The sequence below is a fragment of the Grammomys surdaster genome, unplaced genomic scaffold (assembly GCF_004785775.1).
Source record: "Grammomys surdaster isolate TR1022 unplaced genomic scaffold, NIH_TR_1.0 125834, whole genome shotgun sequence".
Lineage (NCBI taxonomy): Eukaryota > Metazoa > Chordata > Mammalia > Rodentia > Muridae > Grammomys > Grammomys surdaster.
In genome coordinates this window covers 2,898,048-2,958,783 of record NW_021620662.1, presented here as the reverse complement: position 1 = coordinate 2,958,783, position 60,736 = coordinate 2,898,048, and the positions used below count along the sequence as shown (strand labels likewise).

At 42.1% G+C, this 60,736-nt stretch overlaps 1 long non-coding RNA gene across 1 annotated transcript; it reads right to left on the bottom strand.

Moving 5' to 3' along the window:
- Nucleotides 1–9,843: 9,843 nt before the first annotated feature.
- Nucleotides 9,844–30,296, bottom strand: LOC114640529. The gene is made up of 5 exons (XR_003714157.1): nt 30,268–30,296; nt 19,445–19,502; nt 18,277–18,540; nt 10,638–10,680; nt 9,844–9,919 (listed from the first exon to the last, which is right to left on the bottom strand). It is a non-coding gene; the product is annotated as an uncharacterized LOC114640529 (long non-coding RNA).
- Between the last annotated feature and the right edge of the window lie 30,440 nt (nt 30,297–60,736).

The following is a 60,736-nucleotide window of genomic DNA, read 5'->3' as shown; positions in this document are numbered from 1 at the left end:
CTCTCTCTCTCTCTCTCTCTCTCTCTCTCTCTCTCTCTCTCTCTCTCGCCAGGTTCTCCTGGGATGAGGTAGTACACAGATGGATTCCCAAGAATCTTTTTTTTTATTCTCACATGGTCCTCAAGTGCCACCTTCTCCACCTCTCCTCCATCCATCAATACTTGTTGCCTTCAACGTTTCTTCCTTTCGATGTTTGATGTTCCTCAGCTTAAAGCTTGACAGTCTATTTGTAAAACTGAGCAGTGTCTCATTTAGGAGGTTTGAGTGTGTTTCAAAGCTTTGCTCTACAGTCTGGTGGGCTTGTGGGCAGGGAATGCCCATCCCAAGATGGGAACTTCGTCTTTCCTTCCTGCCCTATCTTTCCTAGCTTCTTCTCTCCCTCCATGCCTTTCTTTCATCTTTATGTAGAATGCCTCAGAAAGATGGATCCTATTTCTTAGTCCATGGCACCTTTTCTATCCTGATGCAAAGAAGGCTGAGATTTGTTTGTTGGTGATTACCTCTGTTCCTTACTCTCTCCTCTGTCTCCTCTTCCTTCCAGAGGACAATCATTCTGTTTGGTACAATTTGTCTTGTTTATGTATATTTTCATCTACCTGAGTGCTATTGTATGCCACAATATGTTCTACTATATGCTGTCCTTGTGTCGTTTGTCATTTTGTTCTCAGAACCTCACTTGTGACGGCTCACAGGTTGCTGTTACCAGATGCACAGTACTCCGTGGCTTGTATCTGCCCCATACCATCTGGTTGGCTACTGAATGGGAGTGCCACTATCAACCTTTAACTGCAAACAGCACTCAAACGAGCATCCTTGAAGTCCTTGAACAGGCCCCTTTATGGTCACATGGGAGAACTTATTTGGGAGATGAGCTCAGTTAGTACAATAGTATGTCCATATTGTTTCCCAAGACTTTGTCAAGTGACTCTTCCACCTGTGACACCCTGGGGTTCCTCTAGCTTCACTTCCATTGCAGCATCTGGTTTGTGAGGGTGATGTACTTAAGAACAACTACCACATTTTTAAACATAGAAGAGACTTTATATTCTCTAGCCCATAGCTTCCACAATTCTTTCCAAGTTTCAAAAATAAATGATGTTCTACATCTCTGTACACAGAAGAGTCTTTTTAGAAAGAACGTGCTAATGTTGCTGTTAAATTGCAGGAGTAATGGAGTAAAATTTCAACGATTTTGAGCAAATTGGTCCCCAAGTGTGCTGGACTAGGGGGAACAAAGAAATGATTATGGTGTCTGGGTCAGTTTTGGAGATCCAGTGAGAAGGTGGTTTGGGGTGACTCCCTTCCTATCCATTATAACTTAGTCTACTTTGTTCCTCAAAGCTTTCCCTTCCCTTCCTTTTCAGAAAGGAGCCCAGAAGCCCCCTCTTTGTCACAGCTCTGCTTCCCACCGGTTAGAACTTCCTGAACGCTCCTGTCTCCTTCATCTTAACCCCACAGAACACTTGAGGGCAACCCCATTCTTCCCTTTAACTTAATTTATATCAGTTGGTTGCCCCCTTTTCATTGTTGGATGGGAGAGCTAGAAATAGCTCTCCATCACTGAAAACCTGCGCACCCCAGGGACAGAGGGAAAAGCCTAGCAGAGAGGCACCCTTCCAAGTCAGTATGCATAAGAGCGTTTCTGCAGGGCAGCTGGCCTAAGTACACACACATACACACCTTCCCTCCCCACCCCTTCCTCTCCCCTCTGGGCTTTATCCTTCATGACTGTCTAATGAAGGACTGGGCTGGGAGTGGAGGTCCCCGATTACACACAGATCTATACGTGCACATACCAAAGAGAAAATGCATATAATCATATTAAGGCAGTTTGTTTTCCTATCTCTATAGTTTATAGTGATGTAAAGTTGACAGTTTCTAGGCATGGCTTTCCCTAAATAAGCCCTCCATGTTTTTCCTGGATGTGAAAGACAGTATTCACAGCCAGAAAAGAGCACTTGAGAAATTCTTGGGGACTGAGTGGTGCTTCGGGCCATCTTCCTTGCTTAACAATCAATGAATAACTCATCAAAAAGTGTGATTCCACCTAATTAAAATCAGTAAGGCAGTCTATGGAATCAAAGCCATGCGGACCAAACTATTTGGATCATAGAACTCTGACATCTGATAGCTCCAGCCTAAGCCAGTTGCTTTCCAAATGTGGCAGCACAATCACTCACACTGTGGAGCCTGCTCAGTATTTTCCCTGAAGCTCACACCTCCCTGTGTCAACCCTGTGTTCACACAGATTTGCTAAGACACTGACAACACAAAGCAGGGCCTCAGACGCACCATTCATTTGAAGATTCTTTTCAAACAAGAAAGCATTTGTGCTACGTGTCTGCTCATTAAGAACAGTCTTCACCCAGACACTATCACACTGAGGTTGATTCCCAACTTGGCATAACTTTTTATATGGAATCAGCTTTATTGTTAATTTGGATACCTCCTTGGTTTGAGCATAGTGCTCCAGACCTGTCTGGGATTCTCTTTTGCCTTTACCTAGAAAATTGTTCAGTATCCCCTGTCATGACTTCACCTTCTTACATCTTCGAGTTTCTTAGAAGAAAGGAGATAATTTAAAGGCAAAATCAACAAAGGACTATTCCAAACCAAATGGTCTCTAATTTCAATAAACTAAGTTATTCAGACCAGCTGAGAAAAATTGTAGTTTTAAAAACTCAGACAAGTGCTAGGCGGTGATGGCACGCACCTTTAATCTCAGAACTCAAGAAGAAAAGGCAAGCAGACCTCAGTGAGATCTGGCCAGCCTGATCTATAGAGCAAGCTCCAGGATAGCCAGGGCTACATAGAGAAACCCTGTCTCAATACTCTCCCCACCAAAAAATTAGATAAGCATACTTTTAGAAGACCTCCATCCTTGTGAATTGAGATATCCTATGCATTTCTATGCTGTGGAATTTTCTCCAAGTGACCTGAGCCAGTTGGGGATTCCTGCACACAATGAGTGGGGTGGAACCTTCTGTTCACGTACAATGGTATTCAAACCCCAAGGTACTGGCTTCTTGAGAACAAAGGACAGAACAGCCAGGATTGAGTGGCATGGTTCAATAGGATGAATCATGGAACCATCCGATCCTAGATGGTCATATGTACCTATGGAAATGCATCTTTTGAACAAGGTATAGGAATCAACAAAGCAGTGAAAACATTATAGTAGACATAGAATGGTAAAAGCTAGCAAAGATCAAGTAGTTCTTACTACTCTGAATTATTGTATGTGTTACCCCTCACTTAATATTATCAATGTCCCCATTTTACTGATGAGGAACCTGAGGTGCTGAACAATTCAGTAAGCTACTCAGAATCACACAGGTTGACTAAGGTCACATGGTTCTGGAGTTTCTTTCTTAATAAGACCTTGTAGTTTTTCTCCCAACATTGCATTCTCTCTTTTGTGCCTGGTTTGGAAGAGAGCTTCAGGAAGCAGAAATCCTGTGTTTGACTCTGCTCATAGAAATAGACTTTGTTCTGTGATATACCTTGGACTCCAGCACCAGGTAGAGTTCCAAGAGCCCTGCAATAGAAGCAGAAAGTACCACCCCCTTGTCTATCATGGTTTTACCACTTTGGAAGGAGAGACTGTGACAGAGCTGTATGCTTCCCATCAGGGTGGATCCACTCCCAGAGACAGGCAGAGGAGAGTCTGTGAGAGCTCTGGAAGCCCAACATCAGTCAGTGGCTTCCTGGTCCTCTCTCCAGGCCTGGGGCCCTGAGAGTGAATAAGGAAGGCTGCAGAAAGTAACTCAGTTCTTATCCCACCTAGACTAGTTAACAGCTACTTCCGGAGTGGCTGCTTGAAAGAGTGGTTGTCATGGCTTCCTCTGTAGGGAAAAGACAGGGAGGTGAGAAGTCAGAAGAATTAAAGAGCCCAGCTTCAGAAATAACACAGAGCCTCAGCAGGCCATCGCCACCACCAGGTGGGAGTCTTTTGCCCCACTGAGGGGGACAGCACTGTGGCTACTACTGCAGCATCTCTCCATCATTCCAGTGAGCACTGAATCCAGACCTTACATCACCAACCTCCCAGGATGTCTGCAGAGGAGATGACCAGGAGAGAGGGTGCGCTGCTTTCTATCTCAGATCCTTCTTTCTCAGAGCTCTCCTAGAAGCAGATCTGAGTTTGATTTTACTTTGAGAATTATGTGTGTGTGTGTGTGTGTGTGTGTGTGTGTGTTCTGGGGATTCAAATTGGGGTTCTCATGCTTGTCCTGCCCGCCCCCCTTTTAGTTCACATTAAGTTAAGTATTTTCTCCCTCAGGAGGAACATTTACCATGTGTTTATTGCATAATCCTACCTGGGGGTGTAACATCATTCTCTCTCTTAACTAAAAATCATGTAAGACTGACATAATGTTGACTAAAAGTGGATCTAGGAATACTTGGGGTTCTTTGTTCTGTGGGGTTCCTGGTAAACACACAAGCTTACTAGTGCTCTTTAAATTACACGTCTGAGCTGGAATGAGCATTTGGATTCATAGTTTCAGATTGATTCAGAAAGTCAATCATATGAGCTCCAAAGAGGCACCTGAGCACTCTTTATCACGGAAAGTATAATACTCTACACTGGCTACAATGGAACCTTCCATCCCGGAGGCCATATTAAATGCCCCTCTATTTTCCAAGTAAAAACAAATGCATCATTTAAAACCCCTGTAGTTACTTCAGGTCAGGAAGTGATTCAATTTGATATGAACCAGGTTTTTTGCCACACCCTCTCTGAGGTCATGAAATCATCATCATTTGCCACAGCATTGGAATTAGAGATAACTAAAAGCAGTTTACATGTCATCCCTACCACATCGGGTCCACTGGCCAGGATCAGGTTCCTGCAGATGTCCTAGGATTTTCTGAGATCAAACTCCTACCTCCAAGCCTCACCTCTTGTTTACTTCTGCAGCTCTGACACAAGAGTCTTAAGAAAGGAGAGACACTTCTCTGATGGTTGATAGAGCAATAGAGAGGAAATACACATATTACATGTAGGATTCAGTATTTTGTGTGTTTCTTTCCACTGACCACACGCAATGGCCTAAGAAATTCTCATTTGATATTCTCAGTCCCTAGAACGGGGTTTGATAGAGATTAAATCCCTGCTGTATTTACAGCCTGAAGCAGTTCATGTGCAGTAGGAATTCAATAAATAATGTTTGGTGAATGAATGGATGTTTAAAAATGCAAGTGGGAGAGTATTTTTTCCCTGACATTAAGAAAGCAGCCACCCCACACATGGACAACATCTCTGTTCTGTTAAGGCAGGTACTTGCTTCACTGTCTCATCTCTTTACAAACACTGAGGAAGGTTCCCTCTGATGCCCTGAGGACCTGCTCATACTCTTGTGAAGAGGCTTAAAAGAAGGGTCAGAGGCAAGGGCTTCCTCATCTACAAATGTTAAAATGAGCAAGGAACCAGTGTGGTAGTCCACACTCATGTAGTAAAAATAAAAGGAGATTAGGATATAGCTAAGTAACCAAATGCTTGTCTAAAAGATATAAGGCCCCAAGTTCAAACCAGTACTGTTGGAGGATCTTTTCCTGATTCCTTTGTTTGTCAGGGAGAACTTATTAAAGAGGAAAGAAACCATGGGTCCAAAATTTTCTAGGTGGTTGTAAAATAGATATGACTGTAAAAAGTTAACCTGAGATTCCCCATTCTTTCTCAGGATTTCTATCTCAAGAAAGCAAACATGGTTTTAATCACATGTCTCTTGGTGTTAACACATTCGTTCTGAGTGTGACATACTTGAGATACATTAAACCTGCCAACTCTTCATTTGTCTGTAGTGCTTTGCAGGCAGCCTTTGCTTAAGGTCAGAATGTGCCCAGGTTTCTGCTTATTTGAAAGGTGAGATTATGAAGACCAGGACCTCTGTCTTAGCTCCAGAACGTGGTGACCCAGTTATCCCAACTGTAAATTGAAAAGATTGGTAAGCTTCCTCAGAGCCTCAGCTTATGGTGGAAAGGCAAGTAGGACAGTCCCAGATGCAAGAGCTTGAAGCAGTTGGTCACAATGCATCCACAGAGTCAGGAAGCAGATGCTGGTGCTCAACCCACTTTCTCTTTTGTAAGTAGTCAAGGATCCCAGCCTAGAGGATGTGTCACCCACAGTAGGCAGGTCTTCCCACTTCATTAATCTAACCAAGACCATCTACTGCAGGCATGCACAGAGGCCCCTCTCCCATGTGACCCTAGATTCCATCAAGTTGACTGTTGAGGCTAGACATCACATGCCTGCCATTAATAAAATAATATATGATACCTACAAATTTATGGGGCACACGGAAAACATTTGCAACAGGTTGATACATTCATTATTGTAGTTGTGAGAGTGGCATCGTGGCTGTTTGTGTATGTCTGAATTCATCAGATTACATACATTAAACATGGAATTTATTGTATATCAGATAAACTCAATAAGGCTATTTGTAATAATAGCCTTATTTTTTTTTAATTGTAGGAGAACCATGGAAGATGCAGAGATATTAACTCTGTGCTGGCTAAGGGGGAAGTTAAGGGTAATGATGAGTTAAGGGTGGGAAAACAACATCAAGTGATTTTAAGTGGTTTTCTGTGAGAGTCTGGGGTGGGGGTGGCGCTGGAAAGGAAAATGCAGGTGTGCATGGGAGGGAAGGGGAGGACCTAAGTTCTGTGGTGCCTGAGAGGAAAAGGTGGGTGAGGAGTAGGTGAAGGAACAGAGGGGGAGATACTTGACCTGCTTTGAGTCCAAAGCGTGATTGCCAGCTGGAAAGAAATAAAACATGAAAATCGGAAGACCGAGATGAACCAAATATAAATTTAATAATAAAAGAGGGGGACCACTAGGAACAATAACAGAAATAAAAAGCGGAAACATGAGAAGAAATGTGGAACATGGAGATCTCAGCCAAGGGAGAAGCCATTTCTAGCCGCGTGTCTGGAAGAAGGGAGAGTGTCGGTGGAAGAAGAAGAAAAAAGCTGGAGAGTTCAGACATCACTGAAGCTTCTCATAACTGCCTCATAAATGGCTGTATTAATTTCATGGCACTCAAAGGGCTCGGAACACATTCTTACAACATCCCGGAGCTAAACTCTGAGCGCTAACTGCAAGCAGCTCTACTTCACAGAGCTATCCTCCCAGCCCCCATCTCCTCAGCATCCCTTTGCCTCCAAGATTAGGAAGAAGTGACACTAAACAGTTCTCATGGAGTGGAGGCCCTGACTCCCTCTGTCTGTTAGTTTTTTGTGAATAGCTTGCTAAGTCAGTGAGGGAATCATGGAAAATGCAGATTTCTGAAACGATGGAAAAAAAAACTGAAAGTGCAGAGGAGAAATCGCTGTGGGGTACACAGAGAGTGCTCTGCAGATCTGAGCTATTAGGTGCTCCAGGAGCTTGACAGCTTGTTGTGGGTAAAGGAAAACAGGCCTCCTTCTCTTTGGTTTGTACTCACCGTGAACTCTCCATGTTCACCAAGACAGACACGGTGAGAATCTGGGGATGGGGGGAAGCGGTGTGAGGGAGTATATGAAGCTGAATAGATTAGCCTCCTTTTGAGGCCTGAAGTTTTCTCCACAAGCTTCTATGGCCTCTGTCACAAAATTCGTCACTTTTGCTCTTTTCAAAATAATGACAAACTACTTTCCTTTATTTATGATAATTTTTTTGCTTTTTTTATAATTTTTTTTTGCCTTTGCCAAAAGAGCTTTTTGGTGAAGAAGAAAAATGCAATCTTAAGCCGCTTGCACAGTGCCACCCTGCACTGCCACTAGACAACTCACAGAAAAGACAGCATTATCCAGAGCTCTGTCCTGTGGCCAGCAGAGGCTGGGGAGAGAGTTCTTTCCTGAAAGAAGACAGGGGAACCAATAGAGTTCCTTTCTACAAAATGACTGATATAGACAACTTTGGAAGGTTCCTCTACTAATCCCTCTCTTCTTGGGCAAAACTCTTCCTCTCTCCAATATAATAGAAGACGAAAATAAAAAACAGCAATAACCAAGCAGCAGGCTAGAGACGAGCACTGGGAGGGGCCACTGAACTGGCAACGAAGAGAAAAGCATGATGTTCCTCTAGAGGTTGGAGTCCAGGATGCCTTTTGTTCCCTGACTCTTGGAAAAAGATGGAAAACCAGGATGCCACACCTCAATGCCACCACCCTCAGGTCCTGGTTTCTCCTGTGGCTACAACCCTTCCTTCCAGTCCTAGGCATCCTCCTGGTGTTGACTCTACCCATGGCCCAGCCAGAGCTTCCCATGCCAGCAAGATTGTGAGTCTTCTTGGAGAGCTTGCATGTATGCAGCAGTCTTCTTACCTTTGCTTTGCCTCCCCAGGACAGCCCACTTCCACTGCACAGCCTTCTAGATATCACTATATACTCATATTTTCTCTCTCTGGATTCCTTGCACACCCAGAATCCCATTTGAGGACTAAATCTCCTGCCCACTTGTGTTTTGATTAACGAAAAGTACACACTTCAGAGTCCCAGTCGGGTAGTGACCCAAGACGCCAAGTAGGTATCTCTTGGCTGGTGTTTCCCTCGGTGTAGGAACTCTTGAGTTGGATTGGTTCAAGCTGCACAATGAGGACGATAATAAACAAAAGCAAATGCCTTCCCACACAGTTATCACTGTTCTGCTGCTGAGTCTACAGAGGAGGTGGGCAGTGTTCCTGCCAAAGTTTCCATTCTGCTCATACTTGGGGTCAAACAACAGTGCACATCTGGTTTGCTTTACCCTTATCAAACAGGGGATTTTTCTCTTTGATACTTACTGGTATAAAAATTTGTTCATGATTCTGAAGAAAGTCATGAGAATGGGTGGCATATTCAAGCCAGTATTCTCAGCCTTAGAAGGCCACTACTGTTACATCAATCTTTTATTTACTAAAAATCCATAATTACCAGGTAGCTGCCTTTCATGCTGTGCTGAGTCCTGGCAGCTCATAGGTGAAGCAAGTAAGTAGACATTTTTAAAACCCACACTAATGAATGGGTTGTGTCGTAGAATTCTAGCTTCAATAGAACAACAAAGACTATATGGGGAGCTGTCGAAGGCAGGTGAGTAAGGATGCCTCTTTCTGTGCAAGTGCAGTTACTGCCTGTGTGTGGAGCACCATTCTGCACACTAGATACTCTCACGACACCTATGGCCCAGGTGACATGTCCTAAGCCAGTATGACTTTTTTTTAATCCGTCCTAATGAACACAAGGAAGCAGTTAGCCCGCACCTTGTGCCACACGTGTTCTGGTGACACGTGAACTTGTCTGATCAGATAAGCTTTTCCCAGCCACATGCCTTCCATCCTCACTGTGGGGTAAGCAGACTCCGACGACTTCACTTTCCAGTTGGTTGAGTCACCCCACCGGGGAATGGAGAATATAAGTCATTACTTTGCAGATAATTTGATACCGTACATGGTCCTTTCAGACATTTCTTCTGTATTTATATCTTGGCAAAGGAAGACAACATTGTTTGCAGTTCTTCTATTGTCTTGCCAGCTTCTTTTTTTTTCTGGCAAAATTCAAAGAAAATAAGATGCAGGATGCATCAAGCCACAACTACTTGGCTCTCAAGCTGTAGGGTTTTTCTAATTTCCCCCACCCCATTTCACTGGCTCTCTCTCTCTCTCTCTCTCTCTCTCTCTCTCTCTCTCTCTCTCTCCCTGTGTGTGTGTGTGTGTGTGTGCGCGTGTGCACACACACACAATTTCAGCTTCTGGAGACTTTCCCAGGACATAGAATCTTTCCCCTATGCTACTTGAGAACAGGATAATCTTCTCCCTCTTTCACACTCCCAAAATTAAACATTCCTGGAAAAAAATTATTTTTTTCTTTAAGGTGAGACTGACCAGCTTAATCTCTGACAGGTTTTCCACTTGTGTTGACATGAGAGGAGAGAAAAATTAGGTGTTCCGCCATGGGTTCTCTAAGAACACAAGCAAAGGAACCTGTAATCTAAACCAGCCCAGAATTCCAGTGTTTCGGGCATTTCTCCACTCTACAAATTGTTAGAGCTAACCCCCTTAGTTGAAAGAGGGAACTGTAGGAATTCTAAATGATAAATGAAGCTATGCCCAGTACAACATGTAGTGGAGAGCCAAAGCAATTACAGGCATGAAGATGTTCCTTTGGAGGATGCAGTTGGAAACAGAGGTATTTACCAACATTCAAGGAAATGAGATACTTACCAACATTTGTGAATAAAAACCTTAGCCTTTAAGTCAGAGGAGAACATCGGTTGAAAGTTTCCAATATAATACACATGGCTGCAGTAATTTATCGATATTGTATTCATTTACTTCAGGTCAGTCATATACCTGAAATATTTCCTCTAAATTAATAGATTGACTGAGATTTATGTGTAGGTGGTCCAAGATGTATATCATCCCTGATGCAGCCATGGATGCTTAGTTGCTCTGGTAATGTGTGGTGGTCAGACAGAGCAAAGTGAGGAGTTTGACCAACTTACAAGAAGACCTGCAAAAAACCAATTGAATGGAAATATTTGACTCAGTTTCTTCAAAAAGGCTTACATCAGCAGGGCAGCCACGGTTTGGTAATGAACTTGAAACAATTCTTTTTTAAAAGAGATATATTTTTTACTGTGTTTAATTAAGTGTATTGTGAATCTATACCAGTTACATGAAAAAATGAAGAGAAGAGGAAGGCAATGGATTCCCTGGAACTGGAGTTAAAACACAGTTATGAGCTGCCATGTAGGTGCTGGGAATCAAACCTGGGTCCTCTGGGAGAGCATCCAGTGCTCTTACAGCTGAGCCACCTCTCCAGCTCTGCAGTCAGTTCTTTATATGACACACACAAGAACAAAAGAGATTTGCCTTTTCAGTACAGATTTCAAAACACCCAATAACTTCAGTATCAATATAATCATGGTAGAGAGCCGTGTCAGGGCTTCAGTGCCTGAATGGGTTTCTCTTTCTTGTTAATTTGGAAATTTTGTCAGTGTTCTAAGTCTCCAGGGACAATTAAAGGAAGAGGCTCACTCAAGGATGAATACAGAAGCAGGGAGATCCAGCCTATCTGGACTGAATCTCACACAGCTGAGCAAAAGCAAATTTATCAGTTGTTACACAAAAGTTATTTTTCTGTAAACAAGTTCCTTATACTTCAGTCCCTATTCTAATCTATACATTTCCTGAAGGAAAATATCACACACCTGCATCTTCAGTCCTGACTATGCACTGTTTGACGTACTCAGTAATGCAAGACTTGCAACCAAAATCATGCACAGGCTGTAACGCTCAGAAAACAACTCTATAGATAACAGAAAACAATCATGGTTTCCTACAATGATTTCTTCAAGGTCAAAGTACTTCTAGAAAAGAACTCTTCATTCTAATGTTTACCCTAGACACCATGATTCTACAAGATTTCCTGCAACAGAATATGACAGTGTAGATGTTACATCTCTGAGGAGGAAGGTATCTTGGCAGTTGGGAGTCAAGGAATACCACAAAGTTAACACCACACAACAAACTTCACACAGAGATTTATGGGGATAGACACAGGAGGGTGGCTGCCTCTGCTTAAGAGAGAAGTTGCAGAGAACTGACAGGAGGCAGGCTTTATATACAAGTTCTTGTGGAGTGGGGTGCAGGGGGGAGTTTCCATAGTGGCCCGGTATTGACAGTTTTTGTGGCCTGATCTTGGGGCAAATTCACGGATTAGTGGGATTTTATAACTTGTGGTCCTACTTCTCAGGGGGCTGGGAACTAGCCATTAGAGCAGTCTGGGGTGGAGCCTGGCCTGTCTCTCAAAGAGATTCCAGACAGAACAGTTAATGTAAAGGATCAGATCATTAGATAGACATCGACTTTTCTGTTCCTTACAAACCTAACCCCAAGAACATAGCACCATTGTATGTTATGGCTAAAGGACACAGATTTTGTTGCCTCAATGTATACTTTATATTCTGCAAACCAAAATATGTAACTAGTAGTGAATTAATGAGCCAATGCAATCAGAAAGGTAAAAATGTCAAACAAAACAAACAAACAAAAACCATGGAGTCACTCCTGTCCACCCTAGCAAAGAAAAGGTAATCAAATCCAGGAAGGTGTAAAAGAGGGGTTCCTATATATAATTGCCAGAGTGACTCTTGCAAGACAGACAGAAGAACAAACCTGTAGAGAACCTCACACCAGCTTCCGAAAAGCCGACACAAGAAGTCATTCTGTAATGACATCTGCCCAGTGATGATGTGTTCAGGCAGCAACCAAAGCTACAGGTTCGAGGACTGTTGCTTCCAGATACCAGTGCTTGTGGGTCTGTGGCTCGAGTATGGGCATGGGTCCTGTTGGGCTGAGTTGTGTGTCCTGTGTGTCTGCTGTCCAAGGATGCTAGGGGGGCAGAAGCGCAGGAATTTGACTGAGTTCACTCCACACAGCATCTGGTGGAAGCCAGGTTAGGCGAAGCCAGGGAGTTCCACTCTGATAGTGGGGAGATCCCAATCTGAGGTCCTGATGGGGCAGAGCTCTTGGGTCGGGGGTCTCCAGGCCGAGGCAGCTGGTGGGAGACCGGCTGGTCTCAGCCCTTGGGCTTCTAGGCACCGCTGAAGACTGAAGAAGGACTGAGGTGGATGGGGGCATATGGGCTGGACCGGGGCAAGAGAGAAGCTCCGGTGGTGCCCTGAGGGGTAGATGAGACTTTTGGTTGAGGTGACTCACTTGGTTGGGTCATAGCTGGCTAGGCTAGCTGCTTGAGTTGGCGGGCCTCTGTGGCTGAAAAGCAGAGAGGTCCTCCGGCGGAAGATTGGGCAGTGGCTCACTGGTTGAAGGCTACCTCTATGGTTCTCCACAGCGAGCCCCAAAGAGAAGAGGAAGTCCATGATCTTAAAATGTTTATTGTCATGGCGGAAAGCAGATGAAGCTGTACCCCATGTCCTCAGCATAGGCCTGAGGTTAAATATCTTTTGCAAGTAGGAAGAGGGTCTGGGAAGTAATGCTTAATTGGCTAAGCCCTCTTGCCTTTAGGTATCTCATTATTATGGAGATCTCTTGAGGCTCTGCTACCTGTAGTCATGCCCTCTACCTGTGCTACTTGATTGAAGGCCACATACCTTTCTTTGGGAGGGGCTGTAGATGGCTGATGTTAAGTGAAAAGAACCAGGGCCCAGGAGCAAGGCTGAACTCCTACTGTCCCTTTAGGGTATCCAGGGTTTGAGGCTTGCAATCGACCAGGCACCCAGCTGCCTCTCACAGCCCACTGCCCTACAAGTGCTACTCTTTATTGTTTTCTTTAAAATTCACTTTCGCTTGACTCTTTCTGAATCCACCTAGAGCTGACCAAAGTGTCATAAAAAATAAACAGCCATCCCCAAATTTCTCTTCACTATGTATTACCATATTTCTATGTCTTGCATTTTTCTTTGAGGAATCTCCTGATTTTTAAAAAATATTTTAAAAGATTTATCTATTTTTATTTCATATAAATTGGTGTTTTACCTGTATGTCTGTCTGTTCATCATGTGTGTGCAATGCCTTCAGAGGCCAGAAGAAGGTGTCAGATTCCCTGGAACTGGAAACACAGATGTTTGTGATCAGAAATGTGGTACTGGGAATCAAACCAGCATTCCCTAGAAGAGCAACCAGTGCTCTTAACCACCAATTCATCTCCCCAGCCCCTTGTTCTGATTTTTAAGGCTGATGCAGCTAACCTAAGGTCAACGCATCATGTAGCTTTGTATCATCTGTAATCCAAGAAGCAAAGAAAATACTGAACTGCAAAATATGAGTGGAGAACATAGTTATGGTTCCCAGCATTAGATCCTACTTTGAAACACAATATGCATCATCTTACTCTTCCCTACTGTGACTTGAGCCATTCTGCCCTTCAGAGTTATGTGTGTGTGTGTGTGTGTGTGTGTGTGTGTGTGTGTGTACATCTCAAGGGGTATGAATTCAGTATATTCATATACTATATATAAATTAGGCTATATATAAATATATAATATGACATATATATGCATATTTTGTGTATTTATATATAATATAAAAATATATATGTCTATATATACAGACATATATGTGAACCAGAGGTATAGTTTTTATATGTTTATATAAGTATATAATATAGAAACATGCATTTATACAATGTATATAAAGTCATGAATATGATTATATATATATATATGTATATATATATATATATATATATACACACACACACACACACACACACACACACACACATATATGACCTCATTTAAAATGGAGTCTTTGCAGACATTGTAGCATTAAGATGAAATACATTCAGGATTGTAGTTGGACTAAATCATGGACTGGTGTGTTCTAAGGAAAGAAATCCAAACACACCCACATAAAAGAAAGAAGAAAAGGTTATGACAGAAGCAGAGACTACAGTGATGTATCCAAAAGCCACAGAGTGACAAGAGTACTCAAACCACCACCACAACAAGAGAAGACTGAATGTAAGTGCCATTATGAACACTCTTAGTTGAGGTGTGGGCGTTGTCGTTATCTAAGACCCTTGACTCTTTTTTAGTATAACCTTTCCTCTTCCACTCAAATCTGTATGTTAGGAATGCAGAAATTATCATAAAGCCATAACAGAGACCATCCAAAGATGCTCTAATAAGGAGCAAGTGAAAAAACAACAAACAAACCCAGTTTCCATCTCATCTCTGGTCTCTGCTCTCCCTACAGAGGCTCTTCCTCCAAGTGCATGCACGTTCAGCTCTGCTTGCTGCAACTGGTGTTGGCTTCCCTACCTGGTACAGGTATCTCATTCCCTCACCTTGCCTAGTCATTTAGGACAGGAGCATCCAAAAGGAGATACTGACTTCAAGATTAATTCTTGTGATATTAACCCTGCTCTTTAAAATGAGTGATAGTTCTGTTAAAAGGGCTCACAGGCCTCTTGGTGTGCTAGATAGGAAAGCAATGCTCAAAGAATAATGGAGACATAAAAAGAATTTGCAGGTTGGCTTGAAGAAGTTCCTACTGGCTAATTGGGTTAAATAGAACCAAAACTAATGACAGTAGTGCAAAAGCACATTGAATGAAGTAAATAATTATTCTTGTTGAGTCAGAGAAAAATAAGTGAAATTAATCCTGTAAATCTATTGTTTGACATTGATTGCATAGTTAGTACCACTGTATGGAATATGTAAAATTTTGCTCTAAAGGTAGATCTTACACTGAGTGCTCTTAACACACACACACACACACACACACACACACACACACACCATTGGTGGCATAAATTTTAAAAGCTAAAAATAAAAATGGGTAGAAGAAAGCTCTTGGAACTGAAGCACTAATTTGCGGCATCGATTGTGGTGATGGACTGATGGCTCTGCACTAAGTTAAAGCTTCATCAAGTCGTGTGCAGTAAATATGGAAAACTTTCTGTATGTTAATTGTACCTCACAGAAGTTGTAACAAACGACAAAAAAAAAAGCCCAAAGCAACTGAAATGATTTCTAGATAGTCTTGAAATTTATAATAATTGTAACAGTAATAAAAACCTGATCGTTGTGTGATTTATAGGAAAAAAATGACAGAATGCTTTCACAACCTGCCCACTTACTTTCCCCCATGGTTTCCTGTGTCTCCCAATAAGTTACCTCTTAATTACACAGATAAAATTAGAGAGTTTCTAGTGAAAACATCTGGAAGGATCCACCTTCCCTGAATGGTTTACATCAGTATCATGACCATGGGATACTGGCACAGGCCTCCTCACAATGTACAGTAGGAGTGGTGTGCAGCACCATGGCATTTCAGCCAACTATGTAATCTAAACTAGTTAAGAAAAAAGCAGCCCATCCCAATGTTCACACTAACCCTTAATCGGGAATTGACTTGAGCATCATTTGCCCTGAAATTTTCCAATCTGAATAAAAGGAACAAAGTTGTCCTGATTGAAGGAGACCAATGAGATGTGACTCCCAAATGCAGTCTGTGCCTCGGCTGAGTCCTGAACAGAAGACAGTTCTTCAGTGCACCAAAGGGATGCCAAATAAGCTTTAAAGATGGACTATGAAATAGACTAGAATTACATCAAATGCATATGTCCTTATTTTAAAAATTTTGTCATGGTTCTATTAGAGAATGTTTATTCCTAAGGAACACACACAGCAGTGTTACAGAGTGGCATAAATGTACATGTTGGTCTAGAAAAAACATAGTTACTCTCAAATGATTAAAAATAATATGTATATGTGTGTACATGTGCATGAGAGATTTATACAATGATCTTTCCACGTCCATGGGGATTGGTTATGCACCTCATCTCATCCCCACCAAAACCCAAATCTACGATGCTTATGTTCCTTATATATTCTCATTGTCTTTATAATGGCTCTATTACTGTGAAGAGACACCATGACCAGGATAATGCTTATAAAGGAAAACATGTAATTGAGGCTGGCTTACAGTTTCAGAGCTTTAGTCTATTATCGTCATGGCAGGAACCAAGGTGGCATACAGACAGACAGGATGTTGGAGAAGAAGCTGAGGGTTCTACATCTTCATACACAGGCCACAGAAGGAGACTGTGTGTCGTACTAGGTATAGTTTGAGCTTATGAGACCTCAAAGCCTGCCTCCACATGACACACTTCCTCCAGTAAGACCACACCTCCTACAACAAGCTCATACCTCCTAATAGTGCCAAGGGTTCAAACGTATGTGTCTATGGTGTCAATCCTATTTAAACTACACACTTACATACAACACTATATAGCATTTTCACACAACACATATCTTTCCTTTATAATTTAAATCACCTCTGTACTACTTGAATTGCATTATATTGTGTACAGTATAAATGCTACAGAAAGGATTGTCATACTGAAACAAATAGCAAGGTCACAAAAAGCCACTATATGTTTAATAATGATGCTTTTATAAGGAATATCTTGGATCTGGCCTTGGTTGAATCCATAGCAATAAAACCCACAGATATGGAAGGATGATTATACCCACAGAGACAGCGAGAGAGAGAGAGAGAGAGAGAGAGAGAGAGAGAGAGAGAGAGAGAGAGAGAGAGAAAGAGAGAGAGAGAGAACTATCATAATACAAATAGGATGAAATAACTAATTGGTAATTTATATTGAATTAATATGTGTAGTGAATCAAGGATGACTGGGTATAGTCTGCATTATTCTTGTGACTTTCTCTCTAAATTTGATATCAGATTACAGTTAAACATGACTAGAAAAAAACAACATCATCAATGGTAACCATGATGTTTCCAGACAACTTGGGGAATCTCATTACAGTGCCACACAGGATTTCTGCCTGACCCTGCTGAATGGTTCCTTAGTGCTGTGCTTATCAGTTTTAACCACATACAGGGTCTTTTCCTATAACTACGCTCTGTCATGCAGAGATCATACAATCTTAGCTAACCAAAAGAAAGATCTCAGCAGGAGGGAAGAGAAGACCCTCATCCCAGGGAAGGACAGGATTCCTGCCATCCTGACAGAGGTATGGCATGAGGATAGCAGGGTGGAAGTAGTAGATACTCTCCTATAGTCTATGGGCCCCTGAGAGGTATGACCTAGCAAGCACAGAAGTTCAGAGGTTTTTAGTGACAATGCTCTCTGGAGGCTGTCTTGGCAAGGGGGGGGAGACAGCAATCAACAGGTGAAGCCACATGTAGCCACATGATCCATCAGCCTCTGCAGATGTTATCTATGAACAAGTTCCACTGAAGCATGGGAATTGCACCTTAATTTCAGCAAGTGTTTTCACAAACTCACATTAGCTTTCTTAGAATGTAACTCCTATAGGCATCAGGGTTAGCAAATCTAATGAGCAAAGCTAATGTCATATTGGTGTGCTTTGAGGGCTTGCGGTGATAGACCCTCTGAATTATTTGTTTCTATTAGGCAGACACAGGACTCATGGTCCAGGTCATTGTCAACACGTCGGCAGCTACGACTGAGAGTATCTATGTAAGCTAGGAAGAACAATGGGGGTACTTAACAGGAGAAAGGGGACACAGATTGAGTATCAAGAGATTTATGAGTGTTCTGGAAAAAGTAACTTTTGCCTTCAGATATAGGTCATATATTTTTCTAACGTTTGCTCCTTTTCATGAGAAAGTCTAAAGTGATTTGCAATTAAACACACAGACTTCTTTGGGGTAATATCAGTTACTTCTGTTGGAAACCTTAGTTTATACCACACTATTCTCATGGTTCATCCTCTCTGCAACCCTAACAGATAAGGCCATTTTGTGAAGTGGGCTCAACTCTGGTGGCTTCTGCCTGTCAACCCGCCAGCACTTACCTGTGGAAATGTTCAGGGCTCCCGTCTAGAGGCCACTCATAAGGAAGTTCATGGAGAGTAAGGTGGGCAGACAGCTCTGTATAGTAGAGCCAAGCCCATCCACCTGTGGGAACGATGCCAAAGGGGAGTTCATCCAGCACACTTTGTGTGCAGTTACTCTACACTGTCACGAGGCAGCCGGGAGTCATTTGGTTTGGGCAGAAGCAATGTAATAAAGACATAAATGAACATTTCCTTTCTTCTCCCTTGCTGTGTCACATTCCACTGCAAATACATCAAAGAGAACTGCCATTATAGAAACAAATTTTAAAATAAAAGTGCAGTCTTCAAATCTTAATGAAAAATACTATAAAAGTCAAAAGTAGAAAAATTCAGAGATTAAATAAGTGAAACGAAAAATAAAATGAAAATCAATTTATATTTGCTCTTTATGGCTGACACAACAAAATTCCATAAACTGGCTGGCTTATGATAAATACATGTAGTAGGATATATATATATATATATATATATATATATATATATATATGGAATAGTATTTAAATATGTATTTATTTTTATATATGAATATATAATATGTAAAATGTATAAATATATAAAATGTAAATATATAATATACAAATATAATATACACAAATATAATATATTATTTATTCATATATAATATATAAATATATGTTTATATATATTATCACTCTGGAAAGTTGAAAGTCCCAAACCAAGTGGAAAGCCAGTGCTCTGTCTGATGCCTCTATGAGGGGGCAGGAGGAAGAATCAGCAATACAGAATAAAACTGGTCTTCAATGGCATTAGTCATGTGGCCTCAGAGATTCTCAATTGGCTCAGGGCATCATTTGATGGAGAAGACACAAGCCCTGAACAAAATGTGGAAAAAGTTGACACTACATGCTTAAAACCTAAATCCCATTGTCCTCTGGAAGCATTAAGCTGGTGAGATTTTTCTTCACTCATTAAAAAAAGAAGAAGAAAAGAACGAGAATATTAGATGATTTATTTTAACCTCTAATCCCTTCTTGGACTTTAAAGGAAGATTGATCATGTGAATGGAGAATCTAATTCTCTTGCAATTCTTTTGTTTTAGGATTACGGTTTTTAGGAGCTTACATGATTACCATGTATTATCAGTCATAATACAGATGAATTGTACCTTCATTATGTGTAGGCCTCAACACAATTGGGAGCTTAGCTCTGCAAATGCAAGCTGTCTATAATGAGATAAAAAAGGAATGGTCAGGCCCAGATTGAACTGCAAGATCCCAATCCATTGCCTCGGGGACTTTACAGATTGCCTTAAATCTAACTCTGCCAGGTATGGACCTTCCCTCTGCATGTGGGAAAACATAACATCCACATCCACACACACGCTGACAGACTTGAAAGGGGAATAAATTATACTCATAATCACCCAGCTTAATCTTGGGTCCTGGTCAGACTGAACAAATAAGGGAGGACAAACATTTCCTCTCCCCCTCAGAACAAAGCAAGCTCTTTCATTTTTGCAAAAGACATTAATTTTATGCTTTGGTCAAGCACAATCACCCACACCTCTCCACTTACTAAAGAATTTCCCTTCTACTAAAAGCAGAGTAGGGTGTGGTGTGTGGGTCGAGGCAGGAGGCCACACAAATTATGCGGTCTGAAACCTCCATACATTACATTCTGCTGTGTGACTATGTGGTGACTTTAGGAGTAACTCAGAAATAAACGTGTTAGTGTGTGGAATTTTAGCCTTCATAGAATAGACCTTAAAGGGCTCTCCTGGCACACAAAAGGAGTCTGATAAAGTGTGTTCCAGACCAAGGCTTTAAATTAAGTATTTGAGAATGTCATCCAAAAGAAAAAGCCGAAGCCAAATAGTTGATAGAAATTTAGCTGAATGGTGAAACCATACACCAACTGCGGAGTCTCAGAGAATACTCTTAGGTACAATTTACTAAACTAACTAAATAAGGGGCAGCCATAAATTACACATGATTGCAGATGTCAGTGGACTCTAGAGCCACCTCTAAGCCCATTAAAACTTTAAACACTCTGATGCCTCATAACCTGAGAGGCTGAAAATATAGAGGCAGCAACTAGCTTCCAGAAGACAACATATGTGAGTGTATGTTGGGGGTGGGGACATTCTTACTCCATTCTTCTGGCCCTACAATTGCACCCCCAAAACCAAAACAAAATGCTGTTGGAAGTCATCACAGGATGCCAACAGAAAGTGTAAATCTCTACAAGACCAAAGATGCCAACAGGGCTGCTGATGTCTTAAAGCTTTCTCTGGGACTGGTATCAAGCCAGTGTTGGCAGCTTTCTTTAAATACAATTTCTTTATGCCAACATGCATCCAACTTTTTGCTGAAGAAGGCAACTCTGGAGTCAGACAGAATTCCAACTCCACGACTTATGGGTACTCATGATGATGACCTTGAACAAACTGGCTAACCTCTGGACCTGGTTATCATACCAGTAACATAAGAAAATCATAAAATTCCAACCTGTATTGCTCAAGTTCCTTCATAGAAACAGAACCAGTCAGAAGAGTATGTAAGGTTTTAAAATGATATAAGGGTTAGGGTCTGAAGAGGTGACTCGGTGGTTAAGAGCATTTGGTGCTCTTGAAGAAGAAAGACATGCTTCAGTTCCAGGTACCTACATGGCAGCTCACGATCTGTAATTCCAGTTCAGGTGAATCTATTGCCCTCTTCTGGCCTTTATGGGTACTGCAAACACATGGCACTCTAATACATGCAGGCAAAATAATCATACACATTTTTTAAAAAAGACAAATACACTTTAAAATAAAAGAGAATTGGCTTCTGTGTTTACAGTAGCTGAATCTCAGAGCAGGAATAATGGTACAGGTCAAGCTTGAGGTCACCAAGCCTCAGAATGTCCCAGTGTTTCGGAGAAGTTAGTTTTGTGTTCTGTCGAAGCTTTAACTAACAGATAAAACCCACCCATCCAAGGAAGAGTATCAGGCTTTCCTCAGTCTGTCAATTAAAACGTTAATCTATCCCCACCATAAAAATCCACACAGAAACATCTCCAGAACTGTGGCCCTATCAACCAGACATACAGCTATTACATGCCTATAAAGTCTTTCTGTGGGATTAAAATAAGTTGACTCGTGTCAAATCCATAGAACTGTGACTGTTGCTTCATGACTACTCATCATAGACATGACTGTCATCATTCTTACTAAAAAAAAAGGTTAAAGAGAAACAAAGCATCCTCATTGACTACTATCCAGAAGAGGGGACTAGGTCTAATCACAAGGAAAACTGACAGAGATCTGGAAAATGTGATGATGAAAGAGTGACCACCATTTCAGGAACACCAGGACTGAGAGAATAACCTGGAGCAGGGAGTTGCAAGATTGGGAGGAAAAGTTTAGTCTGTAAAGCAGGAGATGAGTCAAGGATGGCCAAGCAAGTTACAGGACATTTAAGAAGAGAACGTTATGGAAGAGGAAGGTGGGAATAATGTAAAGGCCAGAGAACCAGGATATCTGCTGTGAGGTTTTATCTTTCGCATATGGAATCTATACCCATGAAATCTGAGCCAAGATGACCCACTACTAAGACTTGAACAATAACACCACCAACTGACATGCCAGCATGGATGGGGGAAATCTCACAAGGCCTTACCACTAAGAGAAGAGCTATAGGTAATTAATGCCTACTGAGATAGAAGGAATCAATCTTCCCCAGAGATGAGCAGATGAGCCCAGGAATTGTTTAACGGACACCGAGTGATCAGCTTAAGATCATACACATACAAGGAACACCAAGTGGACTCAACGAATTGTGTTTATATATTTATATGCATGTAGAAATGTAACATTAAAAGGTAAATGAAAAATAGAATTATAATAAAGATTAAATAACAGAAAAAGGACTATAGTGAACAGAGGAGGGCCAAGTAGGGAACAGAAGGGAGCCATTGTGCTCACCCCTCTAGGGATGAAAGAAGTGAAGAACATCTACATTAAATTCAGCACATGATGATCTGTGGCCCAAGATGGTGACAAGGGCTTACAGGTAAACCCATGAAAAGGGGAGAGTAAATCCACTGGGAAAGAGACAGAAAATTAGGAAACATTTTCTACAAGAACCTTTTTCATTCAACTTTCCAGTGCTGTGTAGCTTATCTCTCACTTTAAATACATCTACTGCTCTGGGTTTATAGCATTAATAAATCTGGACAGTAATTTATTCTGCTCAGTCAAAAGTCTCAAACATAACACTGCATGTTAGACAGTGACAAATTATGTTATTGCAACCTAACTCCAGTAGACATTCATAATCCAAAAGAAAAAAAAAGGCAGAAAGTTAAGTTATGAGGTCAGGGCACCAGCAAATCCTTCCTTGTGATGTAGGTTAAGAGGGGGCACTCAGAATCAGGGATTGGAAGTAGGCTACAGCACTACGGTTCAAGATCAGAAAACTCCTTCCAAGGATGCTGCAAAAAGCCCTTGTTTCTATACTGTGTGTGTGTGTGCACATGTACACACTTTACTCAAGTAAAGACTTCTTCCCTTGTGAAAGCCATTCACATCATGAAATGGACTTCAGTAAAAGAACAGAATTCATCTTACACACATTTCGTTTAGAATTCATCTTTTACTAATCTTTTCATCTGCACATCTTAAGGATTCCACTGTTGGCTGCTGGAGAGATAGCTTAGTGAGTAAAAACAGTTGCCACTATGCCTGATGACTTGAGCTCATTTTCTGGAACCGACATGGTAGAAAGAGAGAACTGCCTCTTACAAGTTTTGCTTTTGACCTCCACACAGATGCTGTAGCAAGCTCATACATACTCGCATACACAACCACCCCACCAAAATATAAATAAATGCAATAATAACAATTAAAAAGAAAAACATGTTCTAGTCATAGGAAGAAATGTTTGTCTATATTAAGACCTCCAAGACAAAGAAGAGGATGACAGTTGAAAAACACTCTTAGTGTCCCAAGTGGCAGGTTTTAATGCAATAATGATTACCATCACTTGTTCCATGTTGCCAATTGAAATGTCTCTATCAATCTCCCTTGAAAATTCTAATCTGTCCCAGGAAAAGAGAAAGACTATAAGCTAAGATTCTCCAAATTTTTCAAAAACAAACCAATCAAACAAAAACTACAGCAAGGCCAAGTTACTTCTATTCCATGGGTACTTCTCAAGTCCGTGGGTGCTTATTAAGTCCACGAGTACTTACCTATTAGAAAAAGGTATGTTGCTTGAAAGATCTCCTCATCGAATGTTTTCAATGGGCTACCCAGTTTTTCTTCACTGATTGAAGAAGAAATTAGATCATTTTCTTAAGGAGATTACATAAGGAGACTAGACTTTTCCCCACTGTGGCTAAGAAACATAACACGTGTAGATTGTCACATATTGGGCTATAGAAAGATGATGTTCAGATAAGGAACATGAAAGCTAGGAGACCAGCACAAAGAGCAAACTAACTCTTCAGTGGCTTTCCAAATGTTTCTGGATTGGCAGGGAAGAGGACACCCCCAGGCCTGGCAGTGAGAAATCAGGAATGACAATTTGGATGGCAACAGTGAGTATATTGTGTCAGAATTCTTCTAGACTGACAGAATACCAGTCTGCCTGAGTAAGGACTCGCGGTAGGAAAGAACACAGACTCAAGGAGAGAAGTGACAGGCTCATAACACTCTGGGAGTCCCATGCTTTCTTTCATTGACAAAATGAGTTCATTTGCATTACTAGTAGCCTAGAAGATCTAGTTCAGTGTCAACAAGTATTTGTTGGATAAATGATCTGTCTACATTACTAACATCCATTTACCACTAAGCTCTAGTCAACACCCATTAATTTTGAATGAAAACATAGATGAAGGGATAGCCCTACAGGCAGCAGACTTTCCCTGGATATCATAGCTAAGTATAGAGGATGATCAAATCCCAAGCATATGCAAATTCTTTGTAGGTGGTGATTGTGATGCTCAATTTTTCATCACTGTGACAAAATACCTCAGACTTGGATGAAGGAAAGGTTCGTTTGATTAGTGATTTTAAAAGTTTCTATCTATTGGTTCCATTGCTTCAGAACCTGAGAAGAAAGTACATCATGGTAGGAGTTTATGGTAGAGGACATTGCATGACAACCAGGAGGCAAACACCAACAACTTCTTCAAGGGTTCACCATGCATCTTCTCTGCTTGGCAGTTCAGTCTCTATGAGGCCCTATGGGCCCAGGTCAGTTGATTCTATAGATTTTCTTGTGGTCTCTCTGACGCCTCTGCCTCCACCAATCATTCCTCCCCCTCTTCCACAGGATTCCCCAAGCTCTAATATTGGGCTGTGGGTCTCTGCATCTGTTTCAATCACTTGCTGGATGAAGCCTTTCAGATGACAGTTATGCTAGGCACCTGCCTGCAAGTATAACAAAATATCATTAGTTGTTTCAGGGTGGGCTCTCTCTCATGGCATGAATCTCAAGCTGGGCCAGTCACTGGTTGGCCCTTCCCTCAAATTAGGCTCCATCTTTTACCCCTGCACATCTTGTAGGCAGGACAAACTGAGTCTAAGGATCTTTAAGGGACTGGTGTAGATGCATGAATCCTTCAAGTAGCTCTCCTACTTGAGTATTTCATAAGACCAGGAATCTGAAGAAATGCATTGGAAAAAAATGAAGAGAGAGAAACTTCTGGAATAAATACATTCTCTTCTCACTTGTATTGAAGTCTCTTATGTGAGCAAGAATAGACCTGGTTTCTACATAGGAAGAAACATTGTATGATTCTTGTTTTATTTTGCTGTTCTCCAAAAGCAGAATCAAGAAAAGTCTGACAGTAAAACAACAAGAAAAATCCTATCCGGAAAGGCAAATATAGAGTTGATACAGTACCTCAGTTTCAGAAAACTTTCTCAGTAACACTTCACTGGAAGCTTAGAATTCACTACCCTTCCTGCCCCAGCCATGGAAGAGTGTTAGAAAAGGACTCTCTTACCCTGGGTTCTAAGAGTGGCAGTGTGCAGCCTCCTTCTGCTGGCCCTCACTAACATGTCTTATGTGAAAAATAAAGGTATAGGGTAAGCCAGTGTGACCTCTGAGTTGTTAGTGTATTTAGACCTTGCGTTTCCTAACTAAGACAAACATACAAGTTTTAATGGGGAGTATACGGGGAGGAATAAGAATCTTCAACACAGGAGGCTGAAGAGATGGCTCAGTGGTTAAGAGCACTGGATACTCTTCCATGGGACCTGGGTCCAGTTCCCAGCACCTACATGGCCATTCACAACATTTTATAACTGAAGTTCCACTCTCTTCTGGGCTTGAAGACCACTACACAAATACAGTACATACAAGCAAGACATTTGTATATATAAAATAAGAAAATAAATTTTATCAAATGAATCTTCAGCATATGTGATAAGTGTTTATTTACTTTTTTCTGTTAGTGAAAAAAAAAAGCAATGAAAGCAACTTAAGGCTTGATTTGGGTTTACAGTTCCTGGAGAATGGACTCCATTGTGGCTGAAGCAGCATGGCAACAAGCAAAGAAGAAAAGGTAACAGGAACCTTTGGTTCCTTTGGTTGGTTATATTGTATCCAATTTCAAGAAATGGAGAGCAAACGGGAAGTGGGACCATACTTTAAAGCTTCAAGGCCAGCCCCTAGTGACTGCTGCCTCCTAAAGGTTCCAGAACTTGCCTAAACAGCCCACTAGATGGATGTTTTTAACCATGCAGGCCTATGGTGGACATTTCCATTCAACAAGAATGGAACAGGAAAGGTTAAACTTTAACATCTAAAACAACTGATTTTCTTTATGTGGGAGACAACTATGCAGCACTGTCTAATTTCTTTCCCTTCCCCCAACACATACATTCAGAATAACTGAAAGCAAACAAGGTAGGATGTTGCTACCTTAAAAGCATTTAAACAAGTGGTACCCAGCCAATGGAGCTGTTTGGGGAAGTTAAGAACTTCTGTAGTTGTGAGGTGGCCTGCCTGGTGGCAAAACAGGCCTCTGAAGAATGTATTCCTCTCTATTTGGCTGCTCACTCCCTCTCTGCTTCTTGTTGAGTCAAGATGCAGACATCCTCTCAGCCTCTCATTTCTGCCCAGGAAGGAACAGCCTACCATGGTGTGCTGAAATCCTCAGAATCTGTGGGCTGGAATAAAACCTCCCTCCCTTTTCATGGAATTATTATTCATACTCTGTCACAGCGACAGTAAAGGTTTTGAATACATAAGTTAGTCGTGTATGAGGTGAAATTCTTCTCCACATACTCCACTAGCCCAATAAGCACTAGGACTCAGAAACAGTCTCAGGCAGTTAGCTGCCTGAAGTCCCACAGCTACTGGATGATAGCATTGAGATGAATATGGGCTATGGCTTAGAGCTCATTTGCCTCTTCTTCTGACATTCTTCTGAATGTCCCTTTTTCCAAAGTTAAAAAATGCTACTTGGTTCTCCCATTATTGCAAAATTATACAAATTGGCAGTAACTAACATCTAAGCTCTTATTCTTTTGTCTCCATGACTCATCTCCATCCCAGCCTCTCCCTTTGGTCTTTAACTCCTGTCTGCAAGGCTCACCTTGCCCTGTTCCCACCCAGGACTCCTGTCAGTATTTGCAGGAAGGTATATAGACTGTATTAGCATATAGTATATAGACTGTGGTAGTGGCACAGATGGGCTGGCTGACTGGGAAGCTGCCTCTCCCCAACATGCATCTACAGACTGGTGGAGTACGCTCAAGTTCTCTGTTCAGCATATCTATGATGCTTCTGACTGGTGACCAAAATAGAGGACACGGCCTCTACCCCAGGAAAGTAAGCACTGAGGCATAAAAGCTGGAGCATCCTGTTCCCTAGACTCCCTCCAGTGTGGAGCCTGCACCCACGCTGCCCAATGGGAAGGACACAGCTTGCCTTTACTGAGGAGAACTCAGCTCATTGTGACAGTAGCAGAGGGCTGTCCCTGTCTGTGAAGGACTGACCATATCGTACCCTCGTTGTTTTGCTTTATGTCCTTTCAGATTGGGATAGAAGTTAAAGTTGATGGAGGGGGAAGATTAAAAATACACTTCCATTTGCAAAAGAAGCGGGGAGTCCTGAGAGGGCCAGGAAGGGGAGCATTCTGGTTTCCACGGTTCTCTGCTCACATAGCCATCCGGCGCAGGACTGGATTCCTGCATCGTCTTCCCATACAGAGCTCTGCAGACTTCTCCACAAGAAAGAAGCAAGATGGCAGCCCTCGGCCTCAGGGGACTGGTGGAGACTTTACAGGCTGTTTTCAAAATGAGAGCTAAATTCCTGACATTGAGCTGGGAGGAACTGGTGAGAATAAGGGGAAAATGGGCAGAAGCCAGCATAGCTTTCGTTCAGATTTATGGTCCAGCCACCCTGTGATTCCCAGCAGGCCTTTGCTACATGGTGCTTTTTTTTTCTCTCTCTCTCTCCTCCTAAAAGTTTGTCTATGTGAGCCAAGTCTTCTTTCTTCCTTCCCTGGAGAGAACAGGAAAAAGGGCCTGTGTCCTGCATTTGAAAACATCTGGTGGGACCATCAGGGGAGAAATGTGAAAGCTATAATTTAACTTACCTTTTGGGATAGGTTTTATTGCATTTGCTTTCTTGGATGAAAAAAAAAAAGTTTGGCATTTCCCCATTAGTTAATGGGTTCGGAATTTTATTAATCAATGTCGAAATGTTCATAAACTAACGCCACCTTTTATAAGCAGGGGCAAGAACCGTTTCCAAATGCTTCCAGTCAGAAGGAATAATATTAAAATGCAGGTTGCTTGTGTGCTAAAACCAGTCTTTGGGGAATGGAGCATAAGCTCTCAATTATCCCAATCACATCCAGAGTCACAGACCAGGGCCAGAAATGCAGCCCAGACTAAAGAGTCCACAGGACTCCACCTGCAGGATCTCACTCGAGCCCAGGCTGGACCCTTCGCTGCCTTGCATACTACATTGCCCAAGCAGACCCCATCCAGCCTTCACACCTGCCCCAAAGACTACCAGAGCAGATGACTATTAATGAGACATAGACACACAGGAGGTTCTCAGGCCCACAGCGGCTCTTCATGGAGGTTTCATATTGTGCTATTGTTGCCTGGATCATGCTCTGGACTCCTCTGGCAATCCCAGGCACTGTAGTCTCCCTCAAATGAATTCAAGCAAGATGAACAGCAGGCGTGTGGAACACAGTTTATCGCAGAGAAGAGCAGAGCACACTTTACAGAGGTAAGAATGGACAATTGCCAAAAAGACTGTTGTGTTAATTGACATTTTGGCAGGCTTTATACTATTTCTAAAATTTTTTATATAAAAAAAAGTACAAAAAAGAACTGTTCCCAGGGTACGTTTCTCTGTCCAGATAATTGATGGAACTATTTGGATTGATTTAGGACAGGAACAATGATATGTCCTTGCTCTTAATCTGGAAGACCCTGCTAGGTATCAGCTGTATAAGGTGTAGGCCGACGCTCTGTATGAGTCTTTTGAATAATCTGCCCCCTGGGATTTCAGTTCTTGGTTTTGGGTCTGTAACCCAGCATTACTAGTCTTTTTTCTGCTTCACAGTCTACCAAAACCTAAGCAAACAGCCTCCTATAGACAAGAACTATTCTAGCTGCCAACATGTCACTGATATAGTAAACTGTACCCTTAGTACACGAGGCAAGATGAACTCTTCTTCCCTTAGACGGCTCTCTGGCCAGGAATTTGGACACAGGAATGGGAGAAGGAATAAGCAGCATACGCAGCCCTTCCATTGCGAGGCAAATGTCAAAGAGAAGTGAGCCTATTCTCACCTGTAAATATCGTAAACACATATTCTTCATCAGATTTGTTCGTACTATAAAAACCCAAATGTTCATTAGAACAGGGCAGATAAACAAAATAATGCTTGTGCAGTAGAATGAATGTTAGACAAAAAAAAAAAAAATTGTGGAAGCCACGTCTCCTCTGACATTGGAGCTCAGGAGTTGGATCCGATCCTGTAGATGAAGGGCTCAGTCCCACCAGACAGCCTCATTTCAGCCACGAGTCAAAAAGTCCAGACCACTCTGTACTTCAATTCACCCCTGCCTTAGTCAGGGTTTCTATTCCTGTGCAAACATCATGACCAAGAAGCAAGTTGGGGAGGAAAGGGTTTAACCAGCTTACACTTTCACATTGCTGTTCATCACCAAAGGAAGTCAGGACTGGAACTCAAGCAGGTCAGGCAGGAAGCAGGAGCTGATGCAGAGGCCATGGAGGAATGTTACTTCCTGGCTTGCTTTCCCTGGCTTGCTCAGCTCGCTTTCTTATAAAACCAAAGAGTACCAGACCAGGGATGGCACTACTCACAATGGGTCCTCCCACCCTTGATCACTAATTGAGAAAATGCCTTACAGCTGGATCTCATGGAGCCATTTCCTCAAGGGAGGCTCCTTTCTCTGTGATAACTCCAGCTTATGTCAAGTTGACACACACAAAAAAAAAACAGCCAGTACACCCCAACGCACACACACACCTCAACTTCAGTAGTTTGCTAGAATGACTTATGGAGCTCAAGAAAACTTTGCTACTACTGGTTTGTTACAATAACTCATAAGGAGCAAAGTGGAAGAGCCATACAGGACAAGGCCTGAGGCGGAATTTAGCTCCATCTTCCTTCAGGAGCATTACAATCCAGTGCACTGATATGTTCACTAACCTAGATACTTGTGGAATCCTATTATTTGGGGCTTATAGAGCTCTATTCCAAAGATATTATTGATTAAATCACTGACGAGTGGAGACTGACTCTACCCTTAGGTCTCCTCCATTCCTCGGAGACTAAGTTCCAGCCAGCTTTCTAATCATGCCTTACTCTTCCCAGGTACTAGCCCCTATCCTGGAACTGTCTAGAGACCCAAGGCACCAATAATCTTATCCATAAACTCAGGTATGGCTGCAGGGAATTTTCAATATCAGGAAATGCTCCTGATGTTGAATTTCATCCTACCTCTTGAGAAATCCCAAGGGGTTTAGGAACTGTGTCAGATCCTAAAGACCAGGTTGAAAATGAAAGGTTATTTTTCATGACATTACAATTTGAACCCAACTTAGACATCTGTTCTTGCCTTGTTCTCTGAGGAGCTTGGCTCATACATAATTTCTTCAGCCTGGAACCCAGAAACCTTCCATCCATTTTCATTCCTAAAGTTCTTGTTGAGTCATGGCTTTTTCTAATTTTCAAGTGATCAAAGGCCATTCATTGTCTACCAGATAAACACTGTACTGATTGGCCTGGCTCTGAGGATCTTCTGCAAACAGGCTTCTAAATACCTCTTTATGCCCTATATCCTCCCGCAACATATGTCTTTCTCTGAGGTCAAAGGAAGCGTGTGAGTTTTCCCAGCTGTATGTCCATTTCCCACCTACCTCTTTACTTGGAATTCCTAGCAATGCTTCCTTTCTTGTCTCCCTGTGTCCCTGTTGCAGCACTGTCTGCTGAGCTCCTGGCTGTCCTTTCTCAAAGCCTCTGCTTACACATTACCTTTCCCTACAGGGGAACATAACTTTCTGCTGTCAGTTTACCTTTTCCCTATTTGTATTAGTCTTATGGCATGTGGTCATGTCACCTCATGATGACTTAAGTCCCCATTTCAGTTGTAAACTCACTTAGGACGCAATGCAGATCTTATTCCTCTTGGAATTAAGTCACCTTGAATCTACCTCAGATGTTCATAAAATACACGGAGATGAAAAGGAGAGAAAGGAAATGAACTACTAGGCAGTAGTTATATTGAACAAAACTTGATGAATTAATTCCATTTAAATTAAATTACAGCTTAAAAGATTACCTACATAAATGTCTTAATTATAATTGGGGAAAATCCTCTTACCAAAGAATTACTCTACAAATGATGAAACCTCACAAATGTTATGTTGAAGCTTCCTTATGAAATCAGACTACCCACTGCATTTGGCCCTCTGTATCTGCGGTCTCCATATACAAGGATTCACACAACCACAAATAAAAGCATTCAACAATGTTATGTCAGTCAGAATGGTGGATACACAGACTTTCTTTTCACTTGCCACTATTCTCTAAATAATATTGCACAACAACTATTCTCAAAGTGTTTAGATTCTATTGGGGATTATAGGAAATCTATAATTTAAGACATCAAAAAGATTTCTATGGGATGATATGTAAACATTATGCCTTTTAACACACACAAAAAAATTTATTGCCCACAGTTGGTGGTACTGGAAGGGAGTCTTGGAACAATCCCCTTGGATTCTGAGGGGCGAATCTATTCTTCTTTAAGTGAAACCAGTCTGAGGACCTGGCTGAGACTGAGTCTCTGAATTCCTAGTACACATCTGCTTCTTACACAGCCAGGTACAATGTTTCAGTTTACTCAGAACTAATTATAACAGATTCTACCCCTCACCACAAATGTGTCACTTGGAGAAAGTGCCTGACTTCTCTGAGGCTCCATTTCTTTGTGAAGTGGGACCTACAGGCCTATTTTCTTTTTTAGGTTCTCCCTAGGAATGGTGCTCTGGAGAGCATAAATAAGAGATGCCAACGTTAGCAGGAAAATTTCAACAGTGCTCTCTACCTCCCACCTAGGTGTGCTCATGGTCCTGTCTGGCTGCAAATGGCTTTGGCAGAAAAAAACAGGGACAGTTCTTCTCGTCCTTGCTGGGCACTGAAGAGACATTTTAATTATTCTCTCCGGGTTTGTGGGAAGTTATAACAAGAGGCAATTTGAGGCAGGCCCTCAAAGTCATATGAATTCCTTCCACCTCTGAGTTAGCTAAGACCAAAGAAGCTTTTCCCAGACAGGAGAGAAGCATTCCAGTCTGTTGACATCAAGAGGCCTGTGGGATCATCCAGGGGAGACCGTGGTAGAAGACGAAGACTGAGGCCTTCATGATAGAGGCTTTGAGAGAACATAAGGTCGTGGGGTCAAACATGTAATGTGAGAAAGGCAACGAGTATTCCTGCTGGTTTCTTTCGATGAAGACATGCCTTGATCACCAAAAAGCAAACATGCACGCATGCTGGTTTAAAATGTCAAAAACAAATGCAAAAATTTCCCTTGGAAAACAGTATCAACCCTGGCAGACAATTTTGAAGGAAGATGTGAGGGACTGGGCCTGCCTGGTCCATTTATGCTCAGACACTGCCTCTTCACACACTAAAGCTACTGTTCATTGCTAGGCCAGAATCAGAGGCCAAGTCTTCTGAGCTCTTTGGCTTTCTTCAGGGATGACCCAATGAAGTGCCAGCTGGCAGTGGATCTGAACAAATTGGCAGGGTCCCACCTGTTTTAAATGAATGCATATGTATCTCTCAGACTCCGGGCAGATATTCATTGGCCTGGCTAATGAAAGAGCTTACGATGGCCTGCTCACTCATACCAATAGAGACTAAATCTCAAAACCAGACACCTTGAGAGGACCAAGTAAAAAGACTTCACTCCTCAAGTCCTCTGTAGTATGACTGTACCCAAAGAACCAAATGGGTTTTTTTTGTGGAGAGAAGCTGGTAGGGTTGAAAACCACCCCTGTCTCCAAAACCAACAACTAAATATAAATATATGCCCTAAAGAACATAGCCCCCTAACAAGTGTTAATTAAATCTCAGAGGAAAAGGAAGTCTGACTACAGTCATCTCAAATCTAAAATGAATCAGGCTGAAGAATGAGGGAGATCCATCCTTTGTCATGGCACCTAGAGCCTTGTCAGTATTCCAGTGTCAGAGGGGAGGAATAGGAGGGAGCACTCTCTGCTTAAGATCCCATGAACCAGGGACAAACCAAGCCCAGCTGGAAAAACTGAGGAAAGCAAACCCCCAAAGCGTTGATTGGGGGATTGATTCTACATTCTTTCTCCCCCCTCCCCATTTTTTGTCCTTTGATAAATTCTCCCTTTATCACATTCACTCTCTGGTTCCATTTCATGCAAACTCTTCAAAACAATGGGTCTTCTATTTGTTAATAATATTTGTCTCTTCAAACTGTTAGAGGTGCATACATAATTACTGTATGGTTGTGTGCGGGTTGAGCCAGTTGGGGCAGCTCAGTAAGATATCGACAAATGTCAGAAAACAAAGGAGCATATAGAGCTGGGAGACTCAGCAGCCAGCCTGATTGTGCCCAATGGTCATGGAAGGCCACCAATGTAAAGACAATCGCTCTGGGGACTGTGGAGCTTCCTTCAGATGTTACCTACATATAAACAGAGAAAGTACCTGTGGTTGAGGCTAAGTTGGAAAATCAAGGGGACAATGGGACATAGGAGAGTTATGGTGAAGACTCATGAGCTCCATATGCAGTCAAGTCAAGAGATGGGGGAAGAAAAGAGGAAAACACAAGTGTCAGAAAACATAGGACAGTCCGTACATCCCAACTCAGATCCCATCTCTATCATGAGATCCCTAAACAGAGCCACTCAGTGCCGTCTGATGAGCCCATGGGGTCCAGCATCACGTTCCATCTCCAGCTCACCAGATATTCTCTGTTAACATAATCTATTCAGCTCCTGCTCAACAACCCACAAGTTCCCTACTCAGTTCATCCACAAGCAGTATCATAGGGAAGAAGAGAGTCTGACAGAGGGTACAGGCAGGCAGCCCCTGGATGGGACCCAATACATGACAAGCTGTGGGTGCTTTTCTAAAAGTCTTGAGATGACTTTTCAGATGAGAGAGTCAGGGACAGCAGCAGGCCACTGCCCATTAACCATAACTCAGGCCACCAGGTGAGAAGCAAAGGAGGTTAGTGAGGCACCCAGAAAGACATCTTCAGCTCCCAGTGCTTCTCAGCCCTGTCTCTTGGTCTGGAAGAAGGAGATACAGAAAGACAGGTACACAGGCTCCTATTCTGTACATCTGGTGTATTGGACAGCAATGGATGACCTTTCTACCAATAGTCCTAAGGCCCTGTGGAGTCAAGAGCCTATTCAGAATGGCACAAGGTCAAGATAGGTGGTAGTCCATCCATGCTCCTCGAACATAGTTTCTAAAGGTAAACAAAAGTGAAGCCTGTCTTTGCTTGTACTTTTTTCTTGTATCAAATTTTGAAGACAAGCAGAAATTCTCAGAAGACATATAGAAATTCTCAGCCATCCAGTAACACCCTAGAATCTTCTACACTCCATTTCTGACCTAAACTCACCAGAAAATGAACAGAAACACGCAGCTTTATAGGTGCTTGGGGAAAAAAATTGTAAGAGTCACTTGGTGGAATGGATCAGTATTCACCCCGGGTTTCCCACAATGCTACCTCTACAAATTCATTCTAGAGAAATGTGGCAAGATGGATGAGTAAAACCAGAGATTGTTCAGGTGTTCAGGTTTTTTTTTTTTAACAAGAGTAGAAGGATTAAGTATCAAAAAGTGAAAATGTAGTTCAGTGAGTTAAGCAGCAACGAGTCCTCCTAAACCAAATAATTACACACTACATGTTATCACCAAACGCTGTTTATAATATCTGGTGGAAGTTAAAACAATTAAAAGCCAGATGGTCTCATTTTGATGAAATAAAATGGAAGGAAAAGAGGAGGGAATAAAAATGTAAGGAAAGAAAAGAAACCCTGAGAATATATCCTTAACATGCTAACATAGTTCTGTGCACGGTGGCTTTATTTTGCTTCATGATTTTGGCATTGTGTGTGTGTGCGTGTGTGTGTGTGTAAAGCCGCAGTGGAATCCCGGAACTGCGTGGCAGTGACGGGAGGGGGGGGGGCGGCAGAGTCATGGAGGCTTTCCATGCCAGTGGGTCCCACAAACAGAAGAAAGTCCGCTTCGAAATCCCTGGACTCTGCTGCTGGTCCCAATAACTCGAGAAGGTCTGAAGTTCCAAAGGCTGGAAGCTTTGGCGACAGCAGGCCCCAATGATACGAGAAGTCTGTGGGTTTCCAAAGAGCTTTATTGACATGGTGTGGTAGCTGGATTTGGATGTGCACTCCCCCTCCCCAAAGCCAGGGAGCTGGCTTAAATAGGGAAGGGGAAAGAGAAGGGTCTGGGAAGGAATAACTTAATTGAGCTATGCCCCCTGGCCTTTAGATAACCCATGAATATGGAAATCTTTCAAGGCTGAAGCCTGTTTGTCACACCCTCTACCTGTAAGTGTGGATGGTGATGCAAACCTCTCTGGGAGGAGCTGCTCTGAGCCAAATGTCTGCAAGGTGCAGGTTAATGGGGATGTAGGCTGCATGTAGGGGTCTGGAATCCGGGGGCGTGGGGAAACACATGCCAGCCCTACCCAGGCAATGGTCACCTATTGGATCTCCAGCTATCTCAAACCCAGTGCTCTACCGGGAGACCAAATCATCCCTTCACGGCCCTACATATGTGAGCTTCACTTACTCTTTATATTACATAATAAATAAAGAAGGGAGAGAAGGGAGAGAGGGAGGAGGAAGGGATAAATAGGAAAGAGAGAGGGGGTTCTCTATAGTGAGATTCCTGTTCACTAGGCTCTTACTACACAGGTACCTTAGTGGACATGCCCCACCACACAGAGTCTTGAAAAATGTCCATGTGAATTTTGGCCAAGGTCCCAGGAAGCCCTCAGCACCCAGTAGGGGCAGAAGGAAGAGCTGTGAGGGGCAGGACAGGAATATGCTTCATTCTGTAAGTCCTCCTGCTGTGTGTCCAGCAAATGAATCAAACTACATCTCTTGTTACAGACTCATTTTTGTTTTCCGAGTCACAAATTCTGAATCTCCAGGGAAAGGAGAAAGCCCTGAGGGGGTGTGACGCTCTAAGGATGTTACTTCAATCCATCTCTCCACAGTCTCAGTTAGAGGAGTTTAAATGTCTTCTTCCTTTGCAGCAGCAGGAAATGTGTGCTGCCCAAATGGCAGCTGTGTCCTTGTGTACCTCAGGCTGAGTAGCTGAGAGCGCAGGGCTGTAGGTGCTGCCCAGCATCAACTGCAGTCCTGAATTCCTCAGGCCTGGTTCCTCATCCATCAAACAGGGGAGGCGCATCTAGTCGGAGCCTGCTCCCACTCTAAGCTTTACCCGTGTCATTTGGGGGTGCTTCATGGTTTATGGCAGGAGTGTGGGGAAGGCATCAAACAAGAGGCAAGGGAGATGCCAAATGAGCCCTGCCTTGCATTCTCACCCCCAAATAAGAAGAGCAGCCATGTCGCTCTTCTATATATTGAAGTTCAGCAGAGACATCATCCCAGTTAGAAATCTTGGAACAAGCAAGCTGTGACCTGTCTCTGGCATTCTCTGTAGCTCCGTGTCACCTCTAAGCACAGAAGACCTCTTCTGCTTTTTTTCACTTGAGGAAAGCACAAATGACCTGGACCCTTCTTGTGACTGTCTTTGGCTCATAACTGCACAAGGCTGCAATACTGGATCGACTCAGAAGTAAGATGAAAATATTCACTAAAGACCTGTTATTAAGCCCCCCACCCACAAAAAAGTGAGAAACCCATGGAATTGGCCTGTCTACAAAGCACCTGGCACCAATTAGCCCTGGCACTGTCTGAGTGGGCTCTGTGCAAGAGTGCTTGAACGTGAAGTGCAGCTATTTGGGCCTCATTGCTTGGGTTTCATTGGGATTTTTTTTTCCATATGAGGAAGTTGTTCACTGCTGTGTTCTTAGTGGTGCATGCTATGTACCAGTGTGAACCTAACACTGGTGCATCTGTGTCACATGGGCAATGTCCTTTCATAGTGGACACCTGCATTTAGAAGTACATATAGCTAGAGGTGCTGTGTGACTTCTTAAAATAATAGCATAAATGAGGACTTTTCAAAACTATCTGATTGAGCAAGACTGAGAATTCTCCCTATATCTGGAAACAAGGAGAAAGAGGGAAGGGTAGGAGAAAGGGAAGGCTGGAGGAAGACAGAAGAAAATGAAAATCCACTTTATAGCTAGTTTTACAACCAGAGCAGTATGATAAATTTTCAACCTAGGTGAGCTAGGAGTTCTTGGTCTGTGATATTGCCATGAACTTGATTCTACTTTGTGTTTGATTTTTATGTTTTGAGGCATTTTTATGTTTTATGTCTGCATAGGAGGATTATAAGAATGTGCCACCACACCAGGCTGCATTTCCATCAACTTGAAAAGCAAAATCGTCTACACAAAAGGTTTCCATGCAGACAGACCTGGGTGTACTGTAAACATGTATGTGTTTACCTCTTTTGTTGTGTTGGTGGGGCTCACAAGAAGAAAGTCATGTTGACAGAATCCAGAGCAATACAGACCAAAACCCTCTGAAGGAGGACAAACAATAAGGTTGCTAACAGCTCCTGTGAGAAGCCTCATCTCCACACTCTCCCCTCCCCTCACCCAGCCCAGGTCGGTCATGATGAAGGTCTGAGAGCCACTGTGAGATGCTTTGACCTTCAAAAGCACAACACACAACAGCCTGATCCCCTAGCCACTTCAGGAAGGCAGAGAATGAGGGAAAGGAGCACATGAATTAACGGGCTCAAAGTTTCAGACTAGGGAATAAATTTTAGTTATCTAGCAATGCATTATGGCCACAGTTAATTGGTGTATACTTTTGACATGCTCACAACACAAAAATAATAAACTAGGGAGGTGATGGGTATGTTAATATGCCTAAGTGATTCCAATTTTACACAATTATGGTGCATCCAAAAATATTTTTTAAAAAATGTAATGAGACCAAGGAATCCTTCCTCCTCATCCCCACCTATGGAGGACTTAAATAATTAAATAACTTCACATGCTCAGTGACAACCCACAGACTGTTACCTGCGGCATACCTGTTTTTTAAAATCTTGTATTAGTTACCTTTCTGTTGCTCTGATAAAACACCATGACCAAAAGCAGTGCATAAACGAGCACATTTACCTTGGCTTAGAGTTCTAAAGGGATAAGAATCCACATGGCAGGAAAGCCTGGCAGCAGGTGGCAGCCAGACTAAGCAGTTGAAAGCTTCTATCCTCACCCTGAAACACAAAGCAGACTGAAAGTGACTGGAGGCTTTACATTCTCAAAGTCCAGTTCCAGTGATGTACTTTCTCCAACAAGACCACACTTCTCAAAGTGACTACACAGCGTCACTACATGGGATGCAAATGTTCAAATGCCTGAGCCATGGAAGACATTTCTCATTTAAACCACCACAGCTCTTAAAATTTCTTAATGCTTAAACAAGTCTTCACTAAAGAAAGAGTGGGAAAAATTTAGGAACACATCAAAGGCTGGAGATATGAAATTTATCAAACAGCCTGTATGTGGAATTTCCGTTGGTCACAAACTGATAGTCTAAACTCCTCTGCTATCATTTCTTGCCTAAATCACTTTAATATTATAAATCATTGAGGAAAAAAAGAACAAAATCAACCATTAATGCCAATACTACATATAGGTTTTTATTTGAAATGTATTTTCTTTCGTGTCTATTGTTAAATGTTTACCCGTCCTGGGAGGTATCAGATTGAATATTCAACATGACTCTTCTGAAGCTCATTTCCCACACACTGAATAAATGTTTTGGCTCTCAGGGGATGGTGGCATGAATACCTGGGTTTTACATCATCATTAGAGGTTCAGAAAGGGATGGAGGTCCATTCTTGTTTCTTATGACTTCATTCTCCACCTTTCTTCCCCTTACTAGCTGAGGTGGATAAAGTGGACAATGATAAATAAATGTCGAGCTTTACAGCAGTATTGAGCTTGACTTTATCTTTGTGCATTTCCCTCAAAAGGATCCTTCATGGTAAATTGCTCACTTGCTATCAGACGGCGAACACAACTTAGAAATTCATCAAAATGACAAAACTGAGCCTCTAGGGCAGGGAAAGGTCAGCAGACTCTGTGGCGTGCTTGGTTTGCATGAGTCCATCACAAAAGCTCTCAAGATGGGCACGCCTTTGTTGCCCTCTATTCTGGTGGAAATGATTTGGTGAACGCTCTGCACCTTCCATTCCCTTTAGTATCACCCTTGACCTCTCACCCCACCCTTTCACTTTAGATCTCTGTGCTTCACTGGCCTTTCCGGATGAGGAAGAGTCTCACTAAATTAAGAATGGCCCTTTTCAGAAGAGGTCAGTCAGCCTGCCGAGAGGCGAGAATGAAACTGCCCTTTCCACTTTGACCATTGATTGAAACACTATTCATGGGCTCCAGGATGCTAGGGAGACAACTCTCTGGGAACTGCTGAGGGACATCAGGTCCCATTCCCATAACCCATGCCCAGTCACCCTAAAGAATGAGCCACTAGCCATAGCTCCCTCCCTCCCAGCTACATGGTAACCCAAACAAGTCCCTTCTGTGTACATTTTCTGTAGCGTGTAATTGCCAACTGGTGACAGAGAAGAATGGGAAGGAAATGCATTAAGAGAGCTTTGACAGAATTATTGTCACAAGGACCCCAATCCTATATGCCAAGAGCAAACTTCATGACAGGACAGTGCCTGAGGAAGGACTGTGTCCTGAGTTATTCCATAAAGAACTCAGCACCTTCACCCATGCCACATATACCATAATCATCACCATCGGCGTGTCTCCTGAAAGCACAGACTTTCACAGTCACCAGACTGGCAAGGGCCTTACAGGCATGCCCTTTCTGCCATAAAAATTCCCTTTGCAAATCTTTCACAAGGGGCTACACAAGAGTAGGAACACTGCCAGTTCCCTATAATAGATTCAAATAACCTGGTATTTTATGACACCGTCCTTTCCTTATTTTATCAGTTCCTTGGTTCTTTCTATAGTATGCCTCCTGTGACATGATTCTGGGCTCCTCATCCTAGTTAGAGTCACAGTCAAAGTCAGTAGAGAAATGGAAACTCAGCCACATCTATACAGATGCTACCATTGCTCCCTAAAGGTTGTACTTGAGTTTAGCCTCGGATGGTCAGAATGGAACGCGTGTGGAGGTGATAAGTCAGGAGGAGAAGATTGGGAGTATTTTGTCCTGAAGCATCACTGAGCACATATCATTAGGGTAGGAGTTGGGGGACTGGGATAGCATTGCTTGCTGTGAAAGGACTTCAGATTTAGAAATAATTAAATAAAAATCCAAGTGCCCACTGGCCGCTATACCAAGGATTTTACATACTTTGATCCTTATGAGAAGGTAAGGTTTGCCAGCCTCACTAGCCAATAAAAGAAAAGAATATCGTAGAGATTCAATGTTCTGCCTAGAATTCAAGAGCTAATATGTGGTAAATAATTTAAATGGCCAGAACTTCTAATGTCTGCTGGCCAATAGTACATCATAGAATGACACACCATCTCGAACTTAGGTGTGTTTTATGTCAGCCTTTCAGGTTTTTCTAGTCACCCCAGTTTGACCAATGTTTCTTAGCTCTATGTTACCTACTATGACTCTTGAGTTCTTTCCTCATCTTTCCAGACTTGCATGCTCTAGACATGGATACCTTCCTGGTCCTACAAGCCAGCTCCGTGAGAATTCTTCCCTCTCTGATATATGTGGGCTAACTCCTTAACCTCTTCCAGGGACAGGGTGAGATCTCCTGAGTCAGGCATGATAACTGTGGGTAATCAGAGTCAGCTCCTGTGAGTCTTGGCCTCAAAATGCATTAGATGTACTTTAAGTTTTCTAAATTCTTCTGCTAAATGACTGCCAATTTTGTGTGTATAGGTGTATACAATTGTAGGTGTGTATCTGTGTGTATGGGAATATATGTGTATATTTATACATGTGTGTACATGTGTATGTATATATGCATTTATGTGTGTGTGGATGTGTATGTGTGTGTGTATGTGTAAGCTCTTTTTCCAAAGAATGTAGTATCCTTGAGTGCTTACTCTTATCAGAAAGAGATGGGAGTTGAAAATGAACTAAATACCCAGTTGAGCTAGTCTGTCTATTTGTCTATCTATCTATCTATCTATCTATCTATCTATCTATCTATCTATCTTCCTATCTATCTGTGTGTGTACATATGTGCCTATGTGTCTGTCTGTTCGTGTATGTGTGCCATGCTATACATGTCGAGATCAGAGGACAATGTACAAGAGTTGGTTATCGCCTTCCACCATGTGGGTTCTGGGATCATATTCAATTTATCAGGCTTGGTGGCAAGCATTGTTACTTACAGTGCCATCTTGCTAATCCTCAACTTTTTAAATGTTCAGTAGATGACTTTCAACAATGGCTTTTAGACATGATAGCACTATTGTATTCATGAGCTCCCAGCAGCTGTGGTTGTCTCTACAAGACCTGTACATGAACAAGCCACTTACTAGGACGTAATAGGAGGGAGCCCCTACCAATAACTGTGAAGCTATGATCAGGTGATGGCTTCTGGGGGATACAAGAGTTGTTTTCTTTAGGGATGTGGTTGACCATGTTGCAGTGAATGACCCCACACCCTCATACTCAGGAGTATATAGGCAGCAAAATTAGAATAGATGAGTTGGTGGGGGGAGGAATTGAAGGAGTAGAAAAGGTGAAGAGGACCACAATACATTGAATGGAATTCTCAAAGAATTAATTTAAAATGGGGAAAGGTGATATTCAGCATAGTACATATTCTAATCTGAAGCTCAAGTCATCTCTCCAGAGATCCTTTTTAAGCTACCCAGCTTCTAACACAGTGGCCAGTCAGGAGTCCTTAAAGCATGTCCTGTAGGGCTCCCCTGAGACTGAAGGTTGGTGTGGCGTTCTAATTAAAGAGCACAGAGCACTCCTGACAGCCGCTTATAAACCGACAGACCATGTGCTTAGGTCATGAAAGCTAAAGCAGCCAAACAAACCCAATCCAGCAATTATATAAAATAATAAGAAGAAAAGAAGCCCTATTATTTTTCTGAATCTGTTGGAAGATGTCAAAGGACTACCAACTTAAAACCCACAGTAAAATCTCTTTAAAAACTCTTGTTTTCCAAGAGGTGGGAGATGAAAGATGGAGATTACCAGGGTTCCTGGTCTTCTGGGAACCTTTAGATGGTTTTAGCAGGGGTCTGGGGTGCACACAAAGGACTTTGGCTGTACTTGGGGAAACACCCTCAGATGAAGTAGAAAGGCCAGTTCAAAGACCATTTGAATTGAGGCCCAAGATGCATATGCCTTGAACAGGATGGTAGTATTGAGGTTGGTAAGCAGTTAAATTGCAAATGTGTACCACAGAAAGAATCAAGAGGATTATTAAGTGAAATCCCACACAGAAAGGTGACAAGCCTTGGTCAACAGGGAATAGGAGTGAATAGATAAATGTCTCCTCAAAATTCCCCTGGGTACTTGGTGCACAGGTCCCAGCTGACACTGACAACCATCATCTCAATGAATAAGACAAAAACACTAAGAGATAAAAATGCTAGCTTAGGGCCCTGCATTACAGGACAAGAAGGACAAACACATTTCTGCAGAGCACCCACAACTGAATTACTTTTGAGCTCTGAGGGTTTGAATTGGGCCCATAGTTCTCATGTGAACCTTGAATCAGAAAAATTCAGTCGGATGGCTGTACCTTTCCTTTTCTTATTCTAATAATTTTGAGTTATAACCTTCAGTAATTCTGCAAACTGAATGTTTCAGAGTGGTTAGCCAAGGAAGGGTTTTTTTCTGATAGATGGATTCCTTTTCAATTCAAGACCTGTCTCCCAGTGCATGCATCCAAATTACTCTACCTCCTCAGAGCTACATGAACACATCCAGTAAAGTATACTGAGCAGCAGAGGGAAGGTCCTTGGAACAGGATCTGATAGATAACAAATGGCTGCTCAGCTGAATTTTAAAATACTGTTTAACGTCTATTCACTAAAATTTTTATTTAAATTTTACGTTCTTCTTGTAAAGCCAATGTCTATTCTTACTTAACAATAATAAGTAGAACTGCCAAGATGACTTCCAACTGAACAAAACAGATAAAGGAATACACTCAGCTCCATCCCGAAAGGGCACTAAATCATTCAAGTGTCCTTAATCTGCAAAGACAAAGGATGGTGACAAGGAATAATGGTGAGGGAAAACACCAAATAAACCAGTATCTGCAGAGGGCAGTGGTTAACACTGAGCAATCTAGCAAAGCAGAAGAAATGGAGACCCAAAGTGGCTTCAGAGGAAATACTCAGCAAACAAATGGAAATAAGAGAGATTTGGTTATACAACACCCAGGGGATGGCAAGAGTGGATGCTTCAGTGTCTGAAGGCAGGACTGATGGCTGGTGGGTAAAACAGGACTGGGTAATGGTCCTTAGAGCCCTGGGGGTCTCCTTCCACCACTGCATGGATGCCTGAAAGTCCAAGGGAAGGAAAGAGGGAGGAGAGAGGGAAGGAGAGAGGGTGTAAACAAACAAAAACCTCTATGAGCCTTAAATTAACAACAGATCCAATAAAAAGTGGTAGCAAAATTCCCCAGTCAAATCAGAAGAATTTAAGGGAGCCCCAGAAATACAGATATACAGACATACAGAGACTACCTTGTGTCCCTTTCCCAATCCCCCCAACCCCCCCTCACTCCCTGCCCCAACCCCCCACCCCTATGCACTACTACCATTATGCTTCCAAATGCCAGAAGCCCACAGGAAAAATTCACTGTCGGGGTTATCTACTGTCTCTGTTGAGGTGGCAAAGTACATGACAAAAGCAATGAAGGAAGGAAAGTTGCATTTTGGCTCACAGTCTATCAGACCAGAAAGTCATGGCCACAGGAGCATGAGGCAGATTGTTACATTGTATCTGCAGTGCAGAAACAGAAGAAGGAAGAATGTGAGGGCTCAACCCACTTTCTCCTTTTCACTCCGTCTAGAACCACAGCTCAGAGCCCCTTGAATGGAATGGTCTACCTATTGAACGAAACCAGTCTCAACCCTGACTAGCACACTACCCAAAGAATTGTCCTAGTGCTTCTATATCCTGTCCAAATGATTACTGATATTAAACCACCATGGTCCTAGACAGAGGACTAATGGAAGTGAGATCTGAGGGGTTCCCTATGAACAGCTCTCTGCCTATTGTTGATTCCTCCTATCCCAGGTTTACGTGAACAGAGCGGGGAGTTGTGAACCCAGAGTGTGTGCCATAAGAATTGCCTACAGAGAACTTAAAGCCAGTATTTCAATAGATTAGAATTGTGTTACTTTTAGTTAGCCCATATACAACACTTCTAAATAATTTTGTGACGGGGCTATCCACTCCCCCAAAGACACAAGTTCCAAGCAGTTGTTGTAGCTATCATGCCATGATAATAAAGAACATCAAGTTCATACATTTTGGTTTTCTAAAGGAAATTTATTTGGAAAGTTAGTCTCTCATTACCACAAACTCAGTTAAGATGGTCTCTTTAAGGATGAGTTCAAAGGTTCACACTCCTCCCCTTGACTTCAGGCAGGTCTGCCTGGACTATACAGTCCCTATCATATGACATAGTTTTGTGTTTAAATAGCAGGCTCCAAATGTTACCACCATTTGACTCTAATAATACATTTAAAAATAAATAACACCTTTTTAAAATTAGGAAACCTTTGGATTGCTTTATGTCATTTTGTGTCACCACTTGAATGGATACATTTTCTTAAAAACTTGAAGCAGTGATGCAGAGTACCATGCGGAATAATTCAGCAGTTCTGTTCGTAATTACAAAATTTACTCTACACACAAAGTACTTGGCTTAGTTTGAGTAACATTTTAAAAATGAGATTTACCAATGTTACTGTTTTTGAATCTAAAGACTGAAGAAAAAAATTATTATAACTTATTTTTATCACTATTATTTAAAATATTTTGATTAGTATATGCACTATAAATGTGTGTTATGAATATTTATGCATATAAGTTGATCTAATGTGCTAAATATGTCCCTCATTTGAAGCCTACTGAATTCAACATACATATGAAATACAGAGACTGAAATTAGAATACAAACCAAACTCAATTGAAACTTAGAAACAAACCACAAAGCTTAAATTCTAGAAGACACAAACAAAACTTGACCCACTGATTGGGAACATGAGAACATGACAAGCACTTAGAATATGCTTTAGCTAAAAGAAGGGGACTAGCATTGTCTTTTATTTATATCCATGGGGTTATTAAGAACAGGATAGAAGCTTGCATCTCTAGCTTCTTTGTGCCTCTGTCTCCTTGACTCTGGGTCCCTGCCCACATAGGTAAGATAACCAATCGAGTCTCTCTTATCTACTCCATCCTTTTAAGGCTGAAGACATAAAAATTGCAACAACTCAAACACATTCCTGACAGCTTTTACAGTGTTCTTTTTTGCATAATTCTCCAGTCACTATCCTAAAACTGTAGTCACTTTGGATTCCAGGAGCAACAGAGATTCTCAGGACAGACCACAGCCCAGATAAGAAAGGTCTCCACCAGGATGAATATGCACCTTGGAACAAGAACAATCACCAACTTGAGAAACACCCTCCCCCCACAAGCAATAAGGACCTCCTAGGACTGCCTAACAGAACCAAGACTGCAGCAGCAGCGCTCAGCCAGACCACACCTTGGCCAGATCACTTAAATATGCAAGCCCTTCCTCCTCCCTGCCTCTGTCCTCTCTTTAAACTGAAAGCTCTTGTCAGTGCCAGAAAACAGAGCTAACTGACTCCCTTTCTGATTTCTGTTCCCGATGTACACAGCAATTAAATCTCTTTTCTCTGCTTTCAACTATTATTCATCTTGACTAACCGATCAGGACAGGTGACTGAGACTCAGTTGACTGTTGGGGACCAGAACTGTACTTTTGCTCCCAAACTTACAGGAATAAGAAAAGTAGGATGATATTTTGAAAAGGTTGTTTTAGATCTCAAGAAAGAACACTCGGAATTTAAAATATAAGTGCAAAAAGTCTAAATGATGGCAAAGACGATGAATAATCTTCAAAATGATAATAAGCATAAAATAGGAAATAAAATATTCTTAAATTTAGAGAATTTGCTCAGAAAATCTGACCTCTGACTACCTGAAGTTCTAGAAAGGAAAGCAAATAAGCAAGTAGAGCAACAACCACAACAACACATGCTGTAGAAAACATTCCCAGAACTAAAAACCATGATTTTCCAAGTTAAAACCCCACCATGTGCTCAGGACACTAAGTGAAAAGCCAGCTACTCACAGCAAGTCAATATGGAGTTTCTGAGTATTAGCAATAAAGACAAAATCCCAGACAGAAAAAAAAAATGGAGTACACCAACTGGCAAGCACCAGCATTTTTCTGAAATATATTGAAAAATAGAATATGCTGGTGCCAAGCTTGCCATGGTCCAATTTTGAAAACATTCTCGATCTAGAATAGACCACAAAGCTAAACATATAATAACTGTACAAAAACATCGTACGGGCAAGTTTTCAAAACTGTAGCTTTTGTAGCAGAAAGCTCCAGACAGGAGTGCTTCACGAAACAAAATGATAAACAGAGGTAAATGAGGACAAGCCATCCAGAAAATGGGAAATAGTGTTGCAAAAGAGTTGCAACAAGAATTCTAACAATAATAAGAACACTCCCATCAGCATCTACCCAGGGTCCTTGAAAGTCCTAAACTATAGAACAGGGCAATGGAGTGCTCCAGAGACAGTCAGTGACAAAGTAAAATGGAACAGATCCTCAGACTGTGTGTCCTGTAGGATGTGGAAAGTAATTAGTGCTGGGCAGATGTTTTTAAAGACAAGGACGGCTGAGCTTCAGGAAAGTCAAGAGGCTCCGTCCTAAGGATATGTAATAGTGATGATTTGGGAATGGCATTAATGTTACCCCCATAGTGTAAACATCAGTGTGGATTTAGCAAATAACTGAACAGTGAGGAGATGGGTAAGTTAAGCTCCCAGTTTCATAACTATACCAATAATGGCCAGAGGAGGTGGCAATGTCATGATACTATTTAGAAATACGGAGCAATATGGGAAGCAATCAAGCTAAAGTAAATAAGAGTGGATACATCTGGGGTATATGATTTGCTGTGGGAAAGAAAAGAATTGTAATTTTATTTGAAGTCTTCCCTAATATGTGGGCTTTTAAAACTTCATAGACATGGTGCTTTGGGCAACATATTTTAAAAGGAGAAGCAGGAAACAAGAATTGAAAGGTCCAAGTTTTAATATGAATTGAAAATGAATGTAATATTAAAATATAGAAAGGAGGGAGGGACGTCTGAGAGTTTGAACATGGTACTTTACTAGCTGGCATCCATGTGCCAGATCAGATCTCAGGCCACACACAAACATGCTCTGGAGGGATGGGAAGGAACATTTGTTGGGCATCCAGTGTACCAGCACTGTCACAGAAAATTGCTGGAAAATATTCTGACTGCCCCTCCCCAGGATCCAGGGAAATAGAGCAAGCCGTATTCAAGATAAAGTATGACTCTCCAGAGGTTGAACAACTTTCTGGAAAGCATTTGTTTTAACTTCTAGTGTAGGATCTCATTCAACTAGAGGATGGGAGAGTCATGTTGCAGCCATGGCTTCTGTAGAACTCCAGAGTGAGCACCTGCATAGTAGAAACCACATTTGGACTCAGCACTCACCATACCTTGTGTAGCACATAGGAAACACTCACTCAGAGTCTATCAACTGAAGTGACTGAGACTCTAAAGTTTACTTGGTTCACCAACTGGCAGAAAATCAAGTTCCTCAATCCATAGTCCCAATACATGCTATGCAGGGGAACTGTGTGAGGCTTGCCTGGATGCAGCTTCTCCAGAGAAATGGCCCAGAAGAGCTGTGATGTTTTGAATACAAAATATCCTCCATAAACACATATGTTGAGCGCATGGCCTTCAGTTGGTAGTGCTATCTGGGAGGTTATGGATGCTGTAGGAGATGGGGCTTCACTAGAGGAGATGGGTGGCTGAGGGTATGCATTTGAAGGGTATATGTGTCCCTCCTTTCCTTCTGCTTCCTGACAGCCATGCAGTGAGTAGCACCTATCAAGCGTTTCCACTATTGTGATGTTCTCCCTCATCAGAGGCCCCAGTAACAGGACCAAGAGATCACAGGATGTACCCATGAACATCATGAGCCAAAATAAGTTATTCTTCCCTTGAGTTGTTTCTGTCAGATATTTTATCACACTAAGGCAAGAATAAGAGACACTGGTCCCTCCTATAAAAACAAGAGGGAGCTACACACAGCAACCCTCATTCAACCTAAAGGGACAGTTTGTAGCTGTGCTTCAGGCCGTCACAGTGAAATACCACACCCTTTAAATAGCAGAACAGTAGCAATTTTTATCTCAAATAAAACAAAACAGAAAAATTAAATCTTCTATGTCAAAAAAAAAGAAAATAAGAAAGGAAGGGAGGAAGGGAGGAAGGGAGGAAGGGAGGAAGGGAGGGAGGAAGGGAGGGAGGGAGGGAGGGAGGGAGGGAGGGAGGGAGGGAGGGAGGGAGCGAGGGAGGGAGAGAGAGAGAGAGAGAGAGAGAGAGAGAGAGAGAGAGAGAGAGAGAGAGAAAGTAAGTCCATGTAAACACTTTTGAAGCCCATAAAACTTTTGAAAATGTCATTAACAAACTGTAAAATCAAGGAGATAAAAATCAGACAGCCCAAGGGAAATAACAGTGTCCCCAGCACAGGCACCTCAGCCGGAGTCACCTAGAAACCAGTTTCCATTCACAGGTCCAGGAAGCAGGAGGACCAGAACTGATTCATGTCTCTTGCTGGCAATGGTTTTCATGGGAGGGATGATTCATGAAATGAAAGAGTGGAACTGGACCAACTGAAAATAAAGGGGACAAATTTGAACAGTGTGGACCCTGAGATGAGATCCTGAGGACCCAGGGAGACCTTCAAAGTACTTAGGAAAGTAGACTCATGCACCCAGCTTCCCCTAGCTGGTGCCATACTTCTGCTTAGAGGCCAGAAAAACTGATCCATCTCTGAGGTTTCTAAAGTAAGGTGTTTAAAACTTCCAATAGGGAGAGGCCTTGTACGGAATAAAGTGTTGTGGAACACTCAGAACAAGGTAGGACAGAAAATACTGTCTAAGACTTATTCATACTGTCATGGTAATGTTAGCAAGATTTGTGTCTGCTGATGATCAGGAAAATTCAAAGATGTTTACTACCCACAGAGTTGCTTTACAGGACTAGGCAGGAAGTGAAACTGTATCAAGAGAAATGTGTCAGGTCCCAACTAGGCACATGGTGGTAAGCCCCGGGGTGCAAACCCCAGCGTACAGTGAGCATGTGTATGCCAAGCAGCTGCAACCCTGGGTGCATGAGACACAGATCTCAAGCCTGCGTGGTTCAGTTGCTCCTTCCAGAGATGCTACCATGAGAAACACTCATTCCAAGTTCAACTGCTGCTTTTGAAACATTCATCTCTATAACTTCATTTAGTTTTCTTTTGTAGACCTATAATAGAACTGGAGGTAGAGATGGAGGAATCCGTCTTGGAGAAGTGCTGGGCAGGCCTGCCAGCTTTCAGTGCCCAGAGCTGGAATTACAAGAGCATTTCTGTTAGAGCTTTGTGCGATTCTGTTCCCAGAAAGCAGATGTCCCATGTAGCAGTATATACCCAGCTACATTTTACAATAAACTCGGTATTTTGGGAAGAGCTAATGTGGGAGGAGTAAGGAGAGGAAGAAGAGAAGGAAGAGGAGGAGTTAAGAGGAGAGGCAGGATGTAGGAGCCATGGAGAACAACGGGTCCCAGACCGTCCTGGGTAAAAACTTATATCTAGGTTAGTTAATTGAGTAACACCTCTAATTGTGTAGGCATCTTGTTAATTGAGCATTTCCAAACATACAAAGACTTTGGATAGTCTTTAAGCATTAGAGTCTCATTTCTACCAGGTACCGTGTGGATGGCGGGATGGTCTGGGCTCAGCCCAGACTTGTGGAGACAGCATGGTAGATTGGCAGAGCCATCACCCATGCTGGTATCTCGTGGGTGGCAGGGCCAGCGCTTTTGGGCTAGCATGAGTGCGGTCAGGGTTGAGCAGCACGCCTGCTCATGGCCTCAGGCCTTGTCTGGCTGGGGAACATGGCGGCAGAGCTAAGCAGAGCCACCACTGCTTAGATAGTTGGCCCAAGAAATAGCCTTTTTAGAATATTACCTTAACAGTCCCTAAAAGTGATATTCCAGAAGGCTTGTGACATTTCCTTCAGAAATCCCCGCAAGCTGGTGGCCAGGAACAAGAAAAGCTGTGTTACTGAGACCCATGATCTCAGGAATGAAGCTCTGCAAATTACATTCTTTTGCCTTATCTCTCACTCCTATACTTTCGGGACTTGGGTATTACTTTTTGGAAGGATGAGCAAGTTGTGATATCTGTGTTTCCTGGTCTTGGGCGTCGTGGGCAGAGAAAAATGAAAGACTCGTGGCTGGACAGGTCTCAAGCAATGTGCTCCAGCCTTCTGTGCTACGAAGACCTCAAGACTCTGCAGGGTTTCCTGCAAGATCTTAATTTATTCCTTATGCAAATTCTAAAGACATGGTCATCCCACATCAGGGTAGAACCACTGGGCCATTGATAGTTGTTTGTTTTCTAGGCCTTAGCACTGTGATGGGACAAGCAGGTCACCGTGCCAGGCAAGTACATGAAGGATGATCAGTCCTGATGCTGTCCATAGGCCAATAGCCCCAGGGTGTGTTTTAGCTTCAAGTTCAGAATTCTTACCCCTCTCCCCAATCAGAAATGCTGACTGAGTAGTCCACCCTTTCTTTAATACTATTCAAGGTCCTATTAGAACCCTGTACTCTGCTTGTAAAGTTTCCAACATGCAAAACCTTCAGACATAAAAATCACTGCTACAGATAATGGGACCAAAGTTGGCATAACTGCTCTAAATGATAATCTCGTGTTCTTATATTGTCATTAAATTTCTGAACATGAGTGTTCCTGAGTTGGCATGTAATTCCCAGCAACTACCCTGGGATAACTTAGGATCATTCTAGGACACCATGTCAGTAATCCTTGTCAGTAGTTTTATAAAAGGAAAAAAAATGAACTTTACTCTATGTTCCACCAATAAGACATTATTGTAATTATTTATTGGGCATCCATGTATAGTGTGAAGATCTGTTCTACCAATAAAGAGGTATGTTATAGGGCTGAGGATATGATGCAGGTGGCAAAGTGTAAGGGCCCATGTTTAATGCCTAGAACATACACACACACACACACACACACACACACACATACACACACACACACACACCAGGTATATGCTTATAATCCCAGCACTGGGGAGGTGGAGACAGGCAGATCTCTCTAGCCTACTTGTGTTCCAGACCAATGACATCCTATTGGTTGATGTCAGTCATAGGTGTCACAATAGAGAGAGACGCTCACCAAGATGCTTCATTTTCCAAAGGAGCACAGGGTTCAGCCTTCTTGGAAATGACTGATAGCCAGAATAGCTAGCCCACTTCAATTACTTTTTTCAAACATTCTACAAGGTTAATTGGTGCTGGGGAAGATTCCAGCTACCAAAGTTATCTTGCCCTTGCTGTTCATGAGAGGGAACAATTCACACAAATCTCAGTCCCTTTTGGCCATGGCTAGCCATAATCTAACCTAAGAACGCCAGGTTTGCCAGGACTCTCTTAGGACAAAGTTTTGTGCAGCTGCAAGCTCTCCCGTAGCACCCAGTGCAGATGCTCTACAGAGACAACATTTCTCAAGGTTCAAACGGTCTCAGTGCAATTCCTCAGCCTCTACCAACTGATCCAAACAACAAAGGCTTTGCCGAAACATTTCACTTAAAGCCAGACACAAAGGCTCTACTGCGCGTACCGCTACATCTCCCCCCTTTTGTTTTTAGTGAATTTATTAGGGATAGCAATTATTGCTGGAGAATTATGGAGTTGTACAGTAAATTATGCCCTTTTGTGTATCTAGTTGTCTCACAGTTTTGTGTAAATAAATCAGCATACATTTCAAAGCCAGTAAATTTATCACCACAAAGAGAATTATAAAAAAAAGTCACAAGAGCAAGAATCTTATCAAAATAATGAGATTAAATGAAGCTATAATGTATGCAAGATGTTCCGTAACATCCATCACTGTTGTTTCAGGCAGCTTCTTAGAAAATGTTTCTATAATTTCTTGCTGCAAATCATAAATCATTTGAGAAGAGGTAGGATGACCCAACGAATGCATTTTAGCCTTTTCCCAATCATATTTGCTGTCCTTGAATCTTAAAGGTGTAATACTATAAGTGATGACATTCCAATCACATTTCATTTGTTCTCTCAGGAATTCTGATGGATGTCTGATGAGTACTATAGCTTCTCTCAATTCGGCTGATTTTTCTCTCTCACTTTGTTGCATCCAAACTTCATGAGAATGCGTACTTCAGTCTTTAACAAATTGGGCAGTTTGAACTTCTTTAAGAAGAGCAACTCTAGCTGGAGTAGCAGAAGCAATGATTCCTAGGACCATTATAATTACCAATGCCACTATCCATTGAGGTTTTCTTAATATTCTTTCAGCAAGCTTCTGTACTAGCATCATCACAGGTGAGCCTTGCCATGGTCTCGACATCCAGACTGCTGGTCTTGCTCTGAGAATATATAAACTTTCAAAAGCAACACCTAAAGACATACTAGCACTGACACAGGTATGAAGAGTACAGAGTGTACAGTGATGCTGTAATTATTAGGGTGCCATTGCACGGTCCTTACAGTAACAGATAAGGTAACGGCACACAAGCCATAAAGGAGACTTAATCTAAATTAAAGGACAAATGAAATGTGTCGTTATTAAAGTTTGTCTTTCTGCTCAGAGATAGGGGATTTTAGAATGGGAGATCTGGATAGGGGGTTATAGGAACAGCATAATAAGGTGGTCATAGCAAGTTAGCCATAAAACAAAGACACAAAGATATGGTTGCCATTTTCTGGAACAGGAAGTACAGAACTATTTATAGTTAAGGTTACATGGGGGTTATAACCCAGTCCTTGAAAGCCAGAGGTTTATTCAAACAGAAATGACTCTAACTTGTCTCTATTATAAGATAGCTTGCAAGCCTAAGATGGAGTCAGGCTGATTCATCAGTTATTAAGGGTCCTGGCCTTCTGTGAACCTTTGGAGGATTTTGAGCAAGAAAGAGGCTTCTCTGTGGGAAATAGACTGTGGGGTGTGAGTTGAAGCAAAAATACTAGTTCAGAAGCCACTGTTAGAGGCTCAGATGCTTGTGACTTAAGCAGGGTGATAGAATTAGAGATGATGGGTGGTAACCAAGTTCTGGAGAAATAATATACTCAAGAAATAAATCAAGAGACTTGTCTAATATGCTAGAATGTGGGTTTTTTTTTAATCTAAAGAATTTTTTAAAATTATCATGCCATTTATTTGGCTAGAAAATACTGATGGAGGAACACTTAGATTGAGACATCCATTGGATATATAAGGAAGTATGATGCTGTTAGTAGCTAATGCTAAATTGTACACTTTGATCAGCTGATGCTGAAATGGGTCGAGAATTGTGTGCTTTCACATAGCTACCCCAGTGACTCTGAGATGCGGGGGCCTCTTGTTGCATAAAGGATTGTGGCTAGACCAACTTTCTTTGCAATAACTATGCCTGGTTTTCATAATAAAATAAAGGGCTCTCTATGATGGGTCCAGGCAAAAAAGGTAACATTGGTAAATTTTAGTGCTTAGTGAGTCTCTGGAGATTAATCAACTCAGGTAGGGGCTATTTCACAGACATTCTTTTTATTCATCATGCTGTGATTTTGCTTCTGTTGCTGTGCTAAGACACCCTGACAAAAGCCATGCAAGGGTGGGGTTTAGTTTAGCTTACAGTTCCCTGTTACAATCTGCTCATCACTGCTGAGAAGCCAAGGGGACAAGAACTTGAGGCGGCTGGTCAAATGGCACTGATAGTCAAGAGTAGAGAGGCATGAATTAATGGAGGTATGCTTACTCCTGCTCAGGGCCCTTCCTGTACTTCCATAGTCCAGACAGGCAAAGCCGCTGCTCACAAGGGGTAGGTCTTTGGACCTCAGTTACTCTGATCAAGAAAATCCCTCACAGGAGTGCCCAGCAGCTCTGCTTTTGGTTGATCCCAGAGCCAGCCAAACTGACTATCATAATCCACTGTTACTATTTTTAATCCTTCTGGTCCAGATAACTTTACACGCCAAACTCAGTGTTTTAGACACAGGGACTTGATCCCTGAATTTTAGTTGCAGCTTGTGCATCATCCTCGGGTCTTTTTAAATCTCTAGGATGCAAACAAAAGAGGAGGAGATGGTAAATGAGTGAGCAGAAACTGTTGTAATTTCCTTTAGAGAGTAACACAAATGGGTTACTTTTGATTATCATGCCTGCCACACCTAACGTATTACTAACAGCTTATTCCAGATAAACAGCTCCACCCTGTATGAGGCTGAAGCTCTCACTATATCAGTTGGATTTCTGCACAGGATCGATTTATTTTTTTCAATAGCAGCATTTCATAAATGAATGATCTCATTTACCGTTCTCGTTTCTCTCCAGTTACTAAATTTAACCACAAATGCTGTGGCTTTGTCCAAGAGTTTCCAGTGATGAACATCCATTCAATGAGTAAGGAGGGCAGGGGTCTTTATGGTCCTGGCAATGGATGGCTGAAGTGATATTTGGGGCAGAAACCTATCTAGTCATCATACCAACACTCTCTTGACTATAGAATTGTGGGATTCTCCCTGCCCTAGAGTTCACTGATTCGAAGTGAATCTCTCTGGGCTCTGCAGCTGTGTGATATTTTCAAGATGCTTGAGTGAAATGGGACTGATCACGTCTTATTTAACATGAAAGGTCAGACTGAGACCTCTGCTCATCACATGCCTCTGCTAATGCTTTGTAAACTCCCAAAGCTGGAATTTCACCAAAGGCAGTGCCCATTCTGTTCCTACAACTCCAAACAAAATATCTATTTTTATTTTCTTTTACAAGTGTGGAAAGGAATTCTATCATAACACAGACTTTATTAAGTGGGATTGTATGTGCCTTGGATCAAATTGAGTCTTCTGAACCATGAACATTGGAAATGGAAAGGAATTAGCCATTGCATAGTCCAAATTTGCCACTTAATAGATGAGGGAAAAGATGGTCAGAGAACATAAGGGATCTGCCCAAGACCACATAGAACTGAGGACCAGAATCCAGCTCCTAAGCTCAGAGTTCTTTCCATCTACAAGATCATAGAACCTGCCAGCATCATTACTGATAGTCTCAGGTGGCCACACAATAGTTCCAGGAGCTGGCTGAGGATCTGATGGAGCGTAGATGTCCATTTACCTCACATGCACCCACGACACAAACTAGTTGTCCAGTACTAGAGAACCCCGATTAAGCCAGCAGAATCTGTACAATGTGCTTCAGGCTAGGATGCATACCAGCATTTAGCTCTGCCTCAGATTCCAACCTAGAGATTATGAAAGGGAACTGGGGAGGACTAAAGGAAGAAGAGGAAAAGAGGAGGAGAGATCAAAGTATGCACTCAGATGTGTACAAGACAGGGGCAGAGGCACTTGTGAATCACGCCTTTACCTTTTAGAAGTTATTTTCAATATTTCTACTACTTCCTTGGATGTTTGCTTAAGTTCAAACAGGATGAAGTTTTTAGAGTACAACTATTTTCTTAGATGACACTTTCCTTTGAACCTCAACTCCTGATTACTAGCAAATCAGCTAGTAATACAACCCCATCCTGCACTGTAATCAACTGCTGGCTTACTATAAAAATAGTTCTTAAAGCACAGTTGGCATCCCAGACAACTCTGGAGTAACCATGAGCCATGTGTTATTACCTTTGAGAGCACATTTAACTGTGGAAACATAATCTATACTGGATGCCAACTGTTTATAACAGCATTTTCCTGCCTGTATCTATTTGCCAATAATCAATCATATATTTTATATATGCACAGCAGGGTACTGTGACTACACTGGGTTTTCTGTTTGTTTTTTTCCTTCTATTCTAATGAAAATCTTGACAATTCCCAGGTAGCCAGCCTCAGGAAAGCCTTCATCTTGGCAATGATGCCACACCAGTTACTTTGTGACACTCCCAGGTCTAGAGCTCTGTTTCATGTACCTTTTGAGTGGCATGCATGTATTTTTCAGATTTTTCTCTGCCTCAGTGACAGAAACCCAGATGAAGCAAAGGAAACTAAAGATAGATAACTGAAGTACTCTGAGTACATCTAGCCTCAAGAACCTCAAAGAACGAAAGAAGTATTATCAATAAATATTTCTTTTATCATTTTGATTTTTTGACTCTGACTCTCGCAGTATACCATATTAAACTTTAATTAAAGTTTTTAATCAATTAATTTAATTAAGTCTTTGTTGAGGGGAAAGGGGGTTTAAGAGAACCCAGAACAGGAGTACATGAGAAGGGTGAGGACTAAAGGACAAGGAAGCCAGCCTTCAGGCCAGTCTCCCACAGTGGTCGTCAGGCGGCACTGCATGCTTCATCCCGGTGATCCTGCTCAGAAAGTAGTCCATCTGGACATGGTCTCAGAGTGGAAAACATCTGTACACACAGTAGTGACTAGACACAGGGGCTGTGGCTAGGCATCAATCTGCCTTCTTCCTCAGTAACAGAAACCTCAGATGTTAGCTGAGCACACACCAGTGCATCTTGCAGCTACAAGTAGTCACGTGCCTCCAACCTAGCTAGCAAGGAGAGCATGTGAGTACTTTAATATGTTGGAAAAAGCTTTGCTTATTTTCTTTCCTTTATCATTTCTTTATCCTTGCTAGCTAGAAAGAGGACATGCTGACTCCTCATGCTCTTCCATGTGGAGTTAGAGCACACATGATAGAACCTGAGGAACCTGAAATGAGAAAGCTTCAGGACTTGCCCAAGTCACCCAGGACTCAGGAGGAAAGGACGATCTTTGTTATACTGCATCAACCTTCTCCTAGAACGAAATTGCTACCTTGCTTAAGTTGCTTAATATTTGGGGCCCCTGGTACTTACAATCAAAACAAGTCTTAACTGAGTCTAAAATAAAAGTGCTATTTCAGCATGCCAGGATCCACAATAGAACTCAGTAGACATCAAGACTTGAGGCTCTCAGTAGCCAGGCCTGGTGAGATATCCAACTCACATTATTTCCTTGGTCCCATGTAGCCTCTCCTTAGATGCTTTAGTTAGCTGAAGGGAAAGAGAGTCAGGTATACTTGGAATACTCTTGCATCCAAAGTCCAAAATCTGGTGCCAGAAGTTTTTGGATTTGGGACGATTTTAGATTTTAATTAAACAACAACAACAAAAAAGATACCCAATTTAACCATTAAACCCTGTTCAAACATTCCAGTATTCCAAAAACTTCTAAAACACTTCTGATCTCATGTATTTGGGAAAAGGGACCTCCATATTGTGGAGAAAATCTCTTTTCTAAGGTCACTAGTGCTAGGAAGTGATAGAACACAGGATCTGAGCCTATGTAGACATACCTCCAAAGCCTTTTATGTCTACTACACAGAGCCTTACTGTATAAGAACAAAACATGAAAACATCACTGGAAAGTCCCATCTTACTGATGGCTAAGACACCAATGTTGGCCAAGTAGCAACATTACCAATCTACTAAAAACCTTGTTTACTTTTTGAAATCAATGAACACTCAACTTGAAGAAGTTTCCTTAAGAAGCCTCCAGGAAGCTTGTCCTTTATAGAGGACTGGCTCACTGTAAGACAGTCTCCATTTACCCTGGGGGAAAATCAAGCTCTGTGACCTTTGAAACTAACCCAAGTGATGACTGAAGCTCGGAGCCGAAAGCCCCTGGACCTAGACACAGAGAATGCAACGCCACCATCAGGCTGAGAGCTTTTGCATGCCAGACTTGCTTCTTACAAGACTCAGCTCCAGTCCCAAAGTCCAGGGGCCCTTCACAAAACTCCAAGTTCAATGCCAGAACTTGGTCAACCACTATTATTGAGCTGACAGATTCCTGGCTCTTCTGAATGCTTTCTATTTTTTTCTCTCAAGTGAATAAGTAGGTCTAGTTCAGTTTATTGCAAGAACAAATGCTCTTCTGCAAAACTAATTCTTTTGAATGGCTGAAACGAAAAGTAATATGCCACCCCACCCTTCAGAGGCCACTCGGACTTACACACATGAAAACGCTAGTGTTTCTCAACCCAAGGCTTAATTTGGGATGAGGAGTATAAAGAGCCTTTTCTAACCATTGTGACAGGGAAAGAATGCACAGGTCTCTCAAGAGGAGATTGCAAGAGTCCATGCTGAACTGATTTATGAATCTTCCACCACGATTAAAATTCCACAAACACAGCACTTACTCAGTGACTATTTGATAGTTTACGTATACTGTGCATATTTAGAAATATTTTTAAATTGGGATTTTTTTAAAAATATATCTTTTAGGAGAAAAATACATTCTTTTTTCATCATTAACTTCTGGACAGCTATATTAAGAAGTACTCCTTCACAGAAGAGTACCCATACCTGTGGACAGCACATAGACATATGACTATGAGCAAGGCTAGGGACAGAGTGCCCTGTCAGTCAGTCAGTGACTGGCACTCAATCTAGCTTTGGCTTTGGGTGTTTGCAACAACAATTTGGAGAAAGCCCCGTAAGAACTCAGCTCATTTGCAGTTTCAGAAGACACTGTAAGCAGAACCCTGTAGAGGCACAAGAGCACACATCACATGTGTGTTCAGTAGGAAAGAGGACAGGCATGTTGTGGTAACCAATGACCTGGACAAAAGAAACAAGTCCTAGTGTTTAGGATGTATTTTGTGAGATCTGACACCATTGGCGTACTGCAGCTTTTCTAGGGTCTTTGTGTAGACTTTATTTTCTAGGATGTTAGTCTATGTAGGACACACACACAAACACACATACTCAGAGGTGAGAGAGAAGAGAGAGAGAGTGGGGAGGAGGGAGAAAGAGAAACAAAGCATCTATCCACGAGTGAGTGTCACTCTCTGAGGGGTCTGAAGCAGCTTGCTATTTATCTGCATTTATTTCCTACGGCTGTGAAATCTTACCACAGATTCAGGGCTTAAAACTAACAGATATGTGTACTCTGACAAAGCTGGAGGCCAGACACTGAAATCAAAGCATCAGCATGCCTGGCTCCTTCTGGAGACTCTCAGGGGGATTTGCAACACGCCTCTCACTTTAAGACACTGCCCTGGGTCTTGGTTTTTCTTGGCTTGTGAATTGAGTCTTCTAGTCTATTCCTTCTACACATGGCCTTCCCTGCTGAGGCACTGTGTTGTCTTCTTTTCCATTCTCAGAAAGACACCTCTCCACAAATTCAGGGCCATCTTGATCTAAGATGATTTAGAATGTTCAGTATCCTGCTCTTTCTGAGACAGGGTCTCTCACTTAACTTGGAGCTGTGCGGGTAGCCAGCAAGTCCCAGCAATCTTTCTGTTTCCCTCCACCCTCAACAGCAATGGGATTTAAAGCATGCACATATCCACACCTAACTTCTTGAGTTCTGAGGATTTGAACTCAGATCCTCATGCTTGCGGAACAACCTCTCTTACATCATCTTTCCAGACCCTCAAGACCTTTTTTCCCTAATAAAGTTGTGTTGACAATTCAAGGTACACTGGCTCTTCAAGGACCAGTTTCAACCCACTCAGGTAAAAATGGTGTCAGAGCCACCAATACCTGAAGTTCATCATCTTGACTTCATTTCCAATCTCTCTCCTTTTGTCCCTTTTTATTCCTGATTTCCCCCCCCCCTTCTTTTCTATAGCAGACACATCACCCTGACCTTGCATCAGGACCACACCTAACCCATTACAACATTGGCCAAACCAGGGCAGGGTGTACATCAATGAAAGCAAACACGGCTGACTTCTCTTCATTCCATTTAAGTAGGCACAACATAGAAGCATGCTGGACATTCTTCAATATAAAGTTCTCACAAAGCCATAAAATAACAAAAAAAAAACCCCTAAAATACAAAGAAAGCACAAATGCAGTGTGTATTTACTCCAAAGGGCTTTTATTGTGCATCTTTTATGTGGCACGTTCTCTAAAAAGAGCCTGGGGCACGATGAAGAACCAAACAGACAAAGTACCCAACTTTGTGGTTTATATTTATATATCTAAGCATATCATTAATTGTAGTGTAATGGACCACACAAGGTTAATATGTACAAACCAAACACTAATCACAGAGCGACTCCTTAGCACTAACTGTTCCTAGGCAATACTTAAGGACTAAGAGTTGGGAAGATTCCCTGATAGGTAGACAGATCAGGAGAGGAGCCATGCCTAGGTAATAAAGATTGTGAGTTTCTAAGATGACTAGCTTCTTCATCTTCCTGACCTAATACAAAGGCCTGCTGGCTCCTCCTCCTGCCTGTGGACTCACCTAACAAGTTCAAGGCCAGACCTTCGACTTGTCTATTGTGTATTGGTTGGCCTTTCTGCCTTTGCCCAAATTTACCAACCCTAAACTGGGGGAAGAAGACCCCTTCAAAGACTCTTATAGCCCCCAACCCTTGAGGAAAGACTGGGTCTGGGCTTCTTGATCCCTTCATCATGTTTGCAGAGATTATTTTTCTCTGTGTTCCTTGTTCTCTCTCTCTCTCTCTCTCTCTCTCTCTCTCTCTCT